Source organism: Helianthus annuus, chromosome 17, assembly GCF_002127325.2.
Source record: "Helianthus annuus cultivar XRQ/B chromosome 17, HanXRQr2.0-SUNRISE, whole genome shotgun sequence".
NCBI classification, from domain to species: Eukaryota; Viridiplantae; Streptophyta; class Magnoliopsida; order Asterales; family Asteraceae; genus Helianthus; species Helianthus annuus.
Genome location: NC_035449.2, coordinates 70,994,752 through 71,063,618, shown reverse-complemented (window position 1 = coordinate 71,063,618; position 68,867 = coordinate 70,994,752). Strand labels below are relative to the sequence as shown.

At 33.4% G+C, this 68,867-nt stretch overlaps 8 protein-coding genes and 2 long non-coding RNA genes across 11 annotated transcripts; 4 read left to right on the top strand and 6 right to left on the bottom strand.

Moving 5' to 3' along the window:
- Window positions 1-9,540: 9,540 nt before the first annotated feature.
- On the top strand, window positions 9,541-12,281 carry LOC110924550 (replication protein A 70 kDa DNA-binding subunit A-like). The gene is made up of 11 exons (XM_022168548.1): window positions 9,541-9,693; window positions 9,788-10,055; window positions 10,163-10,265; window positions 10,419-10,549; window positions 10,641-10,725; window positions 10,843-10,969; window positions 11,048-11,256; window positions 11,345-11,483; window positions 11,564-11,749; window positions 11,855-11,917; window positions 12,024-12,281. The coding sequence occupies exons 1-11, from the start codon at window positions 9,541-9,543 to the stop codon at window positions 12,279-12,281; spliced, it is 1,722 nt and encodes a 573-aa protein (XP_022024240.1).
- An 884-nt stretch (window positions 12,282-13,165) lies between these two features.
- Window positions 13,166-18,271, top strand: LOC110924549. The gene is made up of 8 exons (XM_022168547.1): window positions 13,166-13,259; window positions 13,352-13,642; window positions 13,740-13,955; window positions 14,213-14,479; window positions 14,603-15,041; window positions 15,162-16,102; window positions 16,266-17,483; window positions 17,754-18,271. Exons 1-8 carry the CDS (start codon window positions 13,166-13,168, stop codon window positions 18,269-18,271), a joined length of 3,984 nt encoding a protein of 1,327 aa, XP_022024239.1.
- A 7-nt stretch (window positions 18,272-18,278) lies between these two features.
- Window positions 18,279-19,405, top strand: LOC110924548. The gene is made up of 2 exons (XM_035986248.1): window positions 18,279-18,866; window positions 19,220-19,405. The coding sequence occupies exons 1-2, from the start codon at window positions 18,279-18,281 to the stop codon at window positions 19,403-19,405; spliced, it is 774 nt and encodes a 257-aa protein (XP_035842141.1).
- A 12,294-nt stretch (window positions 19,406-31,699) lies between these two features.
- Window positions 31,700-33,038, bottom strand: LOC110922239. Of its 2 annotated transcripts, XR_004887271.1 has the most exons (4): window positions 32,766-33,038; window positions 32,338-32,408; window positions 32,062-32,258; window positions 31,700-31,985 (listed from the first exon to the last, which is right to left on the bottom strand). It is a non-coding gene; the product is annotated as an uncharacterized LOC110922239 (long non-coding RNA). The 2 variants fall into 2 exon arrangements; XR_004887270.1 differs by having other exon boundaries at window positions 32,062-32,408.
- A 273-nt stretch (window positions 33,039-33,311) lies between these two features.
- On the top strand, window positions 33,312-34,312 carry LOC110922238 (23 kDa jasmonate-induced protein). The gene is made up of 2 exons (XM_022166546.2): window positions 33,312-33,788; window positions 33,861-34,312. Exons 1-2 carry the CDS (start codon window positions 33,366-33,368, stop codon window positions 34,116-34,118), a joined length of 681 nt encoding a protein of 226 aa, XP_022022238.1. The 5' UTR covers window positions 33,312-33,365; the 3' UTR covers window positions 34,119-34,312.
- Window positions 34,313-46,229: 11,917 nt separating this feature from the next.
- On the bottom strand, window positions 46,230-48,499 carry LOC110921931. Its single transcript, XM_035986247.1, has 4 exons — window positions 48,423-48,499; window positions 48,007-48,213; window positions 46,853-46,927; window positions 46,230-46,370 (listed from the first exon to the last, which is right to left on the bottom strand). The coding sequence occupies exons 1-4, from the start codon at window positions 48,497-48,499 to the stop codon at window positions 46,295-46,297; spliced, it is 435 nt and encodes a 144-aa protein (XP_035842140.1). The 3' UTR covers window positions 46,230-46,294.
- Window positions 48,500-49,247: 748 nt separating this feature from the next.
- LOC110921930 lies at window positions 49,248-51,002 on the bottom strand. Its single transcript, XM_022166257.2, has 3 exons — window positions 50,429-51,002; window positions 49,859-49,933; window positions 49,248-49,405 (listed from the first exon to the last, which is right to left on the bottom strand). The coding sequence occupies exons 1-3, from the start codon at window positions 50,721-50,723 to the stop codon at window positions 49,401-49,403; spliced, it is 375 nt and encodes a 124-aa protein (XP_022021949.1). The 5' UTR covers window positions 50,724-51,002; the 3' UTR covers window positions 49,248-49,400.
- A 2,362-nt stretch (window positions 51,003-53,364) lies between these two features.
- On the bottom strand, window positions 53,365-55,634 carry LOC110921959. The gene is made up of 4 exons (XM_035986246.1): window positions 55,558-55,634; window positions 55,142-55,348; window positions 53,988-54,062; window positions 53,365-53,505 (listed from the first exon to the last, which is right to left on the bottom strand). The coding sequence occupies exons 1-4, from the start codon at window positions 55,632-55,634 to the stop codon at window positions 53,430-53,432; spliced, it is 435 nt and encodes a 144-aa protein (XP_035842139.1). The 3' UTR covers window positions 53,365-53,429.
- Window positions 55,635-56,382: 748 nt separating this feature from the next.
- Window positions 56,383-58,137, bottom strand: LOC110921958. Its single transcript, XM_022166282.2, has 3 exons — window positions 57,564-58,137; window positions 56,994-57,068; window positions 56,383-56,540 (listed from the first exon to the last, which is right to left on the bottom strand). The coding sequence occupies exons 1-3, from the start codon at window positions 57,856-57,858 to the stop codon at window positions 56,536-56,538; spliced, it is 375 nt and encodes a 124-aa protein (XP_022021974.1). The 5' UTR covers window positions 57,859-58,137; the 3' UTR covers window positions 56,383-56,535.
- Window positions 58,138-62,978: 4,841 nt separating this feature from the next.
- LOC110922413 lies at window positions 62,979-64,644 on the bottom strand. Its single transcript, XR_002583139.2, has 3 exons — window positions 64,071-64,644; window positions 63,501-63,575; window positions 62,979-63,018 (listed from the first exon to the last, which is right to left on the bottom strand). It is a non-coding gene; the product is annotated as an uncharacterized LOC110922413 (long non-coding RNA).
- Between the last annotated feature and the right edge of the window lie 4,223 nt (window positions 64,645-68,867).

The following is a 68,867-nucleotide window of genomic DNA, read 5'->3' as shown; positions in this document are numbered from 1 at the left end:
TGTAGTCAGTGGTCGATATGGTAAACGGGTCTAGTGGTTCACATGGGGAAGCCCCCACTGGTTATGGATATGTTTGGGAAACAGGGAAAACTGGTTAACTTATGACTTACAAATGAACTCATGGTTTTTGAAACAACTTAACAATGAACACCAACTGTGAACTCGCTCAACTTTGTTGTTGACTCGTTGTTACATGCCTTGCAGGTCGTTAGGTGCTTATGGAGCTTGCGCAGGGAGGAGAGGTCGTTGTGGGATATGGACTGTTATGTCATGTGCTTAACATTTGAACTTTAAACTATGTTTTGGATATTTAAACATTGCTATGCTTCCGCTGATTTCTTAAACATGTTTTGGTTTCTTTTAAACACCAATTATTTTGGGTTTGGTTTTATTTACTTAATTGCATTGTTCAATATGACCGGTGGCTGGATCCTGGCCGGTCACGCCTCCATGCGGTGGTACTTCGCTTGTGGAATTTGGGGGTGTGACAATTCGTGCAACGACTTCGCAGCCAGCCTCAAAGCGCAAACATAGTAGATTCTCACAGATGCAGCCTGATGAAAAGGTAGATTTCCTGTTTTCTCAACTGCAAGTTGTTGCAGGTCAAATCAATAGGCATTTGGAAGTAATGAAAGTTACATTACAAAAGGCGACTTAATCAAACAATAGTTGGAGATAAACACTTTGAACTCCACTGTTGGTCATGAGCAAGTAGAAATCACTCGCCAACAAGCTGAGATAGAGCAACTGAAGGCAGAAAATGCTCAATTAAAGGCTGCAGATGAAGTGAGAGAGCGACAGTTGCAACAGATCCGAGCGGAAGATAATGCTCGAGGTATTGAAATGAACCGCATGAAAGAAAGCAGCTCTCAACTTCAGAGGTTGGCCGAGGCTCTCAAAGAAAGGCATGACTATATGAAGGAGTGGTACAATTCTCGAAACACCACGATAGTTGATGGGGTCAAGCGAATAACTGATGGTTACGAGGCTGTAAGAAAGCGAGTCAATATCTTGTGGGGTGATCGGTGCAAACAGCAAGAAGTATTGAAGAAAAGGGATCATGATTCTGAAGATCCAGGGAACCCCGACCCTTCTGCCACATCAAAGCAACCGCCAGCAACTACCTCTACTCAACTCATTGTCTTCAATCCTTCACATCTTAGATCTGCTCAAGGAACCTCCAGTGGAACCCTTGAAGAGATACAACAGATACAACAACTTGAAAGCAGTTCTTTCATTGAAAGCTCTATGCCTGGTACATCTTCTGTTCCTAGCACTACTGATCTTGCTTTGCAGGCTGTGTATCCTATCACTGGTGAAATTCTTGAAGAAGGAGAGATTGTTGCGGATCTTTCTCACGAACATCTGCTTGCCTTGAACGAAATGAAAACAATTGAGGACTTTGTGATTGATCAAATGTCGGTTGAACCAGAGACTGTAAATGTTGAAAACTATGAATAGATTGTGTTTGAAGGCGAATCCAGCAAATCAACTTATGTTCGTGCTGACGGAATGGAGTTTGATTCATTTGATGAAGAATGGATTAAAGAGAATCAAGAAGACATTGATGAGTAATTAAAGAATCGCACGTCTTCTGATAATCCGGCTGATTCATTCCAAGAATGGAGAAAACGTTTCTTGTCAAAGGTTGAAAAGCCTACACCTCCCGAAGCACAAGTTGATTTTCTACAGTTTGAGAAAGTTAAGCCGCATGGAAAAATCCTGAGCTGGATGTTTGTGAAGGAAATCCACTGTGTTGCCATCAATCATGAATTCGGTATTCAATACTTCAGTTCGCTTCTGAGCATTTTGTCCTTACCATTTTACGACGTTGCAGCTTTGACGAAGCTTGAGCTCGTTGATAACTCGAACTTCGAAGGAGCTACATTGTTTGCTTGCAAAATAAAGTTAAACAAAAGGACAGGCTGGAAAGACGAATTGTACAAGCCTCAGTTCCCTATCTATCAAAAAATCAAGTTCACCTTGGATCCATCAACCAACACGGCGCGATACAAACTTGTTTATCAACCCGCGAAGGTCATGGACAAGATCCCTTTAATGCCGATGAAACATAACTTTCTTGATGATATGAGGTTATGGTGTTATGATTCGGATACTCGTGAAGCGGTGATTGTGTTTAATGGTGATCGTGAAAACTTTCGGATGCTAGATCCAATGTGGATCGTGAATATGTCAGCGAACGACATCAGCAAGCTGTTCCGGCATGATATATTCTATGATGACAAGGATGCGCATCAAGCGTTGCGATTTCAGCGCGTCGCTTGTAACTGCTTTTACCGAGGAATTCATGCTGGAAGCACCTGGACGCTGAAACATTGAAGATTGAGGACCGAAGACCAAGTAACAGACAAGGGGGAGTTTGTTAGTGCATTATTTTGTGTCTGTAACTTCTACTAGTTTAACGATGTATTTGTACGAACTTTTTAGTTATCGAGTCTGTATTCGCCGTCGACCTTAGTTGGATATCCTCCTATCTTTCTATGGTCTGACAAGTTTGTCTCGTTTGTTATGTAATGTTTAATGAATAATGCATGTTGCATATTTAGTTTTTATGTTGTTTGTATGTTTATTATGTTTGCTACAAACTGTTTGACAGTTTGCAGCATACAACTTATGCAGCCCTCGACGAAACACCATGTTTCGTCGAGTACAAGTATGACGAAACTCCCTTTGGCCACAACTCCTAGTTTCGCCTTGAACAGTGATGAAACACCTAGTGTTTCGTAGCCTGTGATGTTTCGTCGGGCCCATCATATGTTTCGTCAACACTTAGGCTTGGGCTGCCTATATAAACACAAAATGGTTTCACATAGAAACCATGAGAGCATACCTACTGTGAAAGTTTACTGTCAAACATTATGTGTATTTGTTTGAACCTTGTTCTCATCTAATTAATTGATTGTGATCCATTGGTTACTTTGTGTTGTTATTATCTGTGTTTGGTTTGGCATCGTCACGGGGATTCCGCACTCGTGACCGTGTTTGTGATAAACAAGGGTTTGGTTTCGTAATCGATCCTACGAAAACGGACCTACATTATCCTTCCTTTAATAGGTTTCACCATTACATGTACCCACATATTACGTACCTAGGTTCAAGTTTGTCTTATTACACGCCTTGGTGTCGGTCCTAGACCGCATTCGCGGATCATCCTCTCCAAATAATCGTGGTTACCTTGCTAATGTGTTGAATGCGGTCTAATAAAAGCTAACTTAATCTAAACACCCTAGTTTTAAATTTATAGACTAAGACTCTCTAAATGCTAGACCACTGACAGGCAAGTGTAACTATCGTACATATAAAGCCTAATGAAGTCCGAGTATCAAACCCACGAGACACTAGCAACGCTAATTGGACTCTGACTCAACTAATTACTTAATTGATTTATTTGATTTGATTTGATTTTGGGGTTTTAACTAATTAAACTAGAGGAATTCTATATACTAATGTTTCCATTAATCTCAACTGTTTTTTAGGATGATCTTGACCTTTCATAGTCCATAACTTTTAATCCTGACCCTTTAAAATCACATTTTTCTTCAAGAAGCAGCAGTTTACGGAGGTTTTACAATCCTGCAGTTACCAAGAACCACCAATAACCACCTTCTACCCCTTAATTCTAGCAATCGTGGTTTCGGATCTTCAGCCTTATAATTCCCTTTCAACCTAGCCTGGTCCTCTCTCTCTCTCTCTCTCTCTCTCTCTCTCTCTCTCTCTCTCTCTCTCTCTCTCTGGTCAGCCTCTAGATCTTTGAAAAGATCTTTGCTTCTCGATTTTTCCTTGAAGGGATGTGCATCAACAGCGCAAACGAAGGGATATGCATCAATGAGGATCGATGTTGTCTCTACGGACTCAGTAAGTTTCGTATAGTTTTTCACTCTTTCATTATTTTTTATCATAGATTCTTGAAATCAATATATGATTCAAGCCTTAGAGATTGACGGCTAAAGTTTTGGATTCATTAGTCAAATTGAACTCACAAATCCATCAATTGTTTTTAACTGTTTCTGTTTTTTCAGTTCTAATTTGTGATTCACGGTTGAAGCATTCCAGGTTTTTAGAGCATCAATTTCCGAAACTGATTCACCATTCAATCACACATTAATTAAAGTATTTCACAATTCAAGCATGATGGTAAGTGTGGAACCGGAGCAAATCCATAACGGAGCAAAACTAAGTCGTACCTTAGTTTCGAGAGATTAAGGCTTCATTCTTCAGTGTTTATCATCATCGATTAGGTTTGATCACTGATAACGAGCTATGCAGTGTTTTATAAGTGGAATATGACACATCATCGTCACGTAATAATCTCCAACTTGGCAAAATTGTGTCACTTTGGACAAAAAAACAAACTAAGTTAGTGCAGATTTAACTGGGTGGTGCCATTGCAAACAAAAAGTCAAGTTAAGGGTGCCGGGTGTCAAAGTGTTATTTGCGGGTGGAAACGGCTAAAGGCCGATAGTTGGGGTGATAAAATCCAATAACCCTTTTTTCATTGTTTATTCTACCAACCGAAAAAATAAATACAATTCAAAGAGAATGCAAGGAAGAAGGTGTAGATTAACATTATTTAAAAATAAAAAAAAACTATATGTGACACTTGTATCACTACGACCATCAAACAAATGCAAATCCAATGAAATGTTGTGTTTCATACTTGGGGGTTTGTATAAATATGTGTATCATTTGCACATATCAATTCTTGTTCAATTTTGAGCTTTAAATCGCTTTCTGGAAGGTTATACGCGCACTGGTGCGTAAATGTAATCAGTTTAATGTGACAAACACTCCAGAATAGTGAAATAGGCTTAACGTACCTTAAATAACCTTTACATAACTTAGAAATAAGTTTTGGAGGGTTTGGTATGGCAAAAACAAGTTTATTCGCTCACAGGGGCGTCAAACGGCAAAAGTCTGCCGTTTCGTAAGGCAACATACAGTCCGAAACTTGATCATCAGCTAAACATACCATAAATAACCTAAACATAGCTTAGAAATAAGCTTTGAGTGGTTCGGTGTGCGAAAATATGCTTACATGATCTTACAGGGACTAAAAGTGTCAAAAACGGCGTAAGTTTGCATTTACGCGTATATCTTACGTTCTGACCACATCTGGACATTCAAAATTTTTGTACACACTAAAATATTTTTATTTTAGTGATCGGCGTGCAAAAATACCGCACGTCGCTTAATTTGGTTCGTTTTCGCGTCCATTTGAGTTTCGTCGTAATTCAACGAATAACGTGACCGTACGGCCAAACGAGCCGACATCCGAGAGTTTTTCGAGCATATTTTGAGTCCTCTAAACTTTAATGACCTTGAAGAGCCTTAAAAATGGCTTAACGGGTGTTAAAAGTGCCAAAAATGGGCTCAAACACATGCAGGGACCTAAACTATCAAATATGAAACTGTTGCTGATCTGTGAGGGCCAGGCGGGCCGCGTAAGGTCTCCCCCTACTTTTACGCGTGCCGTGTGAACATGCCAGCGACCAGAAAGTCATTTTTTTACAAAACTGTTGCAACTTCAGGGGCTGTTATGGTAATTCTTTTGTGTGATGGGCAAGTTTAAGTGATCACCAAGGCTTCTAATCATCTCCTAACACATGTATGGTTGGGATCTTTGCTTGTTGGCCACACAAAAACATGGCATGATCTTGTGAACTTGCTACTACTATAAATAGCATGGCCAATTCATTTGTTTTTCCACACACTTGATCTAAAATTCTCTAAGTTGGGGTTTTATAACTTCATACCTGAGAATTTATAAGATCAAGTTCAAGCAAGGACCTTTTGTAACCATTCCTTCATTCTTTTATCGCTTTCTAGCTTAAAAGACAAACAGTGTTTGACTTTCGGTTTTGACCATTAAATGGTCAACGCAAAGTTCGTTTGAACTTTGTAACGTGATTGTAATCACGATGGTTATAATCCTTAGCGATTATACCTACTGATTACCACGTTAAGTAGGCATAGTGACGAGTCAAAGTTTCGGTCAAAATGCGTTTTAGCACCCATTTTGCCACGGAACTACTTTTAGGTATCAAAACACTTTGTTTTGATACCAAATCAGTTTTCTAAGTTAGTTAAACATGTTTTGACATGTTTAACTCGTCACTATTAGTTTGGTACTTGTTTAGGGTCATAAGTTAAGCGGTCTCAACAACCGCTTAGACTTTCGAACCCGACCCGTTTGGTCGATCATTAGGATCCGACCAAGCTTGCTTAGTGATCATAGTTGCATAGGGAATAACCTCTGAGGTTATACCTTATGATCACGTAGGATTGGTTAGTCATTTGTTAGTTAGCTTATATGCCCATAGGAAATGACCAAAACGCCCTTTTGAAGCATAAATCCGTATTTTGCCTATGTGAACATGTTTTTGACATATAATCTGATTTAGTAACATGTTTAGGTATAATTGGGCATGTAAGACTTGACATAGCACATAGTTAACCATCCGACCATAGTTTTACGCAACCGACGCCTTATAGTAGCTTATACTACCATAATGGCTCGAAACGGGTCAAAAGCACTTAGGTATACTTCCAAATCAGAATGTTAGCTCTATTAAATCATACCATATGAGTTCAAATACTCATTTAATTTATAGAACACCATTCTATCTTATCTCCCGATTTAGGATCCGATTGTATGACATAGTAATTCCATACTAGGTGCCACTTGATTCCTTGATTTCCCGAGCTTCGTTAGGACACTTAATCAAGGATACTTGCAATCTCAAGTGAGTACATAGTCCCCTCTTTTATTGCTTTCAAATGTTTTGGGGTGAAACATATATGCCTATCTGTTACTTTCATGATTTTAAACTATATGATTACACATGCTTAGTACATATTCTTTTGACAAATTAAACAATTATCTATGGTTTTAAACACTGATTTTCAAAACTTGTAAAACAAATTGTTGGATGGTACTCATTATAATACATTCACCAAGCCGATTGGTAGTACGATATAGCGCTATAGGACTAGACACCCCATTCCTGTTGTATGGAATGTCAGAAACCAAATTTTAACCAAATAGAAATTGCCTTTATGGTATTTCTATAGTCTCCAAAGTGTAGTCTGATACACTAAGGTTTGAACGAATACCAAATCACAGTTTCTTTTGTATATTTTGATATACTACCAAAGTACAGTTTGATGTGCTCTCAAATGTGATCTACCAAAGTATATTTTGATATACTATGTACAAAATCCAACATATGTTTTAACAAGCTATTTTGTTATTTACCAAAGCATAGTTGATATGCTATTTTCAAACCAAAGCAGAGTTGATATGCTATTTCAAACCAAAGCATAGTTTGATATCCTACTGTTTACTAAAGTATATTTGATGTACTACCAAAGCATAGTTTGATATGCTATTTTCAAACCAAAGCATAGTTTGATATGCTACTGTTTACTAAAGTATATTTTGATGTACTACCAAAGCATAGTTTGATATGAAATTTTCAAACCAAAGCATAGTTAATATGCTAATTTCAAACCAAAGTATAATTTGATATACTACCGATATTTTTATTCTTGAGTAAACTGCTAAAATCGTCCTTGTGGTTTGACTCAAATTGCTAGATCAGTCCAAAATCAACTTTTTTTGCTAAAACAGTCCCTGAGCCTAGTTTCTGTTGCTATTTCAGTCCAATAAATTAACACCGTTAGAACCTCCGTTAATGAATGGGTAAAACTGCTAAATTCGTCCCTGAGGTTTGATTCAAGTTGCTAGATCAGTCCAAAATCAAGTTTTTTGAATTTGTTAATTATAAACTTATTTAGGTATATAATTTTTCTAGACTTACATTAATTTTTTGAATTTGTTAATTATAAACTTATTTAGATTATAAACTTATTTAGGTATATAATTTTTCTAGACTTGCATTAATTTTTTGAATTTGTTAATTATAAACTTATTTAGATTATAAACTTATTTAGGTATATAATTTTTCTAGACTTGCATTAATTTTTTGATTCAACATTCGAGAAAGGCTAAACTTTTCTAGACTTCCAAAATTTCCTTGTTATATCTATCAAACTTCGGTCGAATGTTTTCAACACTAATCCGTAGGATTCAACATTCGAGAAAGGCTAAACTTGATTTGGGTGTTAAAAGTATCACAATCAGACTTTTGCATCTTAATCCTCAGAAGGAGTTTCCTAATGGTACGATACGTGAAGAGAGACTCGAAGGTTATTGTTATGCTTTAAGGAGTTGGTCGAGATTCATGGACATTGCTGGCATTAAGGTGGGTGACACGGTTTATTTTTGTTTTGATGAAACTGAACAAGTTTTGAGTGTAGAAAGGGTTGTTTCTCCTGTGAACGATAGTTAGTAGTTCTTTGACATTATCGTTTTGTTTTTTGGTGGTTTTTATATGATATATATATTAATTTACTTTTGTCTATTCAATTTTATCAGAAAATATATGGTTTTCAACTTTAAGTTATTACAATTTATATTATCTTACCTATGGTCTGAACAATTAGTTTGTGTTCCCATTATTGAATTGCCCGTTATCCTAATATCAAGTTATATTAAAATTGTACTGTGTATGATTAGAATAGAAAAACAATGTTAAAAAAGATTGATCCAAATAAACCATAAAGAAATAAATTTTACAATATTAATCCATATTACATATAGAAAAAATTTGTTAATAACTGCTGTTAACATCATAGTTAGTAAATATAAATGAACATATTAAGATATTTTACCATGTCTGTTTATGACTCTTTGTTATAAACCTAAATATTTTGATTTAGATTAGACATTAATTAAAAAAAATGTAAATCAGAAAAGTGATTCATATATATGTCTTCTTCATACTGTTCGTTGTCATCTATATAAGCTTAACTAACATAAGTAAAATAGGTTTATTTATTTTTAGAAATAATATGTAATTATTAGGAAGGGTAATTACTATATTATTTAAATTATATAACAACCGTAAATTGTGTTGATGTTATTAATGATATATGTAAAATCTTCATTTATTTTAGGGAAGAATTTTCAAATTGATTTTATCAATAATAATTCTTTAATCTATTTTTTTAAAGAATATTCAAATTGATACTATCCATATTCATATTTTTAATATTTTTGGTATTGATTTAGAAGATGTTATTGATTGGTTCTTGATTGCTGTTTGCTGATGCTGATTGTTGATTCTTGATTGTTCAATATTTATCATTTTTGTTATAATCATTGATTGTTTCCTTATATACCTTTTTATTTTGGTACTATAAATATTATTTCAAAACTTCATTCATTTCCGCATTGTGTCATTCATATTACTGCATTTATTTGGTTACGTTCTAATTTTTCATCTTACAATTCTTATAGAACCATATGATAAACATCTTTGATTTAAAAGAATTTTTTTAAACTCTATCTGTCCTTCGAAAATGTTTCTGCATTTTGTTTGTGTTACTTTTTTTCATTCTTCTTTAGTTATCTTTATTCGTATATTGAAATACGTTTTATGCCGTCTGATAGATTTAATGGAGAACCATAACATTACTATGTTGAGAGCTGTTGATGCCTTTCAAGAGCAGTTTTCTGTCAAAGTTAGGGTGATCAGGGTTTGGGAACACCCTGAAAGGAGGAATCCCAGTCAATTATACTCATTTGACATGATTATAATGGACGAAGAGGTATATTTATTTTTTTGATCATTTTTTCAATATATATATATGATTTTTTTAAAATTTTATACTTTATTAAGTATAGTTTTCATACGTTATACAGGGGACAAAGCTGGAGGCAACATGCTTGAATAGAGTTTTACCACAATTTCGCCCGTCATTAGTTAAAAAGAAATGTTTGATTATCAGGAATCCAACTATAGGTTTTAATAACTCTACGTACAGGTATGTTGACAATCAAAATAGGCTATGTTTCCAGGGGACAACCGAAGTTATTCCATGTGAAGATATTGGTGGATCACCGTATGGTTTTGATTTCTTGAGTTTTGCGGACATCTTGAACAGTAATGCTATTTCAAACTCTACAGTTGGTATGTATATTATAATATTTTTTCAAAAGATGTTATTGTTTTTTTCATTAATATTTTTATTTTCATTTCGTATCCTCATCTTATTGATCGATTTTGTATTGTTGTAGATGTTATTGGTTATTTGATTCGATCATTTCCTAAAGAGACTGTTAATAACAAATCAACTAGAAAGCAGGTTGTTAAGGTTACTATAGAGATATCTGATCTGGAGTAAGCATTTAAATATTTTGTTAGAGTCCAGTATACATATTATTGTTACAATTGATAGGAAACATATGTTTGTATATTTTTACCATACTTATATAATGAAACTTATGCAACTTTATTTATACCAATTTGTTATGAATTTGATTAATTACTTAGGGGTCGGACGGTATTTCTTACTCTGTGGGATCAATACTGTGATAAAGTTTTGTCGTTTTTTGAGAGTATCAAAGGAAAAAATATTCATGCAATCATTATATTGCAGTTTGGCAAGGTCAAGTGGTGGAATGGTTTGTTTTCTTTCTTTAGTAACTTTTATTTATTAAAATCTTACTTATGTTATATATTTTTTATTTCTAACTTTCCACTGTTTATTTCTAGGGGTTGCGTATGTTAACAATTCATACACGGTTAGTCGTCTTTTTTGCAATCATGATTGTCCTGAAGTCGATGAGTTCAGAAACCGGTATGAAAAAAGATTCTACACATTATTTCTTATTTATCTTATCGATTGAATTATTATCAATATTATGATGAATCTATAACTTATTAAAATATACATTATTTTTTTTGTATTCAACAGTTTGTTTGAAAATTCGATTGAAGTCAGTGAATCCACGAGCCTTGGTTCCATGGCAAAATCTGTTGAAGAGGAAATCTTGCAAAGCAAAGATTTTTTAAATATTTGTGATGTCTTTTCGCTTAAGACGGTATCATTTTTTGATAATTGAAAACTTTACCCTACAATTTTACTTTATATATTTTTATGTTGTCATATAAATATGCAGGTTTGCAAGGTCATTGTTCTGGGTAATATACTGGGTGTTTACAAAGATGAAGGATGGTTCTATGAGGGTTGTAATAGATGTAATAAGAAGATCAAAAAAGTTGTTAATCTGAGTGAGGACACCCAGGAATCAGGTTCAGCTGTTACAAAGGAGGTTCTTACCTGTGTATCTGATCGTTGTGCTTTTAAAACTATAACTTCTTCTCTCAAGTAAGTCAATACACCTTTTGAACCCTCAAATTATCATCAATAATATATTTTTTTTTGGTTTTAAAATATGGACTTATGCTTTCAATAGGTTTAAGATTCAACTTAGAGTTCAAGACCCATCAGCTTCTGTTACACTTACTTTGTTTGATCGTGAAGCACGGAAGTTGTTAGGAAAGTCTGTTGATGATATTCTTACTGCTAACCCTGAATTTTTAAGTTTTATTTTTGTATTCATATTGGTTATGTTTTATATTTACAAAAAAGTTCATATTTCTTCATAAATGATTAAAATTATACTATTTTTCAGCGTTCTGATTCCATGAAGATTCCTGCTGAAGTAGACGCATTGGTTGGCCAGACTGCTGCTTTTAAAATAGATGTTACTGGCTACGTCTTGAAGTATAACATCCATAAGTATGGTATACTGAAGCTGACTGTGGATCCTAACGTTATATCTGTACTTCAAGAGAAGCAATCCTCTTCACAGATAAATGTATGTTGTATAAATTTTCTTACCTTATTGATTTACGTTTTAAATATTTTACTTTCCTGAAGTTTATATTTTGTTTGTTTTTTTTTTATTTTAAAAAATATGCAGTCTTCTCAGAATATGTCTCTCAATATTGATGCTTCAGAATTTGAATCTCAGACACATCTGATGGTTTCAAGGTATTCGTGTGAATTTTTGTTTTCTTCGTCTTTGTTTTATTATATATATGTTCAACTATGATATGCGTTTGTAACCTGTTAAATTTGTCTTTTGTTAGAACTCTGCTGCCAAAAGAATCGAAAACACTACTCCTGTGTCTAACATGGCGAGCACCGTTTCACCTGTTTCATTGGATGTTACTGATACTCCTGATTCCATGTTAGCTAAGGATGAAGTGAAGCGAAACTTGGTTCAAGTCTATGATGTTGAAGAAGATTCTCACACATCTGCAACGAAGCTCCAAAAGTCTGGAGAGGTTCAGGATTTTAATAGTGCAGAGAAGAGGAACCTCTTAATTCCTAAAGTTGAGAAATAGTTTTGAAGTTGTCATAACATTAAGTTATTTGGTGACTTTTGAGAAGTTGGTTTTTGTTGATGTCGTCTAAAACAATTGATTGTTTGAATTCGTGGTTTTGGTTTATGGTTTTTATTTGTTTCTTCCGGACAATACATGTTTTGAATTTCGAAAGTTGTGATGTTTGGTTATGAGTAATAATCGTGATTTTAATGTACCTGTTATTTTTATTTCGTTTTTAATGTCTTTTTTTACATTTCATTTAACACTGACTAATAGTATATGTGTATTTTGTATGTGGTTTTTATTATAACTAATCATGTAACTTGAACATGTATTATGTTAACATATATCGAAATTTTCCAATCTTTAAAAAAAACAAATAAGATTATTTTAAATATATTTTTTAGATGAATTTATGGTGTCCACTATTAGTTACTAATAATATTTTATTTAAATATGTTAAGGTGTGATAATTATAGAAAGCATACCTGTCGGATATATAATTTTGCTACATTCCATATATATTTATGATCCAACTAATAAGTTATTTAAAAAACGTCTAATTACCTAAAATGCATCTTTCATAAATTTAGGGAACACAATAATGCATTATTTCTTAATTACTATCAATTAAATTTATATCCATATTTAAGGTTATTTCCTTTTCACTACTTGAATACACTCTCATATATTGTTATTTATATTTACATCATTTGTTCTCACAACAAAGAACATCATCATCGAATTTGACAAAGTATGAAAAAGTTTTCTATTATACTTACCGGTTTCACGTGATATAAGGTACGTGTTCTATCCTCATTATACATTTACTTTATCTATCTTTATATATTTACTTATGTGCAACAATATATGACAAGGTATTACAGTTTGCATTTTAGAAAATGTCTCACATTCGTAAAGGTTCATCCGCATCAAGTCCCGATTTACGTAACATAAATGTGAATTCAGGAAATCCTTTGTCTGATATATCTAACGGTATGTTCTTAAAGTATTTTTTTTGAGATATTATTTATTCAATTATCTTTTCATTTCATTTCATTGTTTTACTAATTCATATATCATCTCAGTTGATATATGCAGCAACACTGACAAAGCTGAAGCTGTTCAAAGAACAAAAGCTAGAAGAATATATTCCAACAGTAAAAGATTCAATACAACCTCATCGCAAAGTCAATCCACACTAAATTATTCAACTCAGAATAATAAAGAAAATTTAAGTTCATCCACATCTCCCATGTATAACAGATCATTTTATAGCCGTGGTATAAACATCAATTTTTCAAGTGGTTTATCATCTTCGGAAATTCATAATACGAATCTTCCTTTTTCAACATATCCTTCACATGATATTTCCAATGGTATTTTCAAATCTATATTACTTACTTTATTACAAAATTTCGATTTATATAAAATTAACTAATGTATATGTCATTTTAGTTTCTATACGTAATGTAGACAAGGATGAGGCTGCAAAAAGAAGGAAGGCTAGACGTATATATTTGAATAGCAAAAGATTGAATAAAAATTCAACACAGACTCAATCGACATTAACTTCTAATACTAAAAATAAAGAGAATATTAGTCCGAACACTACTTTTACGTTGAATAGATCATCTTTTAGCGTCATCTCAAGTATCAATGTCTCTTCCGGTTCATCTAAATTCAATTCAGGTAAGACGCGAGTAATGTTGTGTTTATCAAATTATGAAATAAGATTTTTTTTCTTCTATCATCAAGTGTTTTAAAAAGCATAACAACTTTATTTCTCTCTAATTTTACTAATTCATGTCATTTATGTACATTAATTTTCTTTTATTTAACAATATTATTATCAAACTTTTTTATATGTACTTAAAGAAATTATATATTTTTTTCAGTTTGTTTTTTATTATATGATTTTATATCATTTGTTATAATAATTTTTATAGGAAACATTGCATCTTCCAGTGGTATTCCAAGAAACATTACAAGCAACTCAGCATCAGACATTTTACCTTCTTCATCATCTACAATTCCACCAAATAGTGTTATAGCATCAGGCGAACCTTCACCATTGATAAGAATGTCATCAGGAAAGCGTAAATTAGTAAGAAAACGACGAAACTTAACACCTATACCTATTATTGATTTGACAACAGATGATGATAACGAGGTTGCTGATATCATTGATCAACATTTAAAAGGTGTTTCAAAAGGTAAAGCAAATCCTCTTTTATTTACTACTGCTTCACATATTTATTTTCATATTGTTTTTTAACAACATAGATTTATTATGTTTAATAACATTAATCTTTTAACTGAAATAAAAAAATGTACAGACTACTTGGATCATGGTGACCAGATAATCGTGTGTCGAACGTGTAACGCAAAGCTATGGAAAGCAGAGGCGGATAGGAGAGAACATAAGCGAAATAAACTTAACTATTTCCTTTGCTGTTCATACGGTAAAGTTTTGTTACCTGATTTTAAGCAGCCTCCTGAAATTTTGAAAGATCTATATGTTGGCGTCAGTGCGAAGAGCAAATTCTTTTTAAAAAACATTCGGCGTTATAATTCTATGTTCTCATTTACATCTATGGGAGGAAGGATTGACAAAACTATCAACCGTGGAAACGCACCTTATGTCTTTCGATTAAGTGGTCAAAATTATCATACTATTGGGAGTCTATTACCTGATGATGGAAATGAGCCAAAATTCAGCCAGTTGTATATATACGACACAGATAATGAAATATGTAATCGACAAAATGCTGTTGGGTATGTATAAATTTCATAGTCTTTATAATTACCTATATTTGTCGATTTAATTTATATGATATTAATGTTAGTAATACATATATAATGGCTATTAATCCATACATTTTGTTAATTTTATAGGGGCTCAAACACTTCTTTTACAATAACTGAGTCAGCTTTTGATGTTCAGATCATTGAGGAACTTACACTTATGTTAGACACTAACAACGCTTTGGTTAAAAGTTATCGACAAGCTAGAAACTGTTTAAATGAAAACCCTTACATCGACTTGAAGCTTTGTCTTATTGGTAAAAGATCCAAAGATGGTAGGACATATAACCTTCCTGAAGCTTCTGAAGTTGCTGCATTAGTTATTGGAGATCTAACTCAAGCTGTTGAGAATCGTGATATAGTAGTGAAAAGAAGATCTGGTCGGATTGAGCGCATAAGTGAATTACATCCTTCTTATCTTTCTCTACAATACCCTCTTCTATTTCCATATGGAGAAGATATGTACAGGGTTGACATTCTTCATAGAGGTCTCAATCCAGACACGAACAACAAACGTCCAATGTGTACTATGCGTGAGTTCTTTGCTTATAGATTACAAGATCGTGTCGATAAGTTTTCTGTGATTCATAATGCAAAAAGACTTTTCCAACAATTTGTTGTTGATGCTTACACTATGATCGAGAGTGAAAGGTTGTTTTACATACAGCGACAACAAACTCATTTGAGGTCAGAAACTGTTCAGAATATTCAGAATGCAAATAATGCTGGAAAAAAAGATATGTCAAAAATTGGAACACGTATCTTTATTCCATCTTCCTTCACTGGCGGTTCTCGATATATGATGCAAAATTACTTAGATGCAATGTCTTTGTGCAAATGGTTTGGGTATCCAGATTTTTTCATCACTATTACATGTAATCCAAAATGGCCGGAAATGCAAAGGTTTTTAAAAGATACGACGATAAGGCCTGAAGATAGACCGGACATTTTGTGTCGAATTTTCAAGATAAAACTAGATTCCATAACAAAAGAATTGAAAGAAGGCAAGTTGCTCGGTAGAGTTAATTCTGGTATGTTTATTTATATGATAACATTTAAAGGGTACTGTTTTTAAATAACGTTACTTTATTTTTTATTAGTATTATTATTATTAATCTATATTTAATGTTGATAATATAAGTTAGTTTTATTTTTTTTTCTAATTTATCATATTTTTGTTGTTGTACTCTGTAGTTGTCTATACTGTTGAGTTTCAAAAACGCGGACTTCCTCATGCACATATATGTGTATTCATGCATTCTGACAGCAAGATACTATCTGTTGACCAACTAGATCCAATCATTTCTGCCGAATTTCCAGACATAGCCGAGGATCCAGAGTTATATAAACTTGTGGCAGACTACATGATTCATGGTCCGTGTGGTCCTCTCAATATGAATTGTCCTTGCATGATCGATCGTAAGTGTTCCAAGAAGTTTCCTAAGAAATTTGTTAACGAAACATGTTTGGATAAAAAAGGATTTCCAGTTTATCGTAGAAGGGATTCTGGCCTATCTGTTGTTAAATCACGTGTGAACGTAGACAATAGATATGTTGTTCCATATAGTAAAGTGCTGTTAAAAAGATACCAGGCGCATATTAACGTTGAATGGTGCAATCAAGTTGGTTCTATCAAATATTTGTTCAAGTACATTAACAAAGGCCCAGATAGAACTACTCTTAGAGTTGTTGAAAGTGGAAATCAGGATGACCAGGAACCTGTAGTCGATGAGATAGAAAAGTATTACGATTGCCGGTATATTTCTGCATGCGAATCTGCTTGGAGGATCTTTTCCTATGATATTCATTATCGATATCCCGCAGTTATTCGATTGTCGTTCCATTTACCTGGTCAGCAAAACGTAGTATATGGCGCAGACGATGACATTGACGAGGTTCTTAACAAACCATCTGTTGCTTCTACTATGTTCTTATCTTGGATGAAGTGTAACGAAATATTACCTGAGGCACGTAATCTTACTTATGTTGAGTTTCCATCAAAGTTTGTTTTTAAATTAAGTACTCGCAGTTGGGATATAAGGAAACGACATCCTTCAATCGGTAGGATTCATTCGGTGTTTCCTTCAGCTGGTGAAGCATACTACCTCAGAATATTATTGAACAAAGTAAAGGGACCAAAATCTTTTGAAGATATTCGTACTGTAAATGGTACTTTGTATCCAACTTTCAGGGACGCATGCTATGCGCTAGGGCTTTTGGATGATGATAACGAGTACATTGAAGCTATCAAAGAAGCTAATTTGTATGGAAGCGCTACTTATCTACGGACGTTATTTGGAACAATGCTGATGTCTGGTAGTTTGTCTAGACCTGATTTTGTATGGGAGAAAACATGGACGTATTTATCGGATGTCATTTTATATAGACAAGAAAAACATTTAAATGTTGATGGTATGTCTTTTTTTTAATTTTTGCATGTTATCTAATATTCAATTAATATATTTATTAATTTAATTATTTTTTGTTTATAATTTTTTTATCTGAATGAAATAAAAAAAAAACTTCATTTGTACAAAAAAATGTTTATTATTTACCCTTCAAGTTCATTTATATCATATTTACCAAAATATATTTTAATACTCCAAAGTACGAATTATTATATTATTAAATACATCTTCTATTTTTTTTTTTTTTTTGCGGATTTAAATTACTCTGACGAAGAAATAAAGAATTTGGCATTGTTAGAGATTGAGAAGTTCTTACTTCGTAATAATTCATCTCTGAGGAACTATTCAAATATGCCTTATCCTGATGATGAGTCTATTTCTTCTTCTAACAATCGATTGATCAACGAGGAGTTATCTTATTACCAAAATACCATGGAAGATGAGTTGAATAATATGTTACTACTTTTAACAGATGAGCAACGTAATGTTTTTGATCAGATTATGGAATCTGTTAGAACAAACAAAGGTGGTGTCTTTTTTCTTTACGGATATGGTGGCACCGGTAAGACCTTTCTTTGGAAGACATTGTCGGCAGCAATTCGAAGTAAGTCTGAAATTGTTTTAAATGTTGCTTCAAGTGGTATAGCTTCTTTGCTACTTTCTGGAGGTCGAACAGCTCATTCACGATTTTCCATCCCTCTGAATCTAAATGAGGATTCTCTTTGCCGCATGAAGCCTGGATCTGAACTTGCGTGTCTTTTAAAAAAAAACACAACTTATTATATGGGATGAGGCTCCAATGATTCATAAACATGCCTTTGAAGCATTGGATAGAACCTTAAAAGATATATTGATGCCTGATTGTTCAAATAGCGAAGCTTTACCATTTGGAGGAAAGGTAATTGTATTTGGTGGTGACTTTAGACAGATTCTTCCTGTTGTTCCTAATGGCTCTAGACAGGATATCGTGAATGCTTCCCTGAGTTCGTCATATATATGGAATAAATGCAAGTTACTAACGCTAACAAAAAACATGAGGCTCACTGTTGGCATGAATCATGGTGATATTGACAAGACAAAAGAGTTTGCTAAATTGCTTTTGGATATTGGCGAGGGAAAACTTGGTGGTCGCAACGACGGAGAAGCTGTTATTGATATACCTCAAGAACTGTTGATTACTGAGTCCACTAACCCTATTGGTAATCTGATCAACTTTGTGTATCCTTCGATACTTGAATCGTTCAATGATCCAAATTATTTTCAGGAAAGAGCCATACTTGCTCCTAAGAACGACGTTGTTCACGAGATAAATGATACCTTATTAGCAATGTTTCCTGGTGATCATAAAGAGTATCTAAGTTCAGATTCCATCTGCCAATCTGAGAATGTAACTGACCATATTCGACACAATGTTTACCCCCCCCCCCCCCGATGTTCTAAATGGTCTTAAAGTTTCAGGAATGCCGAATCATAAGTTGGTTTTAAAAGTTGGTGTTCCTATCATGCTTTTACGTAACCTTGATCAGAAAAACGGTCTGTGCAATGGTACAAGATTACAAGTCGTAAAACTTGGTGATCGGATTATTGAAGCAAAAGTGATTTCTGGTAATAATATTGGTACTAGAACTTTTATACCAAGGATCAATCTTTCCCCCCTCTGACAAACGAATACCTTTCAAGCTTCAAAGAAGGCAATTCCCGATAGCTGTGTGTTTTGCAATGACGATAAATAATAGTCAGGGACAGTCGTTATCTAAGGTTGGTTTGTTTCTAAAGCAGCCTGTTTTCACTCACGGACAACTATATGTTGCAGTTTCAAGAGTCAAAAGCATGGATGGTTTAAGGATGTTAATATTAGATGTTGAGGGGAATGTTACTAATAAGACTACAAATGTTGTATACAAAGAGATATTCTCAAATTTATAGTTTGATTTATAGTTTCATTATTTTAATATTAATATCCAACTGTCATATTATTTATTCCTTTACTCCGAAATTTATATTTCCATTTTACTTTATATTTTTTTTTACATTTCATTTGTAATATATATCACATAAAATTTATATAAATAATCTGAACCACATATAAACAAACACAACTTAGTTTGTAAATAGATATATTTAAACATTGATAACCAACAAATATTTATGCACGATACCAACTGTTAATTACATTCAAAATTATGGTACTTTGTTGGATGATCTAATAGTAGTTGTCTTTAACCATTAACTACCTAGGAACAAAATAAAATATCATAACCATAGAAACTTTGTCCAAAAAAAGAGTAAACCTAATAACATGATCATAAAACAGTCATCATTTGTTCTACACAAACACCTTCATCATTAGATTTCCTGTTAACATGCATTAACCCCATCCACGTTTGATAAGATCAGGAGATTTGATGAACTTACAAATGTGAAATGTAGTCTATCACCCAAACAAAGTCCATTCTCCTTCATGAACATCGGCCAACCTTCGATTGCATACCTTACAGCATTTCCATTCTTTTGGCGCCTAACATTCATTTCGATTGTTTTTCCCTTCATGTTCCTCACGTTTAACTTATGAGATTTATTTCGGAATCCGGCTGCTCTTACAACATTAGCAGGCATTCTCTGCATGCAAATCCGTATTTTGAACTCAGTCAGCCATATTCATGTTATAATATTTCAGTCTATGATTTTTATGTAAAAAATACATACCATGCGGTTTTCTCCTTTCATTGTGAAATCATATTTTCCAATTTTCTCAACAGTAGTTGTTTTTGCAACAACTTTTCCTTCAACCTCCAATATCTTCAATCCATGATCATCCCTCTTTCTTTTTTCCTTTACCTTAATTTTGAACACATACATTATATTTAGAATAAAATCTAAGTTAATAATAAATGTTGATCACTACATATTGTTTTTTTATGATAAACGTACCATCCGTTTCCGAGTTATCTCTCCATCTGTTGAGACCTTTTGCATTTCAAATTCTGTCCTGCATATCATCTCCTTACTGACCTCAGCATGACAATATGCCTCTACATGTTTTCCTTTCTTCGTAACCTATTAAGATAACCGCTATCTTTAGATAACAATAACCATTGACGCCTAATTAAATATGTCTATATATATTAATGAAAGTAATACTTTATTTTTATGTTTTAAATAATTACATCATATTTTGTTGCTTTGTTTGTCTCTTCTGTCATCGAAATCTTTGTTTCTACCTTTGACTTTTCTTTTCCAGCAATGTTCTTAATCACTTCCTGTTTTTTACTACTTTCATGAATCTGTGTATCATAGTTAATAAAATTACAAAATCTGATTGTAATGTGTTTTAATCTACATAAATATAAGCTTATTACCTCAGAAATCATCTCATCTATGGAGTCATCATCATCATCACAGAAGGTCTGTTATACAATAAGATATTAGCAAAAGAGACGTATTTATTACTAAACTGTTATACTTTAAGTTGATAATACTTACAAACTGGACGTTTTTGTAGTATGTGTCTTTAGGTATCTCCATCAGAGACTCATCTTCACTTTCTTCTTTTTTCGTCAAAACAACCTCAACTCCTCGACGATAAATCTTTATCTCAAATGTTTTGCTGTCCGTCTTCATCAACAACATTATATCATCATCTTCTATCCCAAGATCATCAAATAGATTCGGACAACCTTTCGTAAAAACATAATTATCATTTATTTTGTCCGTCTCAACTTTCCAAATCTGACCTGCTGCACATATGTTATAATAATCGTTGACTGGCGTGTAAGAGTAACATTTTGTAACATAAGCTTCGGGAATCACCTGAAAAGTTTAGTAGCATTTTACTCTCAAATATATATGTATATCATTTATTTTACAACTATAATAAAAAATAGATTCATATATAGTTGTATACTTACTATTATCTTTAAAATGCCGTAACGGTTTACTGTTACGAAAGATTCACCACATATGTTGTTGACGAAACAATCCATGTAAATATCTTTATCTTTGATTATCCTTAAGCGCAAGAATGTCTGTTTTTTCAACTGAAGATCCCTTACGACATTTTTCCAACCATCAGTTATAACCGATTCCCCGCTTATACTTCTCAAATAAACTGTCCAACTTCTTTCACTTTCATGATGTATCATTAGTTTAGTTCTTTGCCAATAATCACCGTATACACTCTTAACAAAGTCAATTGGCAGCACCTGTTGTTAAATTTATGTTAAAGATATTATCGAACACAAATTAGATTTACTTTATTTTGTAACAATTGTAACATACCAGTTTCATCGAGTAATCATCATCTAACACAGTTATGCATGAGGAACTCATCTTTATATACCTGTAACCAATGATGTATATATTTGATTACAATATACAATAATACAATATACAATATACATATAAACAATAAGAATGGAACTGTTATCTTATCAATGTATTTAGTCCATCAATTTATAACAAGATAACTCTTTTTTTTAGTCTTTAATCTTACTGTATAGTTATATTCTCATCTATAATGAAAACCTGATAAACTTTTCAATCATTCAAATAATAATGTTAAACAAAAAAACCATAAGTTTTTCACAATAACATTCACAAACTATATCAACGAAATAAGTTTAGTAACCTAAATTTTATACTTTCAAAGACAAACAATACAATGTAATCCGTTTTAGATAAACATAAGATACACAATAAATAACATTGTTAATCAAGATTTTTAATGTTATAACCTAATCAATCATCCAAAATACAATGTTAATCAAGAATTTTTAATTTTCACAATAAGATGCACAAAATATATCAACCAAATCATCTAATTAACAGGAATTATATATTTTCAAACACATGCAATAGGATCTAATTTGTAACACCCCCAAAATTCCACCTGCGGAAACCCCGCGAGGCGTGTTACGCATCAGAGTTTGAGCCACCAATCACGTTGAACCAATGATAGATATTAAATAAGTCATGACATTAACTACTATTATAAAATGTCAACATGTTATCAATTCTCAAAAGTTGTGTAGCGGAAGCATGTATTAATTCGTTTACTAATAGTTTCATGATAACATTCAAAATCAATGTATCGTTTATAAATCACCCAAGGGTCTCGATCCATGACCACTCCAGCACTTCCAGATAGCAAGTCCATGTTCCACACGTTAACAACCTACAAGCATGCAAACAAGTGTGTCAGACTACGCTGGTGAGTTCAAAGTGTTGCTTACGTGTTGTATTACCAGATATATGTTAATGCGATTCAATGATGCGTTACGATGTTGCTCAAGTTAGTTACCCTAGGGACTACGCCCTTACGTAACCGAGGAGTGTGCCTCTTAGCAACCCACTATGTTGTTCAGTTAGTTACCCTAGGGGAATCGCCCTTACGTAACCGAGGAGTGTGCCTCTAAACAACCATAGTGAAACCCAGATAATTAGTACCTAATAGCGCTATCAACTAATCACCCCCATTGCCCTCCAGACAATATCCAAAACCGATTAAGTTGTTTACCCAATGTTTCCCCTCCGAGTATTTACCAGTTGTCCCAAACCACCGGGACGCATGCTTGAGAAAATGAAATGAACTCACCTTGGGTTTGCTCGGTAGGGTTATCTACGAGTCTACCAGTTAATCAAGTACGTCCTAAAGGGGTTACGATATCAGTTAGTTTTACGTGCATATGAACCACAGTTTTCATTTCAAAGTAACTCATGTGTACATTGATCACACAAAACACGTTTTCTGTACATGTAACGCATGCATGCCATAACAACAACTCATAACCTAGTCATCCAGATCACATGCTTTGCATACAATAAGTCATGTAAGATTACACATTCACATCTAGCAATAAGATCACCTACCGAAACAATATTGAATTAAAAGACTAATGGCCGACAACCCCTTTTAATACTGTTATGCATTTGTACCAGCAAATGTATTTGACCCTCGTTTAATACTTGTTCATTACCCTCATTGCAACTAAATCAATTCAACATTGCACTAGGGTGCGGCCCAACCGAAATAACGGCCCAAAATCATACCCTTCCCGTGTTAATTGAGTCCAGATTTTACCCATTGACATCTTGGGCTCCCTTACCCAATACTGGTGGCCGGCCCAAACAACTAAGACCTCGATCCTCCATTGCTTTCATAAACACTCTGGGGTTAACAAATTAATCAAGATTATCCAATTAACACCCTACATCAAATAACTAAATCACCAGGCACATTATTACGTAGGGACTGTTATTACATCAAGCAACTAAATCGTCAGGCACATATAAAACCAACCTCACGTACATGATTATTACATAGGGACTATTATGAACAAAAATCATCACATAACAGAATCACGTAGTCCTTTTGAACACGAATGGGCCTGAGCCCAAAACTATGAACCAGCGCCTGTTATGCGGCCCGGCGCACACCAGGATGGCCCGGTCCAGTGCAAGCAGTCCATTACCAACCTGCTGGTGCTTTGGCTGATCCAATTCACACTAAACCATAAATACAATCTACAATCATGTTTTTCATTGATAAGTTACCCAGCACCCTAATCTCGCATTACTGATTATACATGTGATCACTTCCAAGACCATCTTTATTAATCCTAACAACATCATAATTTACGCATATACAACCCTAGTCCATACCATCATTCATAATCGAGGCTAGCATTAATCCTAATCATTGTTTATCATGCAAGATCACATAACATGTAATCATATAACGAATTCGCATCTACTTTTAAGCCATATACTAAATTACTGATTAAACATCACAACATATAATTAGTCGGTCGGTTGGCTAATTATATGGATACAAGTCAACAGCTTATCAAGTCGAGATCACACAACATATAGATACAATCAACAGCTTATCAAGTCGAGATCATGCAAGAACAGTAATGATTATCATCGATACGGGTTGACTAACCGTTAGTCTTGATCGAACAGGATGGGATATCGAAGGGGGGTAGCCTACTGCCGTGCGTGATATTGAGAGAGAGAAGGGTGGAGTTTGTTATTGATTTAAACTAGATCAAATCCTATTTAGAACATAATACGTATGGGGGTGTTGGGCCGTTTAACTTAATCAATAAGGGTGTTGGGTCTGTTAACAAGCTAGCAAGGATGTTGGGCTCAAGTCCAAGTAATGTGTTTTAAGTGGCCGATAGATTTTAGTTAATATTCAAGTTAGGGCCGATTACTTTGTTTAATAATGTTTGTGGGCCGATGAACATATACTAGTGTTCGCGGGCTTGGCTATCAATAATTATACTAATAAACCGATGGGTTTGTGGGCCGATAGACTATATAATAGTGATTGTGGGCTTGACTAGTTAGACATATGATAGTGATGACCGGCCCAATGTAGCATGTGTATGACGGATATACACGGGCCCAAATAAATATGTGTATGATAACCGTAAACATGACATGAACTAGTCGTTGCGAAAGTGAGAGGAATAACGAGGAATCAAAGTTAGCGAAACTAACCTTAAAAGTTCGGGTTGTCACATCATCCCCAACTTGAAGGAAATTTCGTCCCGAAATTTGACAAGTAAGAACCGAGGAGTGAAGTGAGGAAATTAGGATTATTGCGGATTTTGCTCGGGTGTCACATAATTTCTTTTAGATACACATAAGATACACAACATTTAATTTCATAGAAATGAAAAACCTGATTTCACGTGTAACTTATCAACAATCGCCGGAAATACTTCGGTGAAGTCACTCAAACCGAAAATTGCCGTTCAACTCAGATGATAATAAGTGTGTAAATCAAAGAGGAGATTGCCGTTAAAATGATCGGAAAATATGTCGGTAAACTTACTTTACCAAATTCTTCTTCACCGTCGATTTAGGTTTCTTGAGCCAAGTGAATTTTGATTGAAGATGATGGAGTGTTGCAGCAGGTTTGATATGATATGTGATGATTATAGTTTGTATTTTATTCTTAATATATTTAAGTATCGATTTTATTATTTGGTATATATCCGTTAATTAATTACATAATATTAAACTAATGTTGTTTATTTTACCCATTATGTATTTGAATATTATAAAAAAATATCTATTCACTAATTACTACTAATATTTCGTAAAACCTTTTAATCTGTTAAATTTTTATTACTAGCAATATTTTGTAAATCTATTAAATTTTTATTACACATTTACAATAATTAAATTAATTTCTATATTTTTGTACAATATTGAGTTTAATAATTATTTACATAAATAGTTATAAGAACTTTTGATTCTATAGTATCTTTAATTATACTTTCCAATTTTCTCATATAAATACATGCTGATATTTTTTTTCTTTCATTCTATGTGTTGCCATTACTATTTGATTGTTAGTATTCTTTCTGAACTGTCGTGTTTGGGTCAACATGTATCGTCATGGTCCGTATTTCATCATAACTGTACTTGATCCACTATCCCTTCAACATGTACATAACTTTCATTATTGTTTTTATAAACTATTTATTAGTATTGTTTGATATTTTATTCTAAAGAAATTTTCCATTTATTTTTTTGATTTTCAGGCTATACCTATATGTATGAGTAGATTTATATGGACGAATAAGTTACAATCCTCAACTGTTAGTCTTAAATTTGATGAAAAGCATTTATGGCGTGTTCGCATCAAATTAATAGAAGATGTATTTTACTTCACGGATGGATGGCCTGAGGTTTTAAATTACTTTGGCCATGGATATTTCTTTATTATTTTCAACTATCTTGGTGATCGTACTTTTAAGTTCAAGCTTTTCTGTCATGATCCAAATAAAGAGTGGGGGAAACCGTTTTGTAAAATTATTCAAAATCCTTTACAAAGTCCAATGGTACGTACTTTTATTGTAGATTTATATTTTTTTTGTCTCGATTTATGTAAAACATAATACTCATAAATTTTATAATAATTAATTTCTTTACAGGTTATACCAGATACTTTTCTTTCAGAACATTATGGGTATCCTTTACCGGATAACAAGGTTATACTTAACGTATCCGAGAATCATAAATGGGAAGTCCGTATTAGAAAGATTGGTCCAAATTATTGTTTTGCTGATGGTTGGTTTAAATTTATTGAAGATCTCAGGTTAAATCCTGGCGATATTTTGTGTTTTAAAATAAACGACGTGAAAGATTTTAATATTACCATATTCAATAAGCACGGTCGTCAAGTTTTGTTAAAGAACACTCCTTTGATTGAGCAAGAATATGAACATATTACCAATGTTGAAGGTTATCGACAAGTTAGTGACGATCCTAACTATCCTTTTTTTGCAATGACAGTATCTAATGAATTGGTATTATACTATGCTGTTTTATGTTTAATTTATTTTTTTAATTTTTAGTTTTTTTCATTTAATAACATTAACATATTTTTAATGTGTTTACAAAATGTAGATCCTTCCCAAATTGATTACTGACATAAGTGGTTTAAATGAGTTTTCTGAAGTAAACATCAAAGTTGTTAAAGGAAATACTTGGGTTAAGAATCTTCGTACACACAATATTGATGGTCAAATAAGGTTTGTCAATCACTTTATTATCTTATTTATTATTTAACTTTCACTCTATTTGTATATGAATTACTAACATTTTTTTTCATATTTTATCTAACATAGGTACGGTGTTGTTGGATGGCATGATATACTTGAAGCTGAACATATTTCCTTAGGTGACGATTGTTTTTTCAACTGGTCGAAAACGAATTCCAAGTTATTGGTTACGAAACTCCAGCAAGCATAAGTGCTACAGTAATAGACTTTCACTTTTTATTTAAAATCCGAAAAAACAATTACCTTACATTAACATTTCGATCACCCTTTATTTACGTTTCCGGTACAATGCGTTTGTTATTTTATCTATTTTAAATTCAGATTGCCATTATAATTTTATCCTAATAGTCCGTTTATGATAACTAACGTAAATCATTTATATAAGAACGATGAACATGTCATTTTTCAACACCTCGAAATTCGCGGGTATTAACATATCATATGAAGTTGTGCCATTTATAGTGGTTTTAAATTGTACATTTTTAACCAGAAAATCAAATCGTATTTCCTTCATTTACTTATCTTTTCACTTTTGTTAGATGTATAGTACGATGCTTCGTTGTATTTTAATCTTCAACTTCAGATTTCAATAGTAAGTTCATGCGTACATTTTCTTTATGATCAGTATAATCGTATTTTTTTCTAAAAAAAAAAAAAACCATATCATTTCTCAACACCGCGAAATTCGCGGGTATTAGCACTAGTAGGATAATATACATATATATATATATATATATATATATATATACATAGGGAGGGGCTCATGCGAGAACCACCTTTATTGTGAGAACCGCGAGAACCAATGTGAACACAACCTAAAATAGCTAAAAAAACCAAAAAAAACCTAACCTCCCCCCCCCCCCAAAAAAAACCTAAACCCCCCTCCCCCACCCCCAAAAACCTAACCCCCCCCCCCAAGCTAAAATGGTAAAAACTAAACCCTCAAAAAACCTAAAAAAATCTAGAACCACCTCTTATTGCGAGAACCGCGAGAACCAATGTGAACACAACCTAAAATAGCTAAAAATACCTAAAAAAACCCAAAAAAACCTAACCCCCACCCCCCCCCAAGCTAAATGCTAAAAACTAAAACCCCCAAAAAACCTAACCGCCCCCCCCCCCCCAAAAAAAAAAAACATAAACCCCCCTCCCCCACCCCCCAAAAACCTAACCCCCCCCCCCCACCCCCAAGTTAAAATGCTAAAAACTAAACCCCCAAAAACCTAAAAAAATCTAAAAAAAATCAAATTTTTTTTTAATATTTTTTATGCTCAAATCGCTACTGTTAGTGGCCAAAAAAAAAAAATTTTTTTTTTTAAAAAAAAGTTTTTTTAATTTTTTTTCTTTTTGGCTTCGAAAATTAGCGATTTTTATATAAAAAATATTAAAAAAAAAATTTGTGTGATTTTTAGGTATTTTTAGGCATTTTTGGTTGTGTTCACATTGGTTCTCGCGGTTCTCGCAATAAGTGGTGGTTCTCGCATGATCTTCTCCCTATGTGTATATATATATATATATATATATATATATATATATATGGGATCGCTAAAAATAGAACCAACTCCAGTTGTAAGAACCATGAGAACTTTTTGATCCGGGGCGAATTGGACCAAATTTTTTTTCATAAATGTAGATGCGTGTATTATAAACACGTTTGGAAAAAAAAAATGTCGTGTGTGTAGTTTTGAGCACCCCAAGTTTGTGTTTACGGGTACCGTTAATTTATTTAAAATTTACGGTACCCGTAAACACAAACTTGGGGTGCTCAAAACTACACACACGACATTTTTTTTTTTAATTTTTTTTAAAAAATGTGTTTATAATACACGCATCTACGTTTATGAAAAAAATTTTGGTCCAACTCGGCCCGTACGGTGTACTTCTCATGGTTCTTACAACTGGAGGTGGTTCTCATTTTAGCGGTCTCCTATATATATATATATATATATATATATATATATATATAGGGAGGAGATCATGCGAGAACCACCTCTTATTGTGAGAACCGCGAGAACCAATGTGAACACACCAAAAATGCCTAAAAATAGCTAAAAATCACACAAAAAAATTAATATTTTTTATATAAAAATCGCTAATTTTCGAAGCAAAAAAAAAATTTTTTTTTTTTAAAAAAATTTTTTTTTTAAAATTAAAAAAAAAACTTTTTTTTTGCCACTAAAAGTAGCGATTTGAGCATAAAAAATATTATAAAAAAAAAATTTTAGATTTTTTTTTGATTTTTTTAGATTTTTTTAGGTTTTTCGGGGGGTTTAGTTTTTAGCATTTTAGCTGTGGGGGGGGGGTTAGGTTTTTTTTTAGAGGGGGGGGGGGGTTTAGGTTTTGGGGGGGGAGGGGGGTTAGCTTTTTTTAAGTTTTTTTAGGTTGTGTTCACATTGGTTCTCAAGGTTCTCACAATAAGGGTGGTTCTCGCATGAGCCCCTCCATATATATATATATATATAGGTTAGGGTTAATGCGAGAACAATCTTTATTGCGAGAACCGCGAGAACCAATGTGAACACAACAAAATAAATGCATTACACCACCACCTAAAACTAAAAAAAAAAAAACTAAGCTCCCCATCCCACCCCCCAAAAACCTAAAAAAACCAAACCCCTCTCCACCCCCCCCCCCCCAAAAAAAAAAAAAAAAAACCTAAACACCCTCTCTCACCCAAGCTAAATGCTAAAAACTAAATCATAAAGCTAAACCACTCAAAACCTAAAAAAATGTAAACCCCCCCCCCCCACACACACACACACAAGCTAAATGCTAAAAGTTAAATCATAAATCTAAACCCCCCGAAAAACCTAAAAAATTTAAAAAACACACAAAAATTTTTTATTATTTTTTATAAAAAAAAATTGCTACTTTTCGTCATAAAAAAATTATATCCACTTAAACCCTATCGGTTGACCTAACGGACTTTTTGGATTGGGCTTTTTGTTCATAGGGCTGGCCAGCTGGATTAGTGAGCCCGGAACAGGAGTAAGCTTCATCTTCCATTATAGAACCTTGTTGGATAAATACTTCCATAAATGGTTCAGTCCACTTTAAAACCTTAGCAGCCAAGTCCAAAACATCTTTATCATTCTCAAAGTGATGAAGTCCCCATCATCATCAGCATCCAACCCATACATATACATGTCCCTAGAACTGTAAAAACTTGATTCCATTGCATACTCTACTAGATCAAAGTATCAAATGTGGTCTACATCTACTCTAGCAAGCCTTGATTCACCTCCTATATATTGTGGTTGCCCAAATCCTACTTCAATGTAACCACCATGCCAAAGCATAACATCTATTGTTTCCGACATCTCAAAGCAATGCCTAATTTCAAGAATTCTGATAAGTCGTACCTTAGTTTAGAGAAATTTAAGCTTCATTCTTCAGTGTTCATCATCATCGATTAGGTTTGATCACTGATAATGAGCTATGCAGGGTTTTATAATTGAGATATGACACATCATCGCCACGTAATCACCTCCAACTCGGCAAAATTGTGACACGTCGGACAAAAAACAAACCAAGTTAGTGCAGATTTAATTGGGTGGTGCCATTACAAACAAAAAGTCAAGTTGGGGATGTCGTGTGTCAAAGTGTTAGTTGCGGGAGGCAACGACTAAAGGGCGATAGTTGGGGGTGATAAAATCCAATAACCCTTTTTCAATGTTTGTTCTACCAACCGAAAAAAATAAATACAATTCAAAGATAATGCAAGGAAGAAGGATGTGAATTAACATTATTTAAAAATAAAAAAACCTATATAATAGAGTATAGTTACAAATATATTAATTATTTAAAGCACTAAAAAGTCAATAACTAAAAATTAATAACAATGATAAGGAGAAAAAATATAATTAATAAAAAAGGAAGGACGGTGGACATATATATATATATATATATATATATATATATATATATATATATATATATATATATATATATATATATATATATATATATATATATATATATATATATATATATATATGTATATTATTATCATATAGAAGAATGAAAAATTATAAAATATAGGATAATATAGATATAGTAGCTTATATAGACATGTTAATCTAAGGCCTAACATATAAGAAAACAAGGCAAGGTACAAAATTACTATCAACAAAATATGATGGCAAAGTATAAAATTACTTTCAACCAAAATATGATTGTAAATTTTGTATACATTAATTAATTACTACTTAAACACGTTTTCACTAGTACTAATTAACAACGGGTTGTTGGTCTATTGGCATAAGCAAAGCCTTTAAACACTTTGAGAGAGGAAGATCTTGGGTTTAAGTCCTACAGACGACAGGAATAAAAGAAATTTATCATTAAAAAAATTAGGGTTGGATATTGAACTTAATAACCAAAGCATACTTCATAACAACATGTGATTGATTCATTAAATGTTTGTCATTGGTGGCACCAAGTAACTAAAACCTTGTTCTACCAATAATGATAATGACGGACTCATCATAGATAATGTTATCGATTTGGTTCATAATCTTAACTAGTAGAAGTACTCGCCGCGTTGCGGCAGCGTACAGATAACTAACAGTTCCGCATATCGCCAGTGGCTAGCATAGATAACTAACAGTTTCGCATACAGCCAGTGATAACTTCGAAAGATAGAAACAAATTACAATATATACCAAGTATTGTGGAATTTTGTTTTACAGTGGCTTTTCTTATTTTCTTACCTGTATCGATTTGATCCAAATCAGATGCTATTTTAGCTAACATTCCTGGCCATACTTACACAAGATCAGTCCTAACATCTGAACTAAACGTGTCATTGGTAAAGCAAAGCTGTTTGCGAAAGTGAACCCAGCTGTGAAAGCTAAACCGTCTGCGAAAGCCGGTTGTGAAGGCGAAGCCAGCTACGAAGACTGTGGCTAAATTTTATCTTTCAACTGAAATTCAACATGAAACATACCTATTATTGGTGATTCAACATATGAGTCATTTAGACATATGAGATGAACTTACAAGTTGACAAATCAAAGGCCTAAAAATTTGTACAAAAATAGGCTCCATTAAACACTGTGATGTTCGGATTAACATCATCTCCTCTGCCCCCTATAGTTCTCAACCAAACCATCCTTATTAACAGAGGTTCATTAGAATTTAGATATCCATATCCCTAAACCATGTCACTATACATGGACGGCTGCGATATTCTTCAACTAAAAACATTCTATTAACTTCTAGGTAAATAATATGAAACAAAAAACATAAAAATAAACTTAATCGGGCATCAATCACCTGTTATACAAATTAGGAGGTAGGCTTCTTCTATCTCTTTGGTACTTCTTCGATAAACCAGACGATTGTGCCTATAAATACAGATCAAAATACTAAAAATTAGCATTATTTTAGTACTTTTATCGAAGACAATGTTCTATACGAATAAAAAAGCGGTAATCCTTATCATCCATACGCATGATAACCACTCCTAAATTATCAAAGTAATTCAATGAGAACAGGCAAGGGCTTGACCAATTTTATTTTTTCCTTAATAGAGTCAAGTCTAGACCAATAATTTATATCAGCAATTTTTTAACATATGGAATCAACATTCTAAATCATTACAATTCATCATATGTTTAAAACCCCAAATATGTCTCAAAAAAACCTTAAAATTTCAATCACTCTTATTGTTACGGTTGATGAGTAATTACAATTTACCATACCACGGATTTTCTTCTTTTTTTTTCCACCTACGTTGCTGCCGTTGGTAGCAATTCTCCTCGCCGCTGTCGCCACCGTCGGAGTTCAGGCCTCGCCGCTATCGCCACCGTCGGAGAAGCCGATGGTTTCGTTTAGACGCATGACCGTCGGAGTTCAGACCTCGCCGCTATCGCCACCGTCGGAGAAGCCGCTGGTTTCCTTTGGACGCTTCAGTTTCTCGCTCTATCATCTGCGTTAGTGTAGATAATGAGGAAAAAGGAAGCAAATTGAAGTGGGCGGTGGAAGGCGTGGATTACAAAAGCGTGCTCAATGTACAGCGAATTTACGAAAATACCCTCAATACTACTGTAGCAATCATATGTTGTCATTTGATATATATAATAATATAAGTATACAGCTAAAATAAAAATAGAAAATAAAGTAATAACAAAGATAAGGAAAAGAAAGTGGGACGGTGGATAAAGTCAACATAATTAAAAAAATGAAAACTTACATATATTATTCTAGAGGAGAATGAAAGATAGGGTATAAATAGAGCCTGGATGAATGCAAGCAAAGCAACCCAAAGCAAAATACATAATTAATAACCTCACACACCTCTAATGGCAGCTCAGGATGAGAAGAATGTGTTCGGCAAGCCCATAACAGAGGGAACTAGGATGGAGAGGGCAATCGAGGCTTTAAACAATCCAGACGCAGGTGGCAAGCGTGGTGAAGCCCTTGAATATGTGAGGAAACAGAAAGAACTCTCGCGGAAAGAAGTTTCCACACTATGTATGTTTTATAATGCTACCGGTGAGACCTTGGCTTATGATGACGGAGACTCCAGGGATGGGTCCAAGGTCTATGGTACGTATCCGGACAGAGTTCGGAACGGACAGTGGGGTGCGTTTTTGCATGTTGGAACCACTGGCCGCAGCTCTGGGTTTGTGGTGTATCGCGTCAAGAACAACGATACAGATTACTGTAGCCAGCTACTTGGTTGGGAGAACCCAGGGGGAGGGTGCCATAACTCTAACAACCATGTAAGTATATTAAGTCGCATGCATTTGTTGGGGGTCTTTTTAAGTTGAATTAGTTGAATTTGTGGTGTGCAGGCCCACGGTAACATCTTTAAAGATGGAGTGGTTGATCCAGCTGATGAGGTCTACAAGAGGATGGAGCTTAGTTCCCGACAAGATAAGGCGAGGAAGCTTGAAATGCACACCAAAGCAAGTATTGAGGAGGGAATTTCACCTGTGTATGAAGCAAAATTCACTCGTGAAGAGGCTGAGGCCTCCTCATTAATGCTATATGCTGCTGCCCCACAAGATGATGCTGCCGAACAAGATGTTGAAGCTTCATCGGCTACTTGATTGATTGCTTCTTAAGCTTTCAAGATCATGCATCTTATATAGACGTATGTATCTATATATTGCATGCATTCCGTTTGTTTGCATCTGTGTGAAGTTGTGAGAGTGCCTGTCTGTTATGTTGTGTGAATTTAATAAAACGTGTGCTTGTACCATTATCTGATTTATAATTATAATAGTCTCATGATTCCGTGTTTTTTTTTTAAGATAATAAGAGAATCTATATATAATAAAAAAGAAATTCAATTAACAGTGAAAAAGAAAGTTGATTTATTAAGTGAAAAAGAAAGTTGATTTATTATTTATTTTTTAAATTAAAATTAGAATGGAATTAATAGTAACATCATTGATGATCAAATGGTATCGGGTATGTGTATCGGTCTCAAATTTACTAAACTGGTGTATTTTCGGTACCGGTTCTGCACAGGTATTCACCGGTTTTTACCCTCAAATACCGGTGTCGTACCAGTACTGACCGGTACCGAACCGTACCATGCTAGGTATATTCGGTACCGGTACCCAATTTTGGGGATTTCGGTAACGGTATTTTCGGTACCGGTTGGTACCGAGATCATCAAATCCTTTAGCAATGCAAGTAAACTGTATTTTGTTTGGATGAGGTTTTATATACACAACAACTTGTTTTGCTTTCTTTTTTGTCTTTTTCTGTAATGAATGAATTGTAGCATGTAAAATTAACTTAGATATTTAGGATATTGATAAGCAAATCGTATCAAATCCTGTAAACAAACTGGTATCATATCGGTACCAAATTTACTATACCAAATCATTTTCGGTGCCAATTTAGTACCCACCTTTTGTCGTTTTCAGAATCGTTACTTTTGGTTCGACACCGGTCTAGCACCATACATGTATTTATTGATTTTTACCTTCAAATACCATATCGTATTGTACCGAGCATTTTCGATGCCGGTACCTAATTTCGATGATTTTCCGGATCGGTACTTTCGCTGCCGTTACCAGTACCGAGCTCATCCATATTTTAACGTGTTAGCACCGTAATAACTGAACTGAAAACAACCGAATTTCCAACGTGTAGGACGTGTGGGTCCTATTATTATATATTAGGTTATTTAAAATTGTTTTTTTATGACGGGGTGACTATCCTTACCACGTCATTTTATTTATGATTTGATATTCGGTATCTGTTTGCCGTTGCTGACACGCCTTTTTTAGTCATTGGGTCCCGCCGCAACGCGCGAACGGAAAGTAACTAGTTATTTTAAAGCATAGGTTTAGATTAGAATTGATTTTCCCATTTTTCTGTAGTGGTTTCATCATTAGAATCGAAGTATTGAAATATTTGGATTGCAAATTAAGAAATAAAAGTTTTTCATATCTGAGAGATGCGCTAACACATGATACATGCGCAACACGTGATTATGTCGCTCATAACGTCAAACGAATGAGACATACGTGAAGAAGAAGAAGTAGCGCATGTGACATACCTTCATGCATTGTAGGATCGGGAGACGACCAATACGAGTCTATCAGAAGAGTTCTCGGTCTAATCAGAGGGGGAATTCATTGATTAGACTTTGTAACATCTTGATTCACTCTTAATTGTCTTGTTTTATTGATATAACACGTTTACAGATCAGTAGACACGTCGGCAGCACTTCGGTACCGGAATCACGAACGTTACAAATGACTCAGCAAGTCCTCTATTTATAGAGTTGGTATTTCGTACGAAATAGCCAAGAGGCTATTTCCCGAGTCATTTCGTGCGAAATGACTAAATGTCATTTCATGCGAAATAGCCTCTTGCTATTTCGTGCGAAATCAACTAAAATTCCCATTTCTCCTATTTTCTCGTACTACGTGCCCTGATCTAACATATCTATTACAAGACTCGATACAAGACGAAGTCGACAGACATGTGCACCAACAGACTCCCCCTTGGATGTTGACGAAGTCTTTAGTGTCGAGTCTTCACAGTCTTCAGCCTTGATCAGTTTTCGGGCTCTTTCATCGTGTCTAACAGTGTAAGCATCCTAAATCTTTATCTCTTCTTCTTAGATGATGATCAAACAATCTCTTGCATTTTCCCAGGATCAAACTCCTGGCTCTATTCTCTTTATCTTCTCTTGATCAGATCTCTTGATTTCTTAAATTCATCAGCATCATCAATTAGCATGAACCTTAGGAATCGAATCTGGCTCTTACATCTTCAGACTCCCCTTTACTAGCAGACTCCCCCTTAAGTTGTGCTAGGATCGCAGTCTTGCTTTCAGAGGATCAGGATCGTGACCTGGCTCTCTACTCAGAATCAGAATCCTGGCTAACCTGCACACCCTCTACCTCAAAATAAGATTTACAAATTTAAGAATTTGACAAATTTTATTCTTTGCTCATTACTTGTAAAAACAAACTTCAAAAACATGATTTGACATTTATAATCTCTGATGACCACTCGTAAACATATTATCTTTTCTGTTTCAAAAATATTTTCCAACTTGTTCATCATGTTTAGCACTTAGAATTTTAAAGATCAGCTTTTCAATATCAGTTGACGAAAATCTTTTTGTATTTTTCAAAATTTTATGCTAAAACACACTGAAAATCTTTTTGGATTTTTTATAATTAAATGCAGTAAAGAAATATTTACAGACAATATTTTTGTGAGTTTGTGTAAGAGGATCATATCAGTTTTTGAGACAAATCACTAACACTGTTAAGCTTTAAACATTTTAAGCTCTAAACGATTCACTTAGATTGTCAGTATACTGATCCACTTAAATTTTTACACAAAGTTCAACTGTCTCGAGATACGAGATTAGTGTTTTAATGACTTCAACTTATTTGCGTGTCCCACCTCAGAATATACTCTCGTATCCAGACTTCTATATTCAGTCTTACAGGTGAGTGTACACTAATGATATCTGTAAACGGGTAACTGCGAGACCCTGAGAGCTCAGGTTAGAACTTCCATTCATACAGAGAGATGATGGCTCGTCTTTCAGGTGTGTCCCGTTTGGGGATCTTTTCTTCAACAACACATGATTAGCATTTTTCAATGTTTCATCATTTTTATGCTGAGTGTGAGCTTAAAGATTTAAGCAATGCAAAGTATTATACGAGGACTAGGCTATTGCTCCCGCAAAATCAGAGATCCTGGTATAATACCCCAGATATCACCACACACAAAGACCTAGTATGTCAGAAATAGAAAATCTTTCAAACAAGATTTCGGGGGTTACCCATATATCCGAGAGATGTTCCCCACGAATTAAGCAAGTTTGACATTTAAGTTTATATCTCGAAAACAATCTACTAAATGTATAAAAATCTACTGACATATCCTCAGTGAGATCGTTTATCACATTTGACTTTCCAATTCTTTAGCGTGTTGTGATAGTCCACTGATGTTACTATCCTTTCCTCTTTTTCACAACAAAACTCGTTTTTGAATATTTCTATGTTTTTTGGCTTTTTGGATTTTATCATGTTTTGGATTTTTCAAATTTTTCTAATGTTTTTGGATTTTCTGAAAATTTCTTACTCCCCCTAAAATTCAAAACCATTTAAAAAAAATTGAAAATGAACTATACAAGTAAAGTGACAACTGTTGAGAATTGCTTCAATTCGCCATCCACTTGGCATAAACAATCAGAACTCCCCCTTGCAACAAACTATTTTCCCATTAAGATTTCAAAACACTTAAGTTTGTTTTAATCAAAATGATTTTTTCGAAAAATAAGTTTCGTTGAATTTACCACGTGTAAAATTGGGGTTCAATTCATCACATTGTTATATCAACTTCTTGAATGAGGATTAAATCAGGTTCAACTTAATGACCCTGATAACCACTTACAGATGAAAACCTCTTTTTACCACTTGTAAGATGACAATTTTCAAGAATGAAAACACAACATGTAAATCGAAATTTCACAGATGTGAATTTCTCAAGAAATGTGCCGATTCCTGCTCCACAATTACTAACCTGAGAGCTCCGGCAAGTCAGGGTTTTAAGTAGAAAATGTTGTCACCCAAGCCTGACCAACCTTGGGTGATTGTGATTCATCTCTATCCCACCATCTTTTCGATTTATAAAAATCTTTAACACCCTTCACATTCCCATCAACCATCTTTACGAAAATATGTTTAACTTTTCCATTAAACACTTTTTCAGCATCAAATTCTTTCTTACCAGTAAAGAATTGATCTGAAGTTTCAACTTTACCCACTTTCAACTTCAAGTTTTCTTTTGACAATTTTGGAAAATTTTCATCGTTCAATTCTGGAACGGAAATTTTCTCATTTTTCACAACAACTGACTCCTCTGACTTTGACGAGTCAGATTCATTGTCAGAACTACTCTCTGATGTAACAACCCATCTTTGTTTGTTCAAGTCAACTTTTCTTTTGTAAAAGCGTTTCGAGCTTTCACCAATTTCGAAAGTCGAATCTTTGAACATTTTGATCTCTTCAGTTGGTTGTTTTGTTTTGTTAACCCATTTTTCTTTCGTCTTTGGGTTAGAAGAAACTCCCTGTTTTGAGTTGTTGGGCTTAGAACAATTCCAAGCTATGTGTCCAACTTCTTGGCATCTATAACAGGTTCTTCGTTCAACCCTTTCCTCGGATTCTTTCACCGTCTTTCTTTTCTTCTCAGCAAGAAACTCTTTGTTTGTCTATCTCCAGAATGGTTTCTTCAGTTTTCTTCTTCTGAGCTAATTCCTGAAACAAATTTAGTTTTAGGTTTATAAGTTTTCTCATTTTTAAAATTTTCTGGGGGAATGAAACCTAATCCTTTCTTTTTGAAATTACTGTTATGGTTTGGTTTCTTTTGAAAACTATAACCAGAACTGTAACCTTTTTTCTTGTTCAATCTCTGTTGAACTCTTGAAGTGTATTTTTTAGGTTTTTCAGTAAGATTTATATCTTTTATGTCAGAAAAATTAATTTCTGTTAATTTGAAAACATGTTTGATTTGTTCAGTTTTGACACTTCTTATTGGAAATTCCTCATCAGAATATAATTTGTCTGAATCATTCAGAGTATATGCCACTTTGATTGATTCATCATTCAAATTAGATTTTGATAACAGGAATTCTTTATTGTAAACCCGTTTGACAGGTGAACTCGGACTCTTTTCCGATGAACTCGAACTTTCAGATTTAGATTCCGAATTTGACTCTTCATCCATATCCAACACCTGATCCACCACTTTCTTTAACAATTCAGACTCATGATCAGTGTCAGACGTTGTGAATGTGACATCAATGTTGTCTGGTAACTCATCAACGGTTTCAGACTTTAACTTGATGTTGACTGCCTTTTTTAATCGTTCCTCATTAGGCTTTCTGGGAGAATAACTCTCATAGATTGGAGGCGGACATTTGTTATATTTGACATTTTGTTTCTTACCAGTATCCTCTTCCGTCTTTTTATCTTGAAAGGCTTCAATACCTGCAACAGTAGGATAAACTCGATTAATCAAATAATCACAAGTTGTATAGCTCAACAACAATCGTTTGATTCTTTCACTTTCAATCTTTTCAAGTTCCAAATCCTGTTTTAGCTTTGCATAATCTTCGATATACTCATTGATGATCTTCTGATTTGTCATTGATGTTGAACTCGTCATTGTCATAGCCGCATCAACTTCCAAATTTGTCTTGTTCAAACCATCAACTGTTCTGTTTAGCACATCATACGATTCCTTTACGTATTTCACATCAAACAATAATTTTTCTTTCAACTCTTCAAGTTCACAAATCTTCTTGTCTTTCTCTTCACAATGTTTGCAAGATTCCAAACATTTTAGACAAGGTTTCACAACTTCAACAATCTTCTCAACTTCGACGATTTTTTCAACTTCGACTATTTTTTCGACTTCAACAATTTTCTCTACCACTTTCTCCACTGTCTTTTCAACAACATTCAGTTCTTCATCAAATTCCTTTTTTTACTACATGCTCATCATCTTCAACCTTCTCTGTTGAACTTTCTTCAACGTCTGCTTTCACATCTTCCAGTTTTTTCTTTTCTTCAGCAATCCTTTTTGCTTCCAACTTTCTCTTCAATCTGGCAGCCTTCTTCTTATTCAGCATCTCAACCTCATCTGCAAAGAACAAATTAAAACTATCAGGATGCAGACCTTTTTTAGCTTTATTAATATATTATTCTTCATCATCTGTGTCTGCATCACTTCCTAATTCTGGAAAAATCGATATTCTTTTCGGACTAGATTTGACTTCTTCATCTTTCATAATACGAGCAACAAGACCAAAACCAGGCAGAATGTATTTATCCCAGCTAAATCCCTCTGCCATTTTTTCATCATCTTGATTAACGAGATAAGCTTTCTTCTTTCCGTCTTCAATAGCACGGGATGATGATGGTTGTTGTTGTTGTTCAATTTGATGAAAGATTGATTTTTGATAATAATCGTTCTTTCCAGATGAATCTTGTCTTCCTGTTTCTTCTCTGTTTTTACATTCTCGTTTAAAATGTCCCTTTTCTTTGCAACGAAAACAAGTAACTTTTGATTTGTCAAACCCTATCGGAGATGTACCAATTTCACAAAAATCATTTCTTCTAGTGATTTGTTGAAATTTTTCTGCTCTTCTTACAGCACTGGCTAAACACCACTTGACACCCATCAACTCAAGTTCTTCAACATCAATCTGGTCATAATCCTCTTTGGTGAGCATTGGATTTCCAATTCGTCCAGCAACTAAACTTTCATATGACTCTAATATAGCAACAAGTGATGACATGTGTTGTTTAGCTATTTCTGGAAAGAGATTTTGACCATTTTGAATGTTCAAGGTAACATTGCATTGCAAATTTGTTGAATTCTGTCGTTGAGGACATGGTGTTGTGAAATTCGGATCGAAACTTGAATATGATGACGAATATCCACCACTCTGAGTTACTATGCTACCACTAGTTCCGGATGAACTATCGGCACTGAAAGCAGTCTTGATTTTCGGACTCGGAGTAGACTCAGATGTGCTTCCTCTGTAGTATAAACTGACATCTTGTTGAGCATTTGGATTACTCATAATTGCAGTTTTCTGAATATCCAACTCATGCTCTTCAATCTTCTGAATGAACTTTGCCAAGTTCATACTTTCTGACTTTCTCATGTGTTTTAAAATCAACAAATACGTTCCCCATTTATGCTGTGGTAGCGCATCGGCTAACTTATCAACCCACTCATCGTCGTCTTTCTTTATGTTAGGATCGGAGGCTATCATGATTGAGCTTGTTTGTATAATTTGAACAAATCAATAGAGATGAACAGAGTTTAAGTGCAGCGGAAATCAGCAACAAACTTTGTAAACACAATCAAAGAAGAAAATAGTTTTGATAAACACATGATTTGCATTAGTCAAAGGATTACAAATCAAAGCAAATGATTACAAAGCATGCTTACAAAACTAAACTCCCCCTCAGCCTAATACTTCATGGTTAATTGCACAAGATGAAAGGATTGGACATGAGGAGAAGAACTCGCTCAGTCAATCAAATGTAACAGTACAGGGTACTGCTCCATTTATAGGCAAACCAAACCACTGAGGCATCTCACCTGACGTCACCATGAAAGTGATATCTAACAAACTAACAAACCCTATCTACTATTCTATAACAACTGACCATACAAACACTGATTACATTCTAATCACTGGTGTATAAACACTGATTCTTCATTCCACTGATGTAGTCAACCACAGTTGTTTGAGCATCAGTGCTTTCTTCAAAGGGTGATCAGACCTTGAATGTGCAGTGTTTTAATTCTTCAGCAGTGCTTGGAATCCATCAGTAGACTGAGCTTCAACCTTTAAACTTCATCAGTGCTTTGGCTTAACAGTAGTTTACAGGATCAGCAGTTGTTGATAGGGGCAATACTTGGAGCATATCAGATGTTGGAGTCACAGTCAAGGGGAAAGCTTAATGTAAACAGCTGCTTATTATGAATCCACTGTTGTGATCCGGTTTTGGCTTTCATTATACGTTCCTCTGGTAGGGTTCAATCCCAACAGTCTCCCCCTGGAACAGATAATGCCAAAACCCTTCATTATTCTGGATTTTTATTTCTCATCAGAAGTTCCCTAACTTGTCTTTTAAAATCTGCTTCAAAGTCCTTGGAACTTGAGTCATCCTCATCCCTGCACATTGTAAGTTCAAGGAGATCCTGTAGATTTTCAACACCAAAGCTTAGTGCTTGTTTCCTTGATATGTACTTCACTTCACCATTGGATCTGAGCAGGGTCAATACATGGGTCTTTTGATCAGACATCCATTTTAGTATTTTTGAATCCAATGGGTTTCTTGGGAGAGATTTATTCACTGATGAGTTTGGAAATATTGGCCTTGTGAAAAGTTGTGAACTTTCAGCAGACATTCGTTTGAAGGCCATTTCAATGAGATCGTTTGCTGCAGCTATATCTTCTGCAATCTCTTTTTCAATCTGCTCTTGTCTCTTCTTTTAATCTGGCTCAATGGTTGTCATGTCTGCTGAAGTGTTTGGTGATGCAGGTTTGGTTAATACCTTTTTGACAAGGTTTTGAAGTTTCACTGAGCTATCTTCTTTTAGATCCATTTTCTTGATGGCTTCTGTAAAGTACTCAGCTTCTTTTTCTTTTTCTTTTTCACTGGTCAACAGTTTTCCTTTTTCTTGGTTTTTCACAAGGATAGGGTTATCTGCTGATATGATCAGTGGTTTAAGAGCACTAATCTGTTGTTCTAGCTTTTTGTAGTCAGGCTTCTTTGGAGTTTCTGAGACTATTATCCTCCTTTTCTTAAGCCTTTCATAAGCCTCATCGGTATACTGCTTTGTCCATTTTGCTATGGCTTCAGCAGTATCCACCTTAGCATCCACCAGCTCCTGCTTCTTTCTTTTGTACTCAGATATAAGGTTATCAATGAGCTTTTTGTATTTGTTCCAATTTGGAGCTGTTTTTTTCTTTCTTGGATCATTTTTAATCCTTTCAATTCTGTTTGCCTCATGCTTTAAAGCAACTATTGGCCATTCTTCAAATTGTTTTTCTTCAGCTGGATAGAATTTTTCTTTCTTGATGTATGCAAGATATTCTTTTCTCATTTCTTTTCGTAGATCTGCTTTTTCTTTGCTCAGATCTTGTGCATATTCTTCCATCAGCTAGACTTTAGTGAGCAAGAATTCCAATTTTTCAGAAATGGCTTCGTCACTTTGACCTTTACATTCAATTTTGGCTCTTATCTTAGCCTGCCTTGCTTTGAGCTTGAGATATTCATCCATATTTTCTGGGACTATAAAGCCTATGAGAGAAGGAAATCTTCTTGTTGAAGGATCATCCTCGGTGTAGAATTGTCTCATCTCATTTTTTACAGCTTCCAGTTCCAGTGGATATTATGTAGCAATAGGATCATATTTGTCCTCGTTTGCCTGAGTAGTTTTTCTTTTTCTGGTGTAAAGCCTTTTCGGAGAAGAGAATTTTGGTTGTGATGTGGAAATATTGAGAGCAATGGTGGATGGTTGACTAACAGCTGTTGGAACAACTAGTGTTTCAACCTCTGTTGTCATTACAACTACTGATGTGTCAGTAGATGTCTTCTGCTTTTGAGCAGGTGTTCAAATGGCAGTGGCAGTGGTTTGAGTGGTGGAAAGTGTCTGACTAACAGCTGTTGAAACAACTGGTGTCTCAACCACTGTTGTCATTACAACAGATGTTGTAACATCTGCTGTCTTCTGCTTTTTGGCAGGAAGAGATGATGGGGTGGCTGTTTTTGGTGGTGATTTTGGTTTTGGTAGTGGTGATGTGATCATAGATGATGATGGTGGTAGGGTAGTGGTTGTGGTGGTGTGCGGTGAGGTGGTGTGTGTTGATATAGCAGCTTTGGTCTGGCTATCTTTTTCAGGTTCAATATAGATACCATCTTCAATTCCCTTCTTCTTCCACTTGATTTTCTCCCCCTTTTAGGCATTATCTGTAAAGGGTTCATTCATGAAAAGAACAGTGGGAGGAACTTTTCCAGTGGTACTTTGGATGTGAGCCTTGATAGCTTTGATGTCTGACTGAGTATCTTTAAACCTTGACTCTACCATGTTTGTCAGCATTTGTACATGTATTGCATGCTGCTGATCAGCCATTTGTTTTTGTTTTTCAAGCAGGGGTTGGAATACATTCCATAGCTCATTTGCAGCAGGTGCATGTTGTGCAGGTGCTTGAGCTAGAACAGCAGTGGATTGTGCTTTTTGAGCTTTTAATAGCTGTTGCACCATATCCTTTATTTCAGCAACTGAAGTTTCAAGATTTTCAACTCTGCCCGTCAATTCCTGATATTTTAAATCATCACCCAAGTTAATGGGATCATCTGATTCCCCACCAGCAGTGGTTGTACCAATGTGTGACTTAGGAACTGAATCCCAAAAGTCATTCATTGATGCCCCTTGTTCTTGGTACTGGGGACTTCTTCCTTCAGCACTTGATAACCTTTTGAAAGTACCAGTGGGCATAACAAACTCACTGGTGGTTCTCAGAGGTGCTATTGAGAAATTGCCTTCAAGGGAATCTTATGAATGTAACCACTGTCCAAATATAAACCAGTGGGTTCAACATTTGTAGTGGCTGCTCCACTTGAACTACTGACAGGAGTTACGTGTAACTCCTGCAGCTCCTACAGTGTAACCTCCTCAGCTGTTGCTGGGATAGCAGAGGTATAAACATCAGACCCAGTTACTTGTGGGAGTATACTCTCGGTGATAGGTGATTGAGAGGAACTGGTTTGTGTCTGAGCTATATCAACTGCATGCAACAAACGTAGCATGGATTGTGGTAATGTGAGGAGTGAAGATAAGGGCGTTGAAAGAGACATGTCCTTGGGATCAGGACTGAGGAAGATGGATCCGAGTGGGTCTAGAGCTTCATAATGTGGGGTCCCTGTGTTTACAACCCGATCCTTTTGTGAGGATGTAGGAGGAGTTTGAGGCAAGGGTGGAGATCTTTCTTCCATCTGCTGTGAGGAAGTAGCAGCAGTGGTTACTAGTGACATTTGTGTTTTCACCGGCAGTGGCTCTGGGATCTCATCTTCCAGAGATGCCTTTGTTTTGGGTTTGGGGGGCGTTCTGGATGTTTTCTTTTTGGTCTTTTTGGTAATAGCAGGTGTGGGTTTCAAAGCAGTGGTTGTGCTGCTATGATCACCTGGAGCAGTGGGCTCAGCAGTCGATACCTGAAGAGTAGTGCCATCTGCTAAATTCTGCTCAGGTACCTCTGCTTTTGTTTTTGAAGGTGTTAACATTCTTGAGAATGTCTCAGGTGTTAAACCATTTATTTTAAAATAGGTACCTTGTTTGAGCAAATTTTCATTTTCTTTTCCAATTTTTTGTTCAAAATAGTAGCTTAAAAACCTTGGAAAAAGCAAAAATGATTTGCTATCAACATTTTTTACCAAGTCATTAAAGATCTCCTGGGAGTAATTATAATTTTCATTATTTAGAATAGCATATCCCAGACATTGGATCTTTAATGGTATTTCGCTAAAAGCAGTTGTTTTATTTGAAACACACATCAAAAGAGTGTGAAATAGAAACCTTGGTGCAGAAGGGAAATAGCCTTTTGTAAAGTATCTCTTTTTGGTTGTTCTGCATACCCCCTACCCAGAAAATCAGTTTTCAACTCGGTTTTAGAAAAAGAAGTTTTACCTTTCTGATCATCGAGTTTAAAGACTTCTGAGATTGATTGTGGAGTAATTTGAATTGCTTTACCCTGTATAGAGGAGTTAATGGCTATGATGATGTCATCTTGTTTTTCAAGAATGGCATTTTTCCAGGACTCTCTCTGGGTTTGTTGGTAAATGGGAGCATCTGTTGTTAGCAAAATTTTGTACTTTGATGCAGATAGGGTGTCGATGATGGAGTCGAAGGTGTTGGTGGTAGTGGGTTTTGTGAGTAGACCTAAGTAGTTGTGAGGGGATTTGTATGGTATTTCGATGGGTTCAGCGGCCATTTGAGTGGCGTCTTTGGAAGCAGAGGAAGAAGATGATTTTGATTTTGATTTCGATTTTGATTTCGTCATTTTGATTGTCACACCCCAACCGATGGCGGAAACATCGGGATGAGACGTACAAATTGCTCAAAACAACATAACACTAAATGTGACAATATGAATTAAATCATTTAATTAAATTCTAAAGTAGGGTACATGGTTCCAAATAAATAAACATAACATTCAACAATAATCAAAAATGCTAAGTGGGTTTCTAATGTCCATCCTAGCTTGATTCTTGTTTTCTTGATCATTCAACCTGCAATATGTATTAAAATAAAATCAACAAAAGCATGTTGGCGAGTATACAAGTTTTCATACATAGCATAGTACGTGTTTAAAATGTTTGCTCATATCCAAATGTGAAATACAATATCATGTTAACAGTATATACTCGAAACGATGTTACTCTATGTGCCCAAACCAAAGTTTAACGCAATTAAAGTGTACCCAAACGAGTTTGAGTAGGTTGACATAGTTTAACCTAACAATACCTGCTCATAGAACAGGAGGGGCGTTTCTCAACCTATAGCGCTACCATTGTTAGGGGAGGCTTGTACGAAGTTAATGAACACATAGTCATTAGGTGTTTACAGTAGCATAACATGTCTAACATGAATAGAGTGTGTCACATAGAATATGGAATGAGTGTGCATAAAATGTTTAACGTGTTGTGATGTTTGATATGTAATACATATTGCACCCAAAAGTGTAAAACGAAAATGGGTCATGTATACTCACCTTGGAGTGCGTTGCGTATTTCTTGGAAAGAGAATATGAGGATTGTTCCAAGTGTCGTTGCACAAGAGATTTACCCTATTAATTTTGAGTATTTGTCAAATATTGGGAATTTGGGGTTTGTTTAAATAACAAGGCAACATTATATTTCTAAGACATCTAACAACAATATGCCTTATTTTATATATTGTGTATTTAATAAAAATAAATGACAATTTATTTATAAACAAGTAATTCACAATAAATACTGATTTTTATATGTTATTATAATAATATTTACTCAAAATGTTATAAATATTATTACTAAATTGTTGGGTCAAATAAATAGTAATTATGATATGTGTATATATATATATATACATATAAATAAATAAGATGGTGATTAAACTAATAAATCTGATTCACATATATATAATATTGCTAAATAAAATGATAAGTCTATAATAATTCACATTAATATATATATATATATATATATATATATATAACATGATAATTCTAATTATTATAAAATAATAATTCTAATTTAATGAAAATAAAAATATAAATTCTGAATATTATTTTGAAATAATATTTCTGTTTTAAATTCTGATTTTAATAATAATATAAATTCTGATATAAATAATACAAATTCTGATTTAAAACAATTAATATAAATTCTGAAATAAAAATACAAATTCTGATTTAAAATAATTAATATAGATTCTGTTTTAAATAATTTATTTTAGATTAAAAATATAAAAATAAATCTGTTTTATTAATTATAGCTATATAAATAAAACTGTTTTATGTAAATAAATCTGTTTTTAACAATTATATAAATCTGTTTTTTTAACAATTATATAAATCTGTTTTTATATATTATGTGAATAAAGCTGTTTTATACAATATAATACATATAATTCTGTTTTTAATAATATTTTTATTAATAATAATTATATTAAATAAATCTGATTTAGAATATGATAATATTAATGATAATAGTAATGATGTATTAATAATAATAATATTAGTAATAATAATAATATTGGTAATAATAATAATATTAATAATAATAATAATAAAAACAATTGATATTAATATTAAATAAAAAAAAGACATGACTAACAGTAAAATAAAATTATCGACGGAAATAAAAAGGAATCGGAGGCTTTTACCGGTCGTCTTCTCCGGCTCCGGCGACCGGCGGTGGTTGACGGCGGCGAGTTCCGGCGATGTGGTGGCGGTGCGGAGGTTCTCCGGTGAGCAGTGGGTGTGGTTTCCGGCGAGGTGAGGAAGAAGAAAGGTGTCGAGGGGTGAGGTGATCGAAACGGTTGTGGTGTGTCGAACAGGAATCATGGTCTCGATATTTATAATCGTTCGAGCTTACAAAGAAAGGAATGATCGTGATTGATTGAGTGATTGATTGAATCCAAAAAGGAAACGCGGTAACTATTAGTCAATCCCGTAAAATCATCGATAATGTCGAACCTGTTGCTGTTACTGTCTTGGCGGTTGTTAAGGATTTAAAAAAAACGGTCGTAATCAGTGGTTAAATATATTATGTTTCCATAACCAAACGGATGTGGCATACCCGGCCGAGTGGTTAGTCAGTCGTTTGTTATACTTGAGGTCTCCGGTTCGATCCCTGGCACGCGCATAAAAACCCATTTGTTTTTTATAACAGCTTAGACTAACTGAGTTAGTCACTAACTGAGTTTTCTAACTCAGTTAGTGCTGCCCTTTGATAATATTAACCCAGTTAGCTGAAATAACTGGGTTTTCACTAACGGGGTTAGTTTAACTAACCAAAAATACTTAAAAACCAAAAAAAAATTCAGTTTTTTTTTCTAATATTTATTTATTTATTTATTTAATTTTAATTATTAATTTATTTATTTAAAATACTAATAAAATAGTATAAAAATCATTTTAACCCAAATTTTGATATTTCAACCGAATTAACGTACGAATTCCCAATTTTTGTACGGTTTAGGGTAATCTCTTGGCAGCGATGAATTTAAGAGCTGAGATTTAGATGGAATTTCACTGTTTTTACGTGCTTAACATAGTTTCAACGTGTTTCAACGTGCAATAGCATAACTTAGTATTAAAACAAGCATATGATCAAAACGATGCAATTTTTCATTATGATTCAAGTCTCGAAATTCGATTAAGTTGACTGAGAGTACAATTGTCTAAAATAGGACAGTACAAGTCAACAAGCTATAAATAGAAAGTTCAAAAACGCGAGGCGTTACAGTCTCCCATACTTTAGGAGATTTCGTCCTCGAAATCAAGATGAAACTTTTGAAAAGATTATATCTAAAGGTTTATAAAATGAGACTTTGATCATAAAGTTTTTATTTAGGAAACATCGGGATGAGACGAACAAATTGCTCAAAACAACATAACACTATTTGTGACAATATTGATTAAATCAAATTTCATAAATGACTAAAATGTCATACATTGTTCAACATGATCAAAACATAAATCAAATTTCAAACATAGTTTATTTTCTAGGTGAGTTTCTAGTCCACCCTAACTTGCTTCTTCATCATCTTGTCTATCAACCTGCAACATGTATTAAAGTACAATCAACAAAAACGTTGGCGAGTATACAAGTTTGATACATAGCATAGTAGAATAAAATGTTTAAATGTGCTCATATCCAACATGAATAAAATGATACATGTTACTACTTTGCCATTCAATATCGTTCAACATCGTTCACATATCGTTCACATATCGTTCACATATCGTTCACATATCGTTCACATTATCGTTCAACATCGTTCACATATCGTTCACATATCGTTCAACATCGCAATACCCCAAGACTCAAGGGCATTGAGATTAACACGTTCAACTTGCATAGCATAAGAGATTAACAAGCATCAAAGTGTTTCATGTTTGAATGTGGATAGAGTGTGATTAAAACAAGACTCAAGTGTTGTGTAATTTGAATATGGAATACATGTTGCACCCAAATGTGTTTAAAACGAAAATGGGATCGAGTATACTCACATTGGTTGCGTTGCGTTTTCTTGTAACGTACGAGTAAAGATAACAAATCCAACAAAACGAACAAGAGCGATTGACCTAGATATTTAAAAATAACATGTAACGATTCGGCTATTATTTATAGGTTGAGTAAAATTCCTAACATTTAGAGTTTACAAATTAATCAACTATTAAATAGCATTATATATAAAAATTTAAAATAATTTGGTAATTGATTATTTTTAGAGTTTATTGTAAAAGAGAAAAAGAATATTTGTTTATAAATTTATGGATTATCAAGGTTTTTTTTTCTAAAAGATAAAGAATTAATAAAACATTTTGATTATTAAAAGATTTATGGATTTTAACAAAATGTAAAAAAAAACGAATTTTAAAATAATATCCCAAAGTTTTGAAAGCTTCATGACCCACTCTAGTCACCTTCTACATTCAAAAACAACGACAAGACATGAAACAAGTTTCATTTTTTTTTCTTTTCTTTTTATTTAGGATTCAATTATAGTTTCATGATTCTTTATGAGTTTTACTGTTGTAAGTATGAAAACGAAAAGAGAATAAGAGGTTCATGTATACCGAACAAGACGACTCGAGCTCCGTCGTAAACTTCGGTTGGTTTCCGACTCGGTGCTCGGTGCTCCGGCAACTTCTGGATTCTCCGGTGAACTCCGGGAGTCGTGAACCAACGGGAGAGAGAGAGTAAAACGGTGAGGTATTTTGGCTTGTGAGAAGGTGGTAACGAAGGTGTCGAAACGAGTGAAAGGCTTCGGCTTTTATAGAGTTCGCATGACTCACCAAGTACGGAAATGATTTGAGACCGCTTTGTATGTGTCTTGCAATATAAGTCTAGGTTCACTTTCTTTGTAAGCATGGTAAGTTAGAAATTTGCGTAACAGAATTTGGATACGCGGAATCGTATCAATCATCGAAAAATTCAATCATCGAAAAATTCATTGAAGAATTGAAAAAAAGGAAACAATGGTTGTGGTGTCGCTGGCATCTTTGGCGGCAAGTTTGGAAGGCTCGTGATTGAATCGAATATAGGAAACGCTTTATCAGTTTCAATTACGAAAAATTATGAAGAGCTGAAGAAAAGGAAACATGACAGCCCATGCTTGATGTTTCTTGTTTGGCGGTAAAACCCAACTGTTTTCCTCTTTGTCATGTATATTATTATTATTATTATATATATATATTTTTTTTAACTTTACTTAAATATACATGTTGTCTCCATACAATATTCCTAATCGTTAATATTGTATAATTAGATTAACTGTAATGTTAGAATACACATATTATTGGTATATATTTGTGTTGATAGCATATATATATATATATATATATATATATATATATATATATATATATATATATATATATATATATATATATATATATATGTATGAGGTACGAAATCTTTAAATCATGCCTAATGGATTATTACTTTTTAGTTACATACTCATTCGTAGTAGAATACCATTAACATAAGACTTAACACATTTCATATAAAAAAAAAATCATTTTTTTTTATATCCATTTTTTTTTGTGTATTTAGTTTTATGAAATTTGAATTAAATAAATCCCAAATTTTTTTAGTATGTCACAAAGATTTGAATTAAATAGGTCGGATTTTGGAAACCCAATTTTTAACGGATGTTACAGTCTCCCCTACTTTAGGAGATTTCGTCCTCGAAATCTAAGAAGAAGACTTTCGACGAAAAAAAAAATGGCATTCTTGCGGAATTGTTTGGCTAAAATGGAAATTTTGAAATGTGAAGTATGTTGAAAAGGCGTAAATAAAAGTTGTTAACGAGGTGGCGACATATAGGGATTCAAGACAAAGAATAGACGAGACTTGATCATAATTTGTATTTAAATAAATTGTTTTCATGAATGCGTCACATAGCATATAGTTTCATATAGCATACAAAAATGTTCAATTAGTTTCACATAGCATAATCATAAATTTCACATACTGTACCATAGAAATGAAAGAACCGTAAATTTAATTCGTTCACAAGAGGTTATTATAATTTGTTTTAGATTGCGGAGATAGTGCGATTCGTGTCTCCAAACTTGAAATGAAAGTAACGATCAAATATAAAGTTTCATTGATAACGAAAAAGAGTTGGCAACTACCCCTGAGGTAAGAAGATCACCCCTAGCTCATTGGTGAAGTTGAAAATTGAGCGAAGCTAATCGTCAAGGTAAGGAAATCACTCCTATCTTTACGATAAGCTTCCATTTTTGGAAATATGAGTATTAGCATAAAAATTTAGAACAATCCACATGACATACTTTGTTAACAAGATTAACGTATCACTGGCATGTGAATAAACATGTCAACCCATCGTGTACCGCAAAGTTGACTACCCAACATCGTCGCAACGAAGAGGGTGTAATGTTGTTAATTTAACATGACCACTAGAATACGGGCGGGCGCTACTCCTATAGCACTACGCATAGTGCTATACATGTTAAGGTGTGGGTTAAAAGACAAGTTTATCACATAAGAATAACCCAGTAATCACGAATCCAGTATAACATATTAGTTTGCATGTATTAAATTGAAATGATATATCGTACAATTGTAAAACACATAAAAATTGAGATAGCATAAAAGAGATTCATTGTAAAAATTGGATTGTCACGGAACGTAACATAAGACTATTCCAAAGTAAATCAAAGTCCTTTTCGAATTAAGGAAACGTGCTTTGGCCAAATAGGTATTAGTACTCTCATCGATGGTCCCCAGGTAGGCAACGGGTCCTTAATGGATTTATACGAATGCCAAGCCTAGACAGGACGTCCCGACTACCGGTACCTAACCCTTCCAGTTACTACACGTCCTTAATCGATTGGGAAATCGAAACTTTGGCGAGAGCGAAAATCGAGGAGTGGGACTAGTTAAACAAGATGCGAGTATCACCTCTAACTTGATAACATCGTACCCTAATGTGGTTGGTACTTATCAAAAGATAAGGGTCCACTAGAATATGAAATGGAAAACTCCCATCAAGGTTTGGATATCACTCCTAACTTGAGGGTAGATTTCGTGAAAAAATCAAAGTATAGCTGAGTGAAAATCATCACCAAGTGTGGGAATCACCCCTATCTTGATAAATCATTTCAATTGTGTTGTAAGAGTGTCTTCAAAGCTCCCAAGTGTGTATTGTGTTAGCCTTAGGAAAGGCATGTATAATTTAGAAGTCCAAAAGAAAGTAGAGAGAAGCAAGTGAAGATAGAAAGGAAGTTGTTTTAAGCAACACATAGTGAGAAAGCTCCTAAACTATAGACTAGGCAAGACATTCCTAATTCCCTATAATTATGGCTCTGATACCAATCTGGTATCAGAGTACTCCTACTATAGACTAGGGAAAAGTATGACAATCCTACCTAATTCCCTATAGTTATGGCTCTGATACCAATCTGTCACACCCCAACCGATGGCGGAAACATCGGGATGAGACGTACAAATTGCTCAAAACAACATAACACTAAATGTGACAATATGAATTAAATCATTTAATTAAATTCTAAAGTAGGGTACATGGTTCCAAATAAATAAACATAACATTCAACAATAATCAAAAATGCTAAGTGGGTTTCTAATGTCCATCCTAGCTTGATTCTTGTTTTCTTGATCATTCAACCTGCAATATGTATTAAAATAAAATCAACAAAAGCATGTTGGCGAGTATACAAGTTTTCATACATAGCATAGTACGTGTTTAAAATGTTTGCTCATATCCAAATGTGAAATACAATATCATGTTAACAGTATATACTCGAAACGATGTTACTCTATGTGCCCAAACCAAAGTTTAACGCAATTAAAGTGTACCCAAACGAGTTTGAGTAGGTTGACATAGTTTAACCTAACAATACCTGCTCATAGAACAGGAGGGGCGTTTCTCAACCTATAGCGCTACCATTGTTAGGGGAGGCTTGTACGAAGTTAATGAACACATAGTCATTAGGTGTTTACAGTAGCATAACATGTCTAACATGAATAGAGTGTGTCACATAGAATATGGAATGAGTGTGCATAAAATGTTTAACGTGTTGTGATGTTTGATATGTAATACATATTGCACCCAAAAGTGTAAAACGAAAATGGGTCATGTATACTCACCTTGGAGTGCGTTGCGTATTTCTTGGAAAGAGAATATGAGGATTGTTCCAAGTGTCGTTGCACAAGAGATTTACCCTATTAATTTTGAGTATTTGTCAAATATTGGGAATTTGGGGTTTGTTTAAATAACAAGGCAACATTATATTTCTAAGACATCTAACAACAATATGCCTTATTTTATATATTGTGTATTTAATAAAAATAAATGACAATTTATTTATAAACAAGTAATTCACAATAAATACTGATTTTTATATGTTATTATAATAATATTTACTCAAAATGTTATAAATATTATTACTAAATTGTTGGGTCAAATAAATAGTAATTATGATATGTGTATATATATATATATACATATAAATAAATAAGATGGTGATTAAACTAATAAATCTGATTCACATATATATAATATTGCTAAATAAAATGATAAGTCTATAATAATTCACATTAATATATATATATATATATATATATATATATAACATGATAATTCTAATTATTATAAAATAATAATTCTAATTTAATGAAAATAAAAATATAAATTCTGAATATTATTTTGAAATAATATTTCTGTTTTAAATTCTGATTTTAATAATAATATAAATTCTGATATAAATAATACAAATTCTGATTTAAAACAATTAATATAAATTCTGAAATAAAAATACAAATTCTGATTTAAAATAATTAATATAGATTCTGTTTTAAATAATTTATTTTAGATTAAAAATATAAAAATAAATCTGTTTTATTAATTATAGCTATATAAATAAAACTGTTTTATGTAAATAAATCTGTTTTTAACAATTATATAAATCTGTTTTTTTAACAATTATATAAATCTGTTTTTATATATTATGTGAATAAAGCTGTTTTATACAATATAATACATATAATTCTGTTTTTAATAATATTTTTATTAATAATAATTATATTAAATAAATCTGATTTAGAATATGATAATATTAATGATAATAGTAATGATGTATTAATAATAATAATATTAGTAATAATAATAATATTGGTAATAATAATAATATTAATAATAATAATAATAAAAACAATTGATATTAATATTAAATAAAAAAAAGACATGACTAACAGTAAAATAAAATTATCGACGGAAATAAAAAGGAATCGGAGGCTTTTACCGGTCGTCTTCTCCGGCTCCGGCGACCGGCGGTGGTTGACGGCGGCGAGTTCCGGCGATGTGGTGGCGGTGCGGAGGTTCTCCGGTGAGCAGTGGGTGTGGTTTCCGGCGAGGTGAGGAAGAAGAAAGGTGTCGAGGGGTGAGGTGATCGAAACGGTTGTGGTGTGTCGAACAGGAATCATGGTCTCGATATTTATAATCGTTCGAGCTTACAAAGAAAGGAATGATCGTGATTGATTGAGTGATTGATTGAATCCAAAAAGGAAACGCGGTAACTATTAGTCAATCCCGTAAAATCATCGATAATGTCGAACCTGTTGCTGTTACTGTCTTGGCGGTTGTTAAGGATTTAAAAAAAACGGTCGTAATCAGTGGTTAAATATATTATGTTTCCATAACCAAACGGATGTGGCATACCCGGCCGAGTGGTTAGTCAGTCGTTTGTTATACTTGAGGTCTCCGGTTCGATCCCTGGCACGCGCATAAAAACCCATTTGTTTTTTATAACAGCTTAGACTAACTGAGTTAGTCACTAACTGAGTTTTCTAACTCAGTTAGTGCTGCCCTTTGATAATATTAACCCAGTTAGCTGAAATAACTGGGTTTTCACTAACGGGGTTAGTTTAACTAACCAAAAATACTTAAAAACCAAAAAAAAATTCAGTTTTTTTTTCTAATATTTATTTATTTATTTATTTAATTTTAATTATTAATTTATTTATTTAAAATACTAATAAAATAGTATAAAAATCATTTTAACCCAAATTTTGATATTTCAACCGAATTAACGTACGAATTCCCAATTTTTGTACGGTTTAGGGTAATCTCTTGGCAGCGATGAATTTAAGAGCTGAGATTTAGATGGAATTTCACTGTTTTTACGTGCTTAACATAGTTTCAACGTGTTTCAACGTGCAATAGCATAACTTAGTATTAAAACAAGCATATGATCAAAACGATGCAATTTTTCATTATGATTCAAGTCTCGAAATTCGATTAAGTTGACTGAGAGTACAATTGTCTAAAATAGGACAGTACAAGTCAACAAGCTATAAATAGAAAGTTCAAAAACGCGAGGCGTTACAGTCTCCCATACTTTAGGAGATTTCGTCCTCGAAATCAAGATGAAACTTTTGAAAAGATTATATCTAAAGGTTTATAAAATGAGACTTTGATCATAAAGTTTTTATTTAGGAAACATCGGGATGAGACGAACAAATTGCTCAAAACAACATAACACTATTTGTGACAATATTGATTAAATCAAATTTCATAAATGACTAAAATGTCATACATTGTTCAACATGATCAAAACATAAATCAAATTTCAAACATAGTTTATTTTCTAGGTGAGTTTCTAGTCCACCCTAACTTGCTTCTTCATCATCTTGTCTATCAACCTGCAACATGTATTAAAGTACAATCAACAAAAACGTTGGCGAGTATACAAGTTTGATACATAGCATAGTAGAATAAAATGTTTAAATGTGCTCATATCCAACATGAATAAAATGATACATGTTACTACTTTGCCATTCAATATCGTTCAACATCGTTCACATATCGTTCACATATCGTTCACATATCGTTCACATATCGTTCACATTATCGTTCAACATCGTTCACATATCGTTCACATATCGTTCAACATCGCAATACCCCAAGACTCAAGGGCATTGAGATTAACACGTTCAACTTGCATAGCATAAGAGATTAACAAGCATCAAAGTGTTTCATGTTTGAATGTGGATAGAGTGTGATTAAAACAAGACTCAAGTGTTGTGTAATTTGAATATGGAATACATGTTGCACCCAAATGTGTTTAAAACGAAAATGGGATCGAGTATACTCACATTGGTTGCGTTGCGTTTTCTTGTAACGTACGAGTAAAGATAACAAATCCAACAAAACGAACAAGAGCGATTGACCTAGATATTTAAAAATAACATGTAACGATTCGGCTATTATTTATAGGTTGAGTAAAATTCCTAACATTTAGAGTTTACAAATTAATCAACTATTAAATAGCATTATATATAAAAATTTAAAATAATTTGGTAATTGATTATTTTTAGAGTTTATTGTAAAAGAGAAAAAGAATATTTGTTTATAAATTTATGGATTATCAAGGTTTTTTTTTCTAAAAGATAAAGAATTAATAAAACATTTTGATTATTAAAAGATTTATGGATTTTAACAAAATGTAAAAAAAAACGAATTTTAAAATAATATCCCAAAGTTTTGAAAGCTTCATGACCCACTCTAGTCACCTTCTACATTCAAAAACAACGACAAGACATGAAACAAGTTTCATTTTTTTTTCTTTTCTTTTTATTTAGGATTCAATTATAGTTTCATGATTCTTTATGAGTTTTACTGTTGTAAGTATGAAAACGAAAAGAGAATAAGAGGTTCATGTATACCGAACAAGACGACTCGAGCTCCGTCGTAAACTTCGGTTGGTTTCCGACTCGGTGCTCGGTGCTCCGGCAACTTCTGGATTCTCCGGTGAACTCCGGGAGTCGTGAACCAACGGGAGAGAGAGAGTAAAACGGTGAGGTATTTTGGCTTGTGAGAAGGTGGTAACGAAGGTGTCGAAACGAGTGAAAGGCTTCGGCTTTTATAGAGTTCGCATGACTCACCAAGTACGGAAATGATTTGAGACCGCTTTGTATGTGTCTTGCAATATAAGTCTAGGTTCACTTTCTTTGTAAGCATGGTAAGTTAGAAATTTGCGTAACAGAATTTGGATACGCGGAATCGTATCAATCATCGAAAAATTCAATCATCGAAAAATTCATTGAAGAATTGAAAAAAAGGAAACAATGGTTGTGGTGTCGCTGGCATCTTTGGCGGCAAGTTTGGAAGGCTCGTGATTGAATCGAATATAGGAAACGCTTTATCAGTTTCAATTACGAAAAATTATGAAGAGCTGAAGAAAAGGAAACATGACAGCCCATGCTTGATGTTTCTTGTTTGGCGGTAAAACCCAACTGTTTTCCTCTTTGTCATGTATATTATTATTATTATTATATATATATATTTTTTTTAACTTTACTTAAATATACATGTTGTCTCCATACAATATTCCTAATCGTTAATATTGTATAATTAGATTAACTGTAATGTTAGAATACACATATTATTGGTATATATTTGTGTTGATAGCATATATATATATATATATATATATATATATATATATATATATATATATATATATATATATATATATATATATATATATGTATGAGGTACGAAATCTTTAAATCATGCCTAATGGATTATTACTTTTTAGTTACATACTCATTCGTAGTAGAATACCATTAACATAAGACTTAACACATTTCATATAAAAAAAAAATCATTTTTTTTTATATCCATTTTTTTTTTGTGTATTTAGTTTTATGAAATTTGAATTAAATAAATCCCAAATTTTTTTAGTATGTCACAAAGATTTGAATTAAATAGGTCGGATTTTGGAAACCCAATTTTTAACGGATGTTACAGTCTCCCCTACTTTAGGAGATTTCGTCCTCGAAATCTAAGAAGAAGACTTTCGACGAAAAAAAAAATGGCATTCTTGCGGAATTGTTTGGCTAAAATGGAAATTTTGAAATGTGAAGTATGTTGAAAAGGCGTAAATAAAAGTTGTTAACGAGGTGGCGACATATAGGGATTCAAGACAAAGAATAGACGAGACTTGATCATAATTTGTATTTAAATAAATTGTTTTCATGAATGCGTCACATAGCATATAGTTTCATATAGCATACAAAAATGTTCAATTAGTTTCACATAGCATAATCATAAATTTCACATACTGTACCATAGAAATGAAAGAACCGTAAATTTAATTCGTTCACAAGAGGTTATTATAATTTGTTTTAGATTGCGGAGATAGTGCGATTCGTGTCTCCAAACTTGAAATGAAAGTAACGATCAAATATAAAGTTTCATTGATAACGAAAAAGAGTTGGCAACTACCCCTGAGGTAAGAAGATCACCCCTAGCTCATTGGTGAAGTTGAAAATTGAGCGAAGCTAATCGTCAAGGTAAGGAAATCACTCCTATCTTTACGATAAGCTTCCATTTTTGGAAATATGAGTATTAGCATAAAAATTTAGAACAATCCACATGACATACTTTGTTAACAAGATTAACGTATCACTGGCATGTGAATAAACATGTCAACCCATCGTGTACCGCAAAGTTGACTACCCAACATCGTCGCAACGAAGAGGGTGTAATGTTGTTAATTTAACATGACCACTAGAATACGGGCGGGCGCTACTCCTATAGCACTACGCATAGTGCTATACATGTTAAGGTGTGGGTTAAAAGACAAGTTTATCACATAAGAATAACCCAGTAATCACGAATCCAGTATAACATATTAGTTTGCATGTATTAAATTGAAATGATATATCGTACAATTGTAAAACACATAAAAATTGAGATAGCATAAAAGAGATTCATTGTAAAAATTGGATTGTCACGGAACGTAACATAAGACTATTCCAAAGTAAATCAAAGTCCTTTTCGAATTAAGGAAACGTGCTTTGGCCAAATAGGTATTAGTACTCTCATCGATGGTCCCCAGGTAGGCAACGGGTCCTTAATGGATTTATACGAATGCCAAGCCTAGACAGGACGTCCCGACTACCGGTACCTAACCCTTCCAGTTACTACACGTCCTTAATCGATTGGGAAATCGAAACTTTGGCGAGAGCGAAAATCGAGGAGTGGGACTAGTTAAACAAGATGCGAGTATCACCTCTAACTTGATAACATCGTACCCTAATGTGGTTGGTACTTATCAAAAGATAAGGGTCCACTAGAATATGAAATGGAAAACTCCCATCAAGGTTTGGATATCACTCCTAACTTGAGGGTAGATTTCGTGAAAAAATCAAAGTATAGCTGAGTGAAAATCATCACCAAGTGTGGGAATCACCCCTATCTTGATAAATCATTTCAATTGTGTTGTAAGAGTGTCTTCAAAGCTCCCAAGTGTGTATTGTGTTAGCCTTAGGAAAGGCATGTATAATTTAGAAGTCCAAAAGAAAGTAGAGAGAAGCAAGTGAAGATAGAAAGGAAGTTGTTTTAAGCAACACATAGTGAGAAAGCTCCTAAACTATAGACTAGGCAAGACATTCCTAATTCCCTATAATTATGGCTCTGATACCAATCTGGTATCAGAGTACTCCTACTATAGACTAGGGAAAAGTATGACAATCCTACCTAATTCCCTATAGTTATGGCTCTGATACCAATCTGTCACACCCCAACCGATGGCGGAAACATCGGGATGAGACGTACAAATTGCTCAAAACAACATAACACTAAATGTGACAATATGAATTAAATCATTTAATTAAATTCTAAAGTAGGGTACATGGTTCCAAATAAATAAACATAACATTCAACAATAATCAAAAATGCTAAGTGGGTTTCTAATGTCCATCCTAGCTTGATTCTTGTTTTCTTGATCATTCAACCTGCAATATGTATTAAAATAAAATCAACAAAAGCATGTTGGCGAGTATACAAGTTTTCATACATAGCATAGTACGTGTTTAAAATGTTTGCTCATATCCAAATGTGAAATACAATATCATGTTAACAGTATATACTCGAAACGATGTTACTCTATGTGCCCAAACCAAAGTTTAACGCAATTAAAGTGTACCCAAACGAGTTTGAGTAGGTTGACATAGTTTAACCTAACAATACCTGCTCATAGAACAGGAGGGGCGTTTCTCAACCTATAGCGCTACCATTGTTAGGGGAGGCTTGTACGAAGTTAATGAACACATAGTCATTAGGTGTTTACAGTAGCATAACATGTCTAACATGAATAGAGTGTGTCACATAGAATATGGAATGAGTGTGCATAAAATGTTTAACGTGTTGTGATGTTTGATATGTAATACATATTGCACCCAAAAGTGTAAAACGAAAATGGGTCATGTATACTCACCTTGGAGTGCGTTGCGTATTTCTTGGAAAGAGAATATGAGGATTGTTCCAAGTGTCGTTGCACAAGAGATTTACCCTATTAATTTTGAGTATTTGTCAAATATTGGGAATTTGGGGTTTGTTTAAATAACAAGGCAACATTATATTTCTAAGACATCTAACAACAATATGCCTTATTTTATATATTGTGTATTTAATAAAAATAAATGACAATTTATTTATAAACAAGTAATTCACAATAAATACTGATTTTTATATGTTATTATAATAATATTTACTCAAAATGTTATAAATATTATTACTAAATTGTTGGGTCAAATAAATAGTAATTATGATATGTGTATATATATATATATATACATATAAATAAATAAGATGGTGATTAAACTAATAAATCTGATTCACATATATATAATATTGCTAAATAAAATGATAAGTCTATAATAATTCACATTAATATATATATATATATATATATATATATATATATATATATATATAACATGATAATTCTAATTATTATAAAATAATAATTCTAATTTAATGAAAATAAAAATATAAATTCTGAATATTATTTTGAAATAATATTTCTGTTTTAAATTCTGATTTTAATAATAATATAAATTCTGATATAAATAATACAAATTCTGATTTAAAACAATTAATATAAATTCTGAAATAAAAATACAAATTCTGATTTAAAATAATTAATATAGATTCTGTTTTAAATAATTTATTTTAGATTAAAAATATAAAAATAAATCTGTTTTATTAATTATAGCTATATAAATAAAACTGTTTTATGTAAATAAATCTGTTTTTAACAATTATATAAATCTGTTTTTTTAACAATTATATAAATCTGTTTTTATATATTATGTGAATAAAGCTGTTTTATACAATATAATACATATAATTCTGTTTTTAATAATATTTTTATTAATAATAATTATATTAAATAAATCTGATTTAGAATATGATAATATTAATGATAATAGTAATGATGTATTAATAATAATAATATTAGTAATAATAATAATATTGGTAATAATAATAATATTAATAATAATAATAATAAAAACAATTGATATTAATATTAAATAAATAAATAAATAAATATTAGAAAAAAAACTGAATTTTTTTATAAAATAATAATTCTAATTTATTTTATATGTACAAATAGATTATTTATTCAAGATTATTAATCTAAAATAATTATATACATTTCAGGAGTGTTATTTATTTAACCCAACATTTTGATAACTATATTTATAATACTTTGGTAAAAATCAATATTTATTGTACTCATTTATTTATCATATTTTATTAAATATAAAATATAAGGCATGAGATTAATAATTAGAAATGTTAATCCTACTTTATTTAATAATCTCCAAAATTCCCAATATTTAACAAAATCCTTCAAAATTAATAGGGTAATTCTCTTGTGCACGCTCTCTTTGGGAAAATCTTTGATTCTTATTTTATTCCAAGAAATACGCAACGCACTCTAAGGTGAGTATACATGACCCATTTTCGATTTTCCACTTTCATACTTTTCCCTATAATTATGGCTCTGATACCAATCTGGTATCAGAGTACTCCTACTATAGACTAGGGAAAAGTATGACAATCCTACCTAATTCCCTATAGTTATGGCTCTGATACCAATCTGTCACACCCCAACCGATGGCGGAAAAATCGGGATGAGACGTACAAATTGCTCAAAACAACATAACACTAAATGTGACAATATGAATTAAATCATTTAATTAAATTCTAAAGTAGGGTACATGGTTCCAAATAAATAAACATAACATTCAACAATAATCAAAAATGCTAAGTGGGTTTCTAATGTCCATCCTAGCTTGATTCTTGTTTTCTTGATCATTCAACCTGCAATATGTATTAAAATAAAATCAACAAAAGCATGTTGGCGAGTATACAAGTTTTCATACATAGCATAGTACGTGTTTAAAATGTTTGCTCATATCCAAATGTGAAATACAATATCATGTTAACAGTATATACTCGAAACGATGTTACTCTATGTGCCCAAACCAAAGTTTAACGCAATTAAAGTGTACCCAAACGAGTTTGAGTAGGTTGACATAGTTTAACCTAACAATACCTGCTCATAGAACAGGAGGGGCGTTTCTCAACCTATAGCGCTACCATTGTTAGGGGAGGCTTGTACGAAGTTAATGAACACATAGTCATTAGGTGTTTACAGTAGCATAACATGTCTAACATGAATAGAGTGTGTCACATAGAATATGGAATGAGTATGCATAAAATGTTTAACGTGTTGTGATGTTTGATATGTAATACATATTGCACCCAAAAGTGTAAAACGAAAATGGGTCATGTATACTCACCTTGGAGTGCGTTGCGTATTTCTTGGAAAGAGAATATGAGGATTGTTCCAAGTGTCGTTGCACAAGAGATTTACCCTATTAATTTAAAAATAACATGTAACGATTCGGCTATTATTTATAGGTTGAGTAAAATTCCTAACATTTAGAGTTTACAAATTAATCAACTATTAAATAGCATTATATATAAAAATTTAAAATAATTTGGTAATTGATTATTTTTAGAGTTTATTGTAAAAGAGAAAAAGAATATTTGTTTATAAATTTATGGATTATCAAGGTTTTTTTTTCTAAAAGATAAAGAATTAATAAAACATTTTGATTATTAAAAGATTTATGGATTTTAACAAAATGTAAAAAAAAACGAATTTTAAAATAATATCCCAAAGTTTTGAAAGCTTCATGACCCACTGTAGTCACCTTCTACATTCAAAAACAACGACAAGACATGAAACAAGTTTCATTTTTTTTTCTTTTCTTTTTATTTAGGATTCAATTATAGTTTCATGATTCTTTATGAGTTTTACTGTTGTAAGTATGAAAACGAAAAGAGAATAAGAGGTTCATGTATACCGAACAAGACGACTCGAGCTCCGTCGTAAACTTCGGTTGGTTTCCGACTCGGTGCTCGGTGCTCCGGCAACTTCTGGATTCTCCGGTGAACTCCGGGAGTCGTGAACCAACGGGAGAGAGAGAGTAAAACGGTGAGGTATTTTGGCTTGTGAGAAGGTGGTAACGAAGGTGTCGAAACGAGTGAAAGGCTTCGGCTTTTATAGAGTTCGCATGACTCACCAAGTACGGAAATGATTTGAGACCGCTTTGTATGTGTCTTGCAATATAAGTCTAGGTTCACTTTCTTTGTAAGCATGGTAAGTTAGAAATTTGCGTAACAGAATTTGGATACGCGGAATCGTATCAATCATCGAAAAATTCAATCATCGAAAAATTCATTGAAGAATTGAAAAAAAGGAAACAATGGTTGTGGTGTCGCTGGCATCTTTGGCGGCAAGTTTGGAAGGCTCGTGATTGAATCGAATATAGGAAACGCTTTATCAGTTTCAATTACGAAAAATTATGAAGAGCTGAAGAAAAGGAAACATGACAGCCCATGCTTGATGTTTCTTGTTTGGCGGTAAAACCCAACTGTTTTCCTCTTTGTCATGTATATTATTATTATTATTATATATATATATTTTTTTTAACTTTACTTAAATATACATGTTGTCTCCATACAATATTCCTAATCGTTAATATTGTATAATTAGATTAACTGTAATGTTAGAATACACATATTATTGGTATATATTTGTGTTGATAGCATATATATATATATGAGGTACGAAATCTTTAAATCATGCCTAATGGATTATTACTTTTTAGTTACATACTCATTCGTAGTAGAATACCATTAACATAAGACTTAACACATTTCATATAAAAAAAAATCATTTTTTTTTATATCCATTTTTTTTTTGTGTATTTAGTTTTATGAAATTTGAATTAAATAAATCCCAAATTTTTTTAGTATGTCACAAAGATTTGAATTAAATAGGTCGGATTTTGGAAACCCAATTTTTAACGGATGTTACATTGATGAATAAGATCGAAGAATGATTTTGGAATGAAGAGTGGGAAACTGCTTTGAGAAGAGAATTTTTAGAATTCAATTCGACAGTGAAACCCTGTTTGGGGTTTTAGTCAGGGTTTTATTTAGGGAAAAAGTAAATGCTGATGTGGCAGCGGTTACAACGATCTGAAGGCTAAAAACTGAACACGTGTCAACCCCTGATGAAAGGTTAAATAATGGAGGACAGTTGTTTTGAGAGCCACTGATGGATCAACCATCAGTAGTTACAACAGTAACAAATGAAACAGTGGGTGATTTTTACTATCAGTGGATAGCATATCAGTGGATAGGACACTGATTTTGAACAACACTGCTTATCAAGAATATGAGAGAACAGGGATTGTCTTTCAGCAGTGGACAGACTTTAGAAAGCAGATGTTTGGGCACAATAGTAGTTAAGGGAAAGACAGTGGTATGAAAATGAAGGACCATTAGCTCAGCAACTGTTAGTGCAACAGTGTTTGAACTTTTGACAAATAAAATTTGAGCATCTGCTTGTTTAGATGTGGGGACTGATTTTGTCTTGTGTAAACACAATATCATGTCCAACACCTGTTAATATACATCTGCAGAAATGCTATACTTAACAAATTACATTTTAGATGCAAATTATCAAGTTTAATTTGTCAGCAGTTTTTCAGGGATTTATGTTCTAGGTTTTACCACAAGTTTTCTACAAGATTTGAAACTTTTATAAATTCTTGACAGTGGTTTAGTATCCCAGATGATGAAAATCGTTTTACTAAGGCTACTCATTTTGTGTCTATTTTTTTGAATTAGAACATGAGTATCTCAGTAGTTTAAAGTCTGTTAGCAACCAATTTTTGATCTGTGATAAAACAAACTTGAGGCTGATATGACCTTGGCACTAGTACCCTTTCCTTTTGATCAGTTTTTAAGGATAATATCACCAACAAAAATAGAGGTTCTATATCCTGACAGGAGATTGATACTTTCACTGTCAAAAATAAGTAAAAGTACAACATATATCATTTATTAAAAAATAATATATCCTGTTTATTGAGAAAAACCTTTTCAAGAAAAAAAATAATTAAAGGTTATTCTGAAAACAACATCAAAAAGGATCTGGTATTTTTCCAAACAGGCTCATAATCACATCATTCTCAAGTTTTAAGAAAATGGTCAATGAACTGAAATACATTGTAGTTACCATTGTTTGGAACCATCTTCTTATTAATTGATTGCAAAGTCCTCTTATATGTTTCATCATTGGTAATACCATTGTTACCTGAACTTTCTTGAATCAATGAATGCACAAAATTGCTTGATGACCACAGTTTACCCAACTTTGGACTCTTAAGTTTTTTATATTTATACTCCTTTCTTTTGACTTCAAAAGTTTTGAGATAAACACACTTTTGAGTTTTGTTAGTTTTTTCTTCCCTTTTTACCATTCCCATTCATAAGTACAAAAATACTTACTGGGAGGTTTTCATTGAGGAGATACCCAGACCCGAATCATTTTACAGCAATGTTTAGAGAAACTTGGACATTTTTGCATAAACTTATGTCAAATCTCACATCACGTATGATTTAGTTTGTTTTTTTTCTGATTTTCTCGATGTGTTCTTAACAGAATTGATTTGATCCTTTTTAACAGAATTCTCAACCTGTTTTTCAACACATAAGATGTAATAACTAAAGTTTTAATTTCCTTCCTTTTATGTTAACAAAAACACTATTGTTTTTATGAAACTAAGTTTTGTTGACAGGAGGTTCATACCTTAGTATTAAACATGATGGAAACAGCACAAACTTCATATTAACACTTGAAATCAATTTTGGAAAGGAAATGATTATACCATAGTTATCAGATATATTTTCAGATCTGAGCACTATAGGTGTTTTATGCATGATATCACTTGTTTTGTGAAGTTTGTGTTGGTGCACTACATCTGTTGATTCCGTCTAAGTGTCTAGAATCATGTCTTATACCATATTGTATAGCATAGGGCTCGAAATACGAGAAAACAGGAGTCGGTATAGGTTTTAGATTGTCGGGTCGTTTTTAGGGACATGATATGGTCGGGTCGCTCATTTGTCACCTTGGATCGCTTATGTGTACAAGTATGGACCGCTAATGTGTCACTTGACCACATGAGCGGCTCCAGAACACTATAAATAGACCCATGAGCGATTCCAGTAGTAGAGGTCTTGAATTCCACGCCGAAGCTCTGCCGGTGTGACGTTTGAACTGTAAAACGTTTATATTCAATACAAAAGAGAGTTAAAAGGAAGATCGTGCTATTTCTACTTGTTTTTCTTATTATTCCGCATCTGAAGAGCAAGAGCAAATCTCTGAACGTCTCGGTTGGGTCAACACACGATCCTACAAGTGGTATCAGAGCCACGGAGGAGATTTTCTACAGAATTTAGCCGGTTTTCAGTGTTTGTTTCTCATTTCTACACCTTCTTTTCTAATTTCAAGAAGATTTCTCGGTCAAAAATCGTTCAAGTTCTCACAGACTGTTCATTATTGTACCGAGATAAACCCTTAGAAGTACCAGTTCAAATATCAGCTTGAAAACAGTTCAAAACAAGTTCGAAATGTGGATCGCTCGAGATGACATCAGCATGGATCGCTTTTAGATATTAGGTGGAACCGCTCATTCGTACATTTCATTACCTGGAACCGCTTATTTGATTCATTAAATCGTTCATTCAGACAAGTTGAACCGCTCATAGGGATGTTTTAGTTCGCTTATTCAGTTTGTTGGATCGCTGATTTGGATTTCGTGAACCGCTCGAACAGCAAAATTGTGAACCGCTTTTTCATACATTACTTTGAACCGCTTTTAAATTCACACCTCAGGATCGCTCCAAGGAAAAGTGTTGAACCGCTCCAAAACATTGATTTCTGGATCGCTTATTTGGATCATCGCGGATCGCTTTTTCGAACAAAGTGTGGATCGCGTATTTGACATTGTGTTTGGTTCGCTTTTGTGATAATAGTTGAATCGCTTTTCTGACAGTTACTTCGAAATACGTGCTAAGTCAACATGGATTCTAGTTTTTATAACGCATTTGCTACACCAACAACTCCAGCCACAATTGCACAAGCCATGAGTATTGAAAACGAAACGGGAACTACCCAGAAACCTCCGAAACTGATGAGTATAGAAGAATACTTCGGATGGAAAGATCGGTTTGAAAACTGGGTTCAGGCAAATCATCTCAGATCGTGGGAATGTATATTGGAAGAATACAAATTGCCTAAAACAGAGCTGCAAGTTACTAAACAAATATCTGAATTTTCAGATCAAGAACGGGCAATGTACAAGGCAGAAAAGATGATGATTAGCTTGTTACAGCAGGCGGTTAAAGAAGACATATTCATTTTGCTACAGCATGACAAAACTGCTAAATCAATTTGGGATGCTCTTAAAGCAAAATTCGAGGGTAGTGAAAGCATGCTCAAAAGCAAGAAGGCTTTGCTTAAAAAGGAATTTGATTTATTCAGCAGTTTGCCGGGAGAGGATACTAAAAAGCTAATTGAGAGATATTGCCATTTAGTGCGTTCGTTATCAATTTTGGGAGTTGAAAAGGGTCGAGAGGAATGGGTTGAAAAATTGGCTGATGCGTTACCTCAGAAAGAGTGGGGAACGTATTTGATGATATTGAAGAACACAGGTGTTTATGATAGATTAACTATCGGGCAGTTTATTGAGAAGTTAGAGGGGCAAGATCTAGAACAACAAAAGATAGCCCGGATGAATAGCCCA

What these genes read in the sequence shown, in the direction of transcription:
- LOC110922238 (XM_022166546.2), top strand. Translation starts at nt 33,366, where the DNA reads ATGGCAGCTCAGGATGAGAAGAATGTGTTCGGCAAGCCCATAACAGAG. An exon ending in GCCATAACTCTAACAACCAT is followed by an intron (nt 33,789 to 33,860) that starts GTAAGTATATTA and finishes TGTGGTGTGCAG; the next exon opens with GCCCACGGTAACATCTTTAA.
- LOC110924548 (XM_035986248.1), top strand. Translation starts at nt 18,279, where the DNA reads ATGATTCATAAACATGCCTTTGAAGCATTGGATAGAACCTTAAAAGAT. An exon ending in CCATCTGCCAATCTGAGAAT is followed by an intron (nt 18,867 to 19,219) that starts GTAACTGACCAT and finishes AATAATAGTCAG; the next exon opens with GGACAGTCGTTATCTAAGGT.
- LOC110921931 (XM_035986247.1), bottom strand. Translation starts at nt 48,499, where the DNA reads ATGGGTTTTTATGCGCGTGCCAGGGATCGAACCGGAGACCTCAAGTAT. An exon ending in GGAGCCGGAGAAGACGACCG is followed by an intron (nt 46,928 to 48,006) that starts GTAAAAGCCTCC and finishes CAAAATTAATAG; the next exon opens with GGTAAATCTCTTGTGCAACG. An exon ending in AATACGCAACGCACTCCAAG is followed by an intron (nt 46,371 to 46,852) that starts GTGAGTATACAT and finishes TACATATTGCAG; the next exon opens with GTTGAATGATCAAGAAAACA.
- LOC110921959 (XM_035986246.1), bottom strand. Translation starts at nt 55,634, where the DNA reads ATGGGTTTTTATGCGCGTGCCAGGGATCGAACCGGAGACCTCAAGTAT. An exon ending in GGAGCCGGAGAAGACGACCG is followed by an intron (nt 54,063 to 55,141) that starts GTAAAAGCCTCC and finishes CAAAATTAATAG; the next exon opens with GGTAAATCTCTTGTGCAACG. An exon ending in AATACGCAACGCACTCCAAG is followed by an intron (nt 53,506 to 53,987) that starts GTGAGTATACAT and finishes TACATATTGCAG; the next exon opens with GTTGAATGATCAAGAAAACA.
- LOC110924549 (XM_022168547.1), top strand. Translation starts at nt 13,166, where the DNA reads ATGTCTCACATTCGTAAAGGTTCATCCGCATCAAGTCCCGATTTACGT. An exon ending in TTTGTCTGATATATCTAACG is followed by an intron (nt 13,260 to 13,351) that starts GTATGTTCTTAA and finishes ATATCATCTCAG; the next exon opens with TTGATATATGCAGCAACACT. An exon ending in TTCACATGATATTTCCAATG is followed by an intron (nt 13,643 to 13,739) that starts GTATTTTCAAAT and finishes TACGTAATGTAG; the next exon opens with ACAAGGATGAGGCTGCAAAA.
- LOC110921958 (XM_022166282.2), bottom strand. Translation starts at nt 57,858, where the DNA reads ATGCTTACAAAGAAAGTGAACCTAGACTTATATTGCAAGACACATACA. An exon ending in AGCTCGAGTCGTCTTGTTCG is followed by an intron (nt 57,069 to 57,563) that starts GTATACATGAAC and finishes TTAAATATCTAG; the next exon opens with GTCAATCGCTCTTGTTCGTT.
- LOC110924550 (XM_022168548.1), top strand. Translation starts at nt 9,541, where the DNA reads ATGGAGAACCATAACATTACTATGTTGAGAGCTGTTGATGCCTTTCAA. An exon ending in CAAGGTCAAGTGGTGGAATG is followed by an intron (nt 10,550 to 10,640) that starts GTTTGTTTTCTT and finishes GTTTATTTCTAG; the next exon opens with GGGTTGCGTATGTTAACAAT. An exon ending in AATCTCAGACACATCTGATG is followed by an intron (nt 11,918 to 12,023) that starts GTTTCAAGGTAT and finishes GTCTTTTGTTAG; the next exon opens with AACTCTGCTGCCAAAAGAAT.
- LOC110921930 (XM_022166257.2), bottom strand. Translation starts at nt 50,723, where the DNA reads ATGCTTACAAAGAAAGTGAACCTAGACTTATATTGCAAGACACATACA. An exon ending in AGCTCGAGTCGTCTTGTTCG is followed by an intron (nt 49,934 to 50,428) that starts GTATACATGAAC and finishes TTAAATATCTAG; the next exon opens with GTCAATCGCTCTTGTTCGTT.